At 37.3% G+C, this 72089-nt stretch overlaps 1 protein-coding gene across 1 annotated transcript; it reads left to right on the top strand.

Moving 5' to 3' along the window:
* The first annotated feature begins 9716 nt into the window (after positions 1-9716).
* Positions 9717-45151, top strand: APOB (apolipoprotein B). The gene is given in 30 exon segments (XM_066545839.1): positions 9717-9774; positions 11126-11164; positions 13752-13867; positions 14721-14866; positions 15879-16032; positions 16218-16373; positions 17341-17465; positions 17653-17738; positions 18492-18711; positions 19499-19726; positions 19897-20014; positions 20255-20401; positions 21864-22075; positions 22407-22644; positions 23183-23359; positions 23653-23844; positions 24605-24772; positions 25988-26199; positions 26723-26905; positions 27114-27235; positions 27804-28014; positions 29261-29436; positions 29566-29753; positions 30016-30161; positions 31839-32215; positions 33105-40685; positions 41136-41250; positions 42082-42265; positions 43330-44939; positions 44941-45151. Coding segments are annotated over 30 exon segments (13896 nt in total).
* The last annotated feature ends 26938 nt before the right edge of the window (positions 45152-72089 follow it).

Consider the following 72089-nt stretch of genomic DNA (forward strand, 5'->3'; position numbering starts at 1 on the left):
TCACAGTCCAACCAGAAAAGGACTTCCAGGAGGTAAGCAAAACCAGGAGGTACATTGATAAATATATTTCAACCTGAGATCTCAAAAGCTACCTGTGGGTGATACTTATTCTTTGGTTTTGCTTAGTTAGATTAGGTTTTACATTCAGATATATTGCCAACTTTCTAGTTCACTGAATGCAAGATTGAAGGATTGTGTACCTGGTATACTTTCATCCATGCTGGATTGTCTTGTTTGAGCTTCAGCTGCTAGCTGAGATGGCTGCAAATCTTCTCTAAAATCAATATATTGTTTCCAGCCATCATACAAGTGTCCTTGATAGTCAAGGAGCTAAAAATACATTTGGCTGGCCCTGTGTCAGGAATGGATTTCACACACAGGCACCTTCCAAATGTCTTCAGTACTGCAAGAAGAGTAGACCCTCAGTGCTTCTAATTGATTTGTGTACCTTTATCTTAGTTCTTCTTATCTTCTCTTCAAAGCACACAATTCGAGCCTCTTCAGTCTCCCTAATATAAGAGATGGTGTGGCTCTGACCTGTGTTTCTCTGATCCTTCTTAGCTTCCACTACATGACCATTGAACCGGAACCACTGGAATTGAATAATAGCTCTGTTTGCTTTCTATTATTTTTATTGTTGCTGCTGAGAACATATCATTGCTTGCATTACTACAGTACTGATATAATATTTTAACACTGTTCCCCATTCTCTTGCTTCATTATGTAACTTTTCTTTTTGTACACCTCTACACATTGACCACAATCCTGAAGTGCTCACAACTGTATGCATGTTCTCTGCCCATCAAATCCTTACTGTCATGGTGGAATTCATCTTACCTGAATTTAACATCTGAATATTGGGGGCCTGAAGTCCACTCTACACTAGGAAACAAGGCTCAAATGTTGCATCACGAGCTTTGGAAATGGGCAGAGGGATGTTTCAGGAAGCCCCACAGTAAAGCACTCTGAGGTTATACATGGTTTAATGCCACAAATGTGAGCACTTTAAGGAGCTGAAGTGGTGTATGATAAGAATCTGCTAGGTTGTCCTAGGAGAGGAATTCTGGAGAGGATAATGGATTACAAGGGCTTAGTGAACAGGGAAATGAGGAGATTTCAGCAGTGTAGCACTAAAGCAAGACTTAGCAAAATTCTGGCTATTAGGAAGAAGTAAAGATAACAATGAGATAGTGTGTGGTATGGGTAATGTGCTGAAACAGAAAATAGGAAGAAATGAAAGAGCAACATTAGAAAATAAAATTCTTTAGGTGCAATTGTGGCAAAGAAAAATTAAACAGAGGTACTGGATACAAGGGGAAAAAAGGTAAAAGGTCAAGAAATAGAAAGCAAAATGTGGGGCAGTCAACAGAGAAATAGCTGCTGAGAACATCAGATGACAACAAAGAGGCAACTTCAGAAGAGAGCCCAGTCCTCCTGTCAGATAAACAAAACTCCATCATGGTCAACCAATTCATTCATACAGATAAAGTGACCCTTAGTGTTACATGTCTCTTCCTTTTTCATTAAAATGTGCCATAATTGACATGCCGATATGTTGGAAGTATATGCCAAAAAGTCTAAATAAGAAATCCTCACTCTTGCTAACCAAATAAATAGTTAGATATTTTATTTACCTTGACTAAGCATGTTTGCAAAGAACTTTAAAAAAAATTAACTTCTGAAAGTTTTCTTTCTGTTACTAAATAACATCTGAACTGAATACTATTTGAACAACAGGATGTTCCCAATTTTTTTTTTTTTCTGAGCTCCAGCTGCTATTGAAAGATAAACCTTAACCTATCTTCACAGTTTATACCTTATCTTAGTGTTAAATGAGGTTTGGTTTCAATTGAGTGATCAGCATAATGAATCACTACACTGTTGATAGCAGAGGTAATTGGACAGTCATGCACTAACATGAGACAAAATGCTCCATCTTCACTGAAATCTTTGAATAAAGAAATTTTCGCTTAAGTGGCAACTGTCTGCAACTCACTATTATCCTGAGAGGAATGTTTTCCACAGATGTCAAGGACTGATTTTTAAACCTGCAGACCCCAAGACAGAAGCTCTGTACAGAATCCTGTTACGATGTCAGTCTAGCCCCTGGGACATCATCCAATGGGTAGGCAGGGCCAGCAAAGGGTAGCATGCTTATTTCCAGAACCATTCTTTCTGACTGTGTGGTGGAGTTAAAAAAAACCAGATTTTACTGAGAAAAATGTAGTGATATTGGAAATAATTTTTATCCAAATCTTTAGATTTGGAACCCCCTTGTTTTAGTCAGAAGTCTGTATTAATCAATGTATGGAAGTGTGTATCTGTAGACAAGTAAGGAAATAACCATTCCACATGTAAGATATTTACAGTAGAACTCCTATTCGCTGTGTGAAATAATAGAGACAAGTTACTATACTGAATAAATACATCTCTCTCATGATGATTTATATTCCATCAAGGTTATAATTCATCAAAACTGAACTTCCTTTGCAAACGTATAACTCTTACTATTATGACTTTTAGGAGACACATTTCCTTCTTCAGGAATACAATAACAACAAAAAAAGTCTTATCCTAGTTAGAAGACTGATAATTTTTTTTGAAGTCCAAACTGATAATAATAGAATCATAAAAACACAGAATCAAGGAAAATAAATAAAATAAAATAAAATAAAGCAAAATAAAATAAAAAGAATAAAAAATTCACGAAGTACAGCAAATGCTTTACTTACAAAAATACATTAAAATACATTGTAAAAGTTTAGATTTTACAGCATATTTTAGATGTCTTTTTCCTGTGATAGGGAAATACATAGTATTTTTGTGCACCAAAATATTGTCCATATATTGTCCCATACAAGTAAGGATACAATTATTTCATGCAATAATATTATCTTAGTATTAAAATATATTAAAATCTATTTAAAATATTGTTTTCATTTCTGTTAGTTTTATGTTAATTTAGGGTGGTATATTGAGTTTAGAAAGCAACTCAGAGGGTAAAAAATCCTTTCTTCTCAGATGCCTTCTAAAAATAAAGAATTTTGGATAACATCAGTAGTTTGTGCTGTTTAACCAGTAAAATACTCAGGTGTATGGGTAAGCTGAAGATATTTCAATGATGCAATCCATGTTTAGAAATAAAAGGCAGGGATTTTTTTCAAATCTCTGTGACTTTTGGCCTGTCCTAGAATTTAAAATCACAACCACTACAATAATGTATCTAATTTTGAAAGGATTTTTACCCAGGGAAGGGAGATGAACCCACTGTTTATTAAGGCTACATTTTCAAAGGTGACCAGAGAGTAAAAAAACTTTGATGTCAGCACCAATCAGATGTAGAACATGTCCCCCTTCTTTCTAACTTTTCAGAGCCTCCAGCCCAACAGGTGCAGTTCATCATCCAGGAATGAGAATTATAACCTGGTCAATACAGAGATTAAAGTTCAGTCCCCACCTGACAGCCATATCTGCCGTCGTCACCCTTGTGGCTTCACGTGTTTTGTTTTCATTTCTGGTATCATGCAAAAGCACTGACTCATTTTTTTTCTTCCTTGTATTTCATCTGCACCTTAGTAAAGGAAAAAATTATGTATAGATACCTCTTTCTCCTCCTCAGATGAGACACTGGGTGTCACACCTATTTCCTTAGCTGTCATATGTGAGTTCAGTCCACAGAGACTTCCTTGTGGCCTTTGAGCACCTGGTGTGTCACAGGGGCATCTTCTGCATTAATTATCTAACATTAGGGACAGCTGATATTGAGGGCTTCCTATGCTCTGTAAGGCAAGTTATAGTCTGTGGTTTTATTCCCTATCACTAATATGAAGATGGATTTTTTTTTTGTCCTCTCCAAGGAGAACAATGTCCTAAAAAGACTCAGGAATGATCTAGTAAAATTCGGTATAATGTTGTGTAGAAAGCTGTGTTGCACAATATCAATCAGCTTAAACTGATGGATCAAATTGATGGATCAGCTCAGAGAGACTGAAAGTGACCTGTCAGAGTCTTTGGCTTTGAATGATTACTGAACAGCACTCAAAAGGAGAAAGAAAAATGAACTGCTCAGAGTGATGGAAAAAATGAGCTCCCAAAACAACTGGAAAATATTTAAACATTACTCCTCAGTGTATTTGTGAGCAGTAGAAGCCAGCAAAAAGAAAAACAGCAAGGCACAATTACCATGAATGATAATTCTCACATTCAAAGCTTCCATTTAATTGAAGTGCAGAAGGCTATTTTGCTATAGTGTGATTCTTTGAGGAACATGGTATTCTGTAGAAAATTGACATGTGACAGATAAATATTTGAAAAGAAATAACAATAATAATTTTGTAAAAAACCCCAAACTTAAATAAACTGTTTCTGTTTTGATGAATTCAGCTTGCAAGTCTGGAAAAAAAATTGAGACTCTGAGAAGTGCCTAGATGCAGAGATGAGGAAAAGCATCATAGAAAGCACAGTGGTGGTGTGAATTAATTTTGGGAAAGCAGTTGGAGTTTTGCAGGCAGGGATGGCATCCTGTGTACATGAAAGCCTGTGGACACAGCATGAGCTCCAGCAGTATGAAAATGATGGAGACCTGAAACCATGGGAGAGATGAAGCAAAAAGGTGCACAGAGTTGCAAGTTGGAGCTCTCAAGAACCATGGCTCACTGAACCACTTATGTCATGAGTACAATGTTTTGGCAGGGCAGGCATTACTGAAACATTGCAACCTGAACAGAAAGGATGACAAAATGCCACTGGTTCAATTGAAGTTACTAGAACAGCAGCATGTAATTTTACTACAGGAAATCCCCAGATTGTCATTCTGAGAGTAAATGGGTTATTTCTTAGCCTTACCTTTTTTGCAGATGCACTGAACATCTGTACCAGAAACAGTATTATTAATACTAAAAGGACAATACATGATCAGTCTTCCAGTGGTGAGCTAAAAAGCAAGCATTTGAATACAAAGTATGGACAAATAAGAAAGAAACAGGGAAAAAATACTGGTTTAGAAATACATCAAGCACTTCATAATGTCACCTTGTTGATGAGAGAGACTAAAGATGTTTGCTACATCTTTGTAGGAATGTCTTGGGAAAATGAAAAACTGAATTTAGAGATCCAACCTACCACAGTTTTGAAAAGCAAATTCCTTTGCCTAATGACAAAACAAAATGAAGGAACTGAGGTTTAATACTTTGAAAGGAGAGTAGGAATAAAAGGTTCAAAGGATTCAGTACATTTTCTTGTTAGTGCTAAAAGAAGTCAGACCCTTTGCCCAAGAATATACTCAAAAGAACTAAATAAATATGTAAAAAGGAAACATTTTCCACTACCTACAAGGAGAGAAATTCTGGAGGAGATGACTTATGCCAAATATTTTTCAACTCTTGATGCCTCAGCAGGCTTCTGGCAGCATTTCTTAGACAAACAGAGGGTATGTTTGTGCACCTCCAACACCTCCTTTGGGACACACAGTTTCCCCCAATTGCCACTGGGTTATAGTTAGCACCAGAGGTGTTTCACCAGAAAATACAACCATTTTTCTCTGATGAGGGACATGCCAAGACCTGAACAGATGACACTGTGAACTGGGAAACACAGTAGAAGGCTAAGACCAATGTTTCCCAAATAACAGAAGTGCTGGGCCTTGACCTAAATGAGATAAAAATAAATGTGAATACCACATAGTGGGTATATTTCTTAGAAGAGAAAAGAAGAAAGAAGGAAGAAAATGGACAGACAGGAAGGAAGGAGAGAAAAAGAAAAAGAGAAAAGAGAGGGATAGAAGGAAAGACAAAATGATTCTTTGGAATATAAATAGGAAGGAATATAAGGAATATAAGTAGCTTAGTACTAACCATAACTGCTCCTATAAACTGTCTGTTTTGTTTTCTTGCAAAAGCCATTGAATGAAAATGAGATACAAAACTTAATAAAGTATTTCAATGAGTTAATTAAAGAAGTCTTATCCTAAGACTATGCAAAAATCTCTCATAAAAGTATTGTCAAAACATCTGAGCAGTCTCCGAGAGACAAAGAAACTCTCAGTATCACCAAGCAGACAAAAAGACTACATTCTATAATATATCATGCCAAATATAATATATGCACATACATAATAGATACAATTGTTTTTATATATATATATATATACACACACACACACTATAGAATATATAATTAAAGGTTAATAGAATTTCTCTAATTATATCAGCATTAAGAAAATATTGTTACATTGCCAAAATAGGCATGAGTAAAGTAGCTCCTCTCTAGAAGACAGAAGTGTAGGATGGAGTGAATTCAGATGAGTGATTTGATGCAGATTTCTCCATGCAGTTGTGGAAAAACTTGAGTCTGAAGACAGAGTTTCATAAAATAAATTGTTCTTTTAAGAAACAAATCTAGATTCTGAATGTCAGAAGAACTACAACTAAGAGTTTTCAAAAAATAAATTGTAATGCACAACATGGTTTAGAAACAAAATTTAAACCCAAATCAGTTTAATCAGCTTGTTTAAAGTTTGAATGTTGAAATTTTTTTTGTTCAATTCTATACATTTAACAATTCCATAATTGCCAAGGCTTTCACAGCATGTAAGAGATTTTGTATATCCATAATATACACCCACAAATTATCTCTCTGTATAAAATTATTTCAGAAGTATTTCAGCAGTATCAGAAGTATTGTCCTACTTCCTACATTTCCTGTGACCAATTGTTTCAGTCCATAGGCAGAATGTCTGAAGAATGCACAAACAATGGTCTTTGTGACCCAGAAGTATTGTAAAGTATAGGAGAGAAATAAAACCCATGGGAAACAACTAGTGATGCTCAGTACAATTTCTCCCCACACACTGACCAATGCCCAGCCCATCCCTGAGCAGTGATTGGCAGGTCCCAGCCAACTCCCCCCAGTTTATGCACCAGACATGACATTCCTTGGTATGGAATATCCCTTTGGCCAGTTTGGGACAGCTGTCCTGGCCACGCTCCCTCACAGGCTCCTGTGCATCTCCTCACTGGCAGAGCATGAGAAACTGAAAAGATCTTGACTTTGGGTAAACACTACTTGTGAACAAGCAAAACTTCAGTGAGTTGTTAACATTACTCTCATGCTAAATCCAAATTACAGCACTGCACCAGCTACTAAAAATAAGAAAATTAATTCTATCCCAGCCAAAATCAGGACACTAGGTAATACAGCAGAATAAAACTGTCACAGCAGATGGGTATATGTTACCTACATGCTTATGGGCTGAGTCATAACGTTTGTAACCTTTTTATAGCCATGCAACATGATACTAATACAGTCAGGTTCAACTTCAGCGTGAATAACCACTTGAAGGCAGTAAGGAGACACAGACACAGGCAAAATAGGGAAATATCTAACTCTGAATGGTGGGCACTCCAGAGCTCTGTTTATTTCCAGTGCTACAGTGAACAAGTAAATAGATTTTAGGAAATAGTCAAAGCTGTTATGTTTGCATGCAAAAATTAATCAAATGCTATGAACAAAATGCTACCTTTGTGCAGTCTCTTTGGTACAACCTTACTATAAGAAAAAGTAATTTTTATAGATCACAGCACATATTGGGGCAGCTGTGGACACAAAAGTAAACAAAACACATCACTTTTTTAAGTAAAAAAATAAAAATCTGTTTTGATTTTTATTGAAATCTGTGTCTGTGATTAGTATAAGCCAAGGACAGAAACCAGAATGGTAAAATCAAAGAAATACTTTCTTTCTGGTATCTCCAATACCAATGAATCCACAAAAGGAACTTTTGCAGGAAATGTCTATGAAATGGCATACTTTTGTTAATGTCATCAGACAAAATCCTGATTACAAGAAAGATGCTTCCCTTGTTGGAAAATACAGGCCATCATACATCAATGGTTACCATTTGGCTGAGCTGATGTTAGGAGTTACATGATCTCAGTGCACCCTGGGAAATGTAATCCTTAAGTCCAAGACAGAAAGGGTATGAAGAAATATGAGACTTTAAAGATAACTGCCATGATGTATGGTAAAATTGTAACATTGCAGGGTTATAGAAATTACTGCTTAGCTAAGCCAAAATTTGATTTTTGATTCAACAAGCTAAGGAAAAATATTTAAGTATGTGAATGTCAAAACATTTCCATTTGATCAGATATATGAAAAATTAAATTTACTGAACAAAATGTTCTTAAATATTTCCATAGTCAATTTTTTACTGCAGTTAGCTTTGATAAATATGAATAGAGAAAGAATTCAAACTACTAGAATTTCTCATGACATAAACCTTGCCTTTTTTGCCAATACACATAACCCTAAAAAGGGGGATTTGTTTGCATTTAATCAAGTTTATTTTCTTCATAGGTTTATGTTCTTCATTAAGAAGATAAAATTTAGAAGATAAAATTTATCATTTAGTTTTCATATTTTTGCTGTTATTAGCAAAAAAAATTGAACCTAAAAATAAGGAAAAAAAAGAATTATGCAGAGATTACTTTCAAAATAGGCATGACCTGTTTTACCTGAATATTGTAAGTCAAAGTAAAATATTTTTAAAAGGCATATGACAAATTCTGTTCCAATGGAAAAAAAAAACCACTTTCAATCTCCTGCCAGTAATTGCACAATATTCTGATTTTGTCAGAATACTTATATTCTTGTCCTTATCAACATCTGTACTAAAGCACGATGCAATGATAATTTCTTCTATCTCCAATTTATGCATTGTAATCACTTATGTAGATGTGGTACATTTATTTGAATACATTGTTAAGTCTCTAGCTGGGGGATTTGGCTCTTAAAACTCTGCTTAAGGGAAAGACCAGTGAACTGGAAGTGACTTATCTCTAGCTCAGTCTTGTTCCTTCAGATACGCCTGGGGGCAGCGTGCCAGTGTTTGAGGGACCGTGTCCTACTGTGGTCCCTCCATTTGCCATCTCAGCAGAGGTAGGGCATGGGGACCCCCTTTTGTGGCAGCAAAGACACAGGAGTTCTTGATGTGTTACAAACAGTGCATGCACCTGAGAACCATCACATAGGAATTAGAACATCTCCCCTCAAAAGGTGTCAGGACCAGAAGCACAACTCTAGTGCACCTACACCAATGCACACAGCGTGGGTACGGAACAGGAGGAGCTGGAAGCCATCGCGCAGCAGGGATTCTGTGAGGTAGTGGCCATCATGGGAACATGGTGGGATGACTTGAATTATTGGACTGCCATAGTGGAGGGCTCTAAACTCTTCAGAAGGTGCAGGCAAGGAAGAGGATAACCCTGTATTTTAGGAGTGTTGGGATTCATCATGAAATCAGAGTTCACAAAATGAGGGTTTTTGATTCTCAGAGGAGGAAGGATGGGGAGCTAGCAGGAGTGCTCACTGAGCCATTGTCAATCATTTATGAACACTCCTGGCTAACTGGAGAATCCCGAGTTTACTGGAGGTTAGCTCAATATCTTAGAGGTTTTTTCCAACCTAAATGTTTCTGTGACTATCAGCAACCAAAGCAGGGCATGGTGTGGAGCGCAGTGAGGATCTGGGACTCTCACCTTTGGACCTTTGGCAATTTGCTCTGAGCTTTCTAAACTGTTTGACTCAGCTGCTTGCTACAGACTATATAAATGAAGGTCCAAGTCAGAAGGATCACTCTCCCTGAGGCAGCAGGGAAGACTTGAAGAGGGAAGAAAAAAGAGATAAAGAAAGAGCAGCAAGAGGGACCAGGGCTCACCATGGGCCCTGTGCAGCTCTTGCTGCTCTCCCTGCTGCTCAGCAGTGGTGTTCTCACACGTAAGTATTCTCTTTTATGTCAGTGCTCTCTACTGCTTTATTTATGAGCCCAATAAAACAACAATATTGAAAAAAAAATTCAAAAGGACCAAGGCTTTTAGAATTAGAAAGGTTCAGTGTGGCAGGTATAATTTCTTCCCTTCATGGGAATGGGCAGTCATAGGAGGATCCCATTGTAGGAAAGTCATTCATGTTGCCTGATGGCTTTTGATTTAATGTATTTTGCAACTTGTGAGGCATTGACTGTTTTTCTGTAGCATTGTCTTTTTAAACTCTCATGGAGCTACTATAGCTTGGAGATACCATGCAGACTTGGCCCACCTGTTGCTAACCTATTTTGCAGCAAATGTGAAGAGAGAGAGCAGTAAAGCAAATTGTATTTGGCAGGCATTTTAAATGCAATTTTGTATTGAAGGGACACAGTCATCAGAGAAAGAAGTAGGCCAGTAGAGGGGTTTTTTCCTAAGATCATAAAAGATAACTGAGATGAATATGATGCAATGGATTGGGAGCTATCCTTGCTTCCCAAGAAGTGGCTTTTTAGAATACAGCTCTGTAGTGTTGCCTAGGGCTTCAAGGAGCTTAAGGAGAAAAGTGAGTCTAGAGGTAATTATGCAGGTCTGGTTTTATACAAAGATCTAATTCATCATATGGACATCTTTATTGTTTATCTAATGTTCTGTTCCTGACTGATGTTACACAAATGTATTGCTATACAATAAGCCTTGTTTCTAATTGCTGTTAATGATATCATTAATTTTATTTAAATAGCAATAGTAGTATTTCTGATGCTATTGTTACTGTGACTAATGTTACAGTCTATTTCTATAGAGTGGTCTACTTAGAATTTCCAGAATGAAAACGTGGAAAGTGTGCAGAGAACATTGTGAAAAGTGCTGGCCTTCATGCGTGATATCCCAAAGAATGACATAGCATCCAATAAATGCAAAAAATTTAGTAGATTATGTTTAATTTAATTTTATTTTATTTTATTTTTTTAATAGAGTCATATGGAACATATCTAAGACTGATTGGAACAAATAATTCTTAACTTGAATAAGCTTCCAACCAGCATTCTTTTCCTTCAAGGAATAAACTCTCAATATCCAGAAAAGATTTCTTGGCAGAGAATTTTTGTATTAACCTTCAAAGTTGTCCTATTTTAAACATACAAAAACCAGAGTACAGCCATTCATCCATTTTGCAGTATTTTTGTGTGGTCAAATAGACCAAAATTTAAAAGTAAAATGTGTTATATGGTACATTTCATCTGTCTTGATTTACAAACTTTTTTGGAAACAGCTTTTTCATTTTCCAGCTTTTTAATACTGTTTGTTTGGGTTTTTTACAGAAGAAGAATCACCTGAAAGTGCAAATCCAGGATGTTCAAGTGAGTGATTTTTTGTATTTCCTTTTGTTATCTTATTTCACTGTTTTAACTGAAAACATCTTTCAAAGCCTGAGTTTTCCTAATCTTTTCTTCTGAAATAACTTAAATGAAAGAGATGGTAATATTCTTAAGTCCTTCTTGCCATTCATTTTAAGTATTCAATTATCCATTAGGCTTGGTTCAAATAATTTTAAAACTTTCCTAAGATTGGACAAGCTGAGTTTAAGTTTCTGAACTTTCTTAAAGAACCTATTTTTGATGGGTTTGTGGGTTTGTTGTTTGGTTGGGGTTTTTTTATTTATTTCTTAATTGTCGGATGCAAATTCCTTAATCTAGAAATCCCTGGTTACCAAATGTGAAGCTTTAACAGTGAGGTTAAGTACACTACACCTCTGTGTGGACCAAATCTCACATTTTATTTACCCTTCACAGCTGCTGCTAAGCCCACATAATTGCACTTAGATTTCTAACTAAATACCTGTAGAATAAATCATCAACTCTGTCAGCAAGGACAGCAATTTCTTTAAACAAGCCAAGAGTCAGGAAATGCTGACTTCATGCACTATCTTTGTCATGAACTCTGACTGGTGCTGACTGCTCTGTTAGATACATAATGTTCCACCACAGGGTCAAAGTACTGAATGAGTTAGTTTGTTCTTAGTCTTCAGGGCTTTTTTTTTCCCCTTTGTTGCGTGCTTTAGCACCACCTCCAGGCGATTTGGTTTACTTCAGATGGCTGAACCACCTCAAAGACTGCTGGGCTTCATTGCCAATTTCTTGTTTATTTTTTGATACAATTAGTTATTTGTTATGTGTATGTCTAAGCTTATAATTTCTCTATTCCTTTTTCATTGGTTTCTGTTTAAAATCAGGATATGAACCAATAATTTTCACTCTAGCAATATAGATACTGGCATTGCAAATTTTTCTGAATGCAGTTATAGACTAGGATAGCCAAAAGTGACAGGATTAGTGATGAATCTTTTAATAGCAGCTAATTATAGGGTTAAATAGATAATTTAATTTAGTTCTCAAATGTTTTTAAGATGCTGATTACTGTATGACAGTTAGTTATTATTGCAATAATTCTGTTTAGCAATTACATGAAAATAATCACAGCTAAAGTATGTAAAGCTTATAAAAGTGATAATGCAGTGAGGAAATGAGATTTATAGTACTAATTTGCTCCCTGTGTATGAAATTGTGTGACATAAAGGGCAATGTTAACATTACCATTGGCTTCTGATGTGACAAAGATTTGATAAAAGAAGATTAAGCTACATTCCTGCTGGGAGAGGCAGGCAGAGTCATACAGACTTGATGGTGGGTGATTGGGTTTACACCAGCATTGCCTATTTGCTTTTTCTATAAAGGTAAATCAGGACTGCATATAGTCAGGCAGTCACAAATAACGACAGAGGAGCGATTTAGGAAATTACCTTTCATTCAGGATCACAACAGAATCAGTTCCAGTGAGTTGCTCAGTCTAAACCAAGGGAACAGTAATTTTTGCTTCAGATTGATCTAGACTGCTCCAACACAGACACTTCAAGTGCCTGATCATCATCTTTAGTTTGAAACAATGCCTGCAGTTTAGTGGGAGTGATTTGTGATCGAGGATATTGTTTGGGTTATGTTACTCATTTCAGACACCAAAGTAATATCTTATATTTCTGTATTTGACATAGAGAGTTTTTTTTTTTTTTATTTCTATTAGGACTTTCATTCGTGCTTGCAGGGTTTGAAATTACAGAGGGTTGGGTTTGAGGGCAACAGGGAGAGGTTAAATACAGGTGAAATTCATTCTTTTTAGGAAGCCTATTAGGTTTTTGATAGAAAGAGAATCGTCTCTGGAAATACTCCCTCCTGCAATAGTTCTGGTCATAATTTAGTGCTTTTCCCTTGTTCTGGATGTTCTCCAATTAAGTAAAGCTTATGTCCATTAAAAATAATCTACCCTAGTAAAATTTTCTGATCTAATAAGTGAATTAGAGTAAATCATATGTCAGAGAGTCTGAAGCAGAAAGATTGTCCATAAATTCAGGTGAAATTATATTGAAGAATGGTAGTTTTGGTGTGTTGTCTATTTCTATGGGTTTTGCTTTCAGTCTGTCATGTGACTGGTAAAGCAAAGTATTTGCATTATGATGGAAAAATCTGAGCTGAAAGGAATCTTTTTATTACCAATTTGAAAATTACAATTTGATTGGCTCAATTTAGAAACTATAGGGTAGTTTTAAAACAGTTTCACACTTCAAGTTTTCTCCTGTTTTTCTCATTTGCTTTTTGGGCATGATTTGAAGGACAGGTGGGGTCACAGTGTCAGATCCCATCCGAACAGTGGACCCCAAAACTTATGCTGCTCCCTGAAGTTTTGTCCTATACTTCATAAAGTATCCAACTGACATGAAGGCATCACTTCTCTGTCTGAAAGATATTCTGTATAAGGAAATAGTGGGAGCATGGCTCTTCAGGCTTCCTTTTTCTGGCATTTATTGCAGTTACACAACGCTAAGCATGCACTGTAACGAGTTCATATGCATATCCTACTTAGGTCATAAAACCACTCTCATTTTCCCAATTGCAGAGGATGCAACCAGATTTAAACCCCTCAGAAAATATGTTTACTCATATGAAGCAGAGACATCAAGTGGGATCACAGGAACAGCAGATTCTCGAAGTGGTTCAAAGATCACTTGCAAGGTAGGCAAAGAGGAGTAAATACACACAGTTGGGGACTGTGTCCTTAACAGCATGGGAGCTGGCTGCTGGGGAGCATCCTTCAATGATTTTACAAACAAGATCATGTTTTTGGAGGGCACATATTGAGAATCATGAAGACTAAGCCCCCCCCTGTTCTATACAGAGGCACTGAGGATGGCAGAAGTCCTTCACACCTCTGTGCCCATGCATTTCAATCCCTGGCTGTACTTTTACATGAGAAAGGGGAAAGACCTGGTACTTCATTTTTCCTTAGCTCCCAGGCTTGGTCTACCAATGTCCATCAAACATTCTAGAAGTTGAATTAAAATAACTCATTGATGCCATGAAGATCCCATGAAAGCCTGCTGATGGTAACTCAAGACAATATCAGGCCTGTAGGAGTAAAGGCTCCCATAGGCCATTTAACTACCCAACGTCACCTTATCTTGCCCAAAACTTTCTCAACATAATGTTGGTTTTGAGGGGTTTTTTTCCTGAAATGGAGTAACTGTGAAAAATATTTTTATTTAGCACATGCTGTTCTGATAAAGTCTAAACACATTGATCAGTGTAATGACTCAAGTTTTCATACAGTTGTAATACTCAAAATTCTCAGAAAATAAGTTGCTCGTTTAGTATGATCCGTGCTAGTAGCCAAGCAAATACTTGCCCTCTTATCTTCTCCATGGAATTACCTTAAGCCATTTAGAGCACTTTGGAGTCTTTCCCAACAGCTGGTAGCAGGGTGATCCTGACACTTTACAAATCCCAAGGAATTTCCAAAGCAGTAGCAGAGTGGTCCTGGAAATGTGATAATGCTAAAAAGAATAACATATAATATTTGTGTTTTCAGGTTGAGCTGGAGGTACCCCAGCTATGCCGCTTCATCCTGAGGACGATGCATTGCTCCCTGAGGGAGACATTTGGTGTTGACACTGAGGGAAGGGCTATTCTGAAAAAGTCCAAGAACTCTGAGGACTTTGCAAGTGCCATGTCAAAGTAAGCAATGTCAATTATCATCAAGACTTGGGACCTTAACATGGAACAGGCTGCAGTGTAACAGTCAACCCTGATTATGTTATACTAGGCATGGAACACATTTCATGATCACATGGTAGATTTGTAAGCTGGTTCCACAGCAAAACTATGCCTGATACACTTAAGAGTTTACATAGTTCTCAATTGCAAGTAGGGAAGGGAATTTTACATACAACGCTTTCACCTGGAATAGTTTCTTCATTTCTGTCATCTACATCAGGAAGTTCTTGGGTAGTGCCTCAAAAGATTATTGCATGTGTAATTATTATTACTTCTTGTAAGCACATTCTCAAAAGGCTGCACTCAGCTGGTTTAAGATAATTTTCCTTTGCTAACAGACTGTGCAATAGAAAGGCATTTGAGACTGAAGTCCAGATTTCCAGTCCCAATCTGTGTAGCTAATCTTTTCCCTACCTATTTGCTTTTGTAAGTAATTTCTTCTACTCCCTCCACTCAGCTAGTCTCTAGTGCTTGTCAGTGCATATTTTAGTCATGCACCTTCATGCTTCTTTCAGTGCCTCAGTAGTCATCTTGTCTCACTAGCTATAGATCTCAAACCAACTAGAGACAGTGTAAAAATATGTTCTACAGAAAACAGTTAAAGTTTTCTTTAAAGACTCAGACTAGTAGTGAATCCTTCCCATCATTTTGTAGTTTATTGCAGTAGTTAATGATTATCCCATTCTAAAAATTTATCTCTTCTCTGCATTTATGCAACTCCAACTTTCAGCCATTGCTCTTGGTATTTGCTTGCCCTTACATGACGTAATCTGGCGAAATCAAAATGTCCTTGGTTAGAGTTTTGTTGCTTTAATAGTAGTACTTTCTGTTAGTAACAGCAGTGAATAGTAAATAATGATAGACCAAGATAAACATGATGCTTTATCTCTAGCCCAGTAGGTTATTGATAACATGTTCTTCACTGTGTGGCTTTAATATGATTTCATACTAATGTTGTTTTTCTGGGGGGCAGGAATGAGCTAAAATTCAGCATTCAGGATGGAACAAAAGTCAAGCTGTATCCAGAGAAGGATGAGCCTCTGAATGTACTGAATCTCAAGAGAGGTATCATCTCAGCTCTCCTTGTGCCAACAGAAACGGTGGAAAACATAAAAACAATTCCAATGGTAGGTCTTTTGAAAGCATTCACTTTATTGTGTTAACCAATGGAAAAAAGCTCACCTAGACAGAGTTATTCCTGAGCATCATTTTCAAAAGGCCTGGACATTCAGATCAGAAAGGGTGCCTTTCAGGTAGATCAGAAAATGTCTGACAGCACGAGCAAAGGCATTGACATCTTTCTTCTTTCCAGGATACTGTGTACGGAAAGTGTGACAGTGAAGTTGAATTCAAATCCAGAAAAGGGAATGTTGCAGAAGATATTTCAATTACGAGGTACCTGAAAGGCTGTGACAGCTTCAGTCCCATCAGAGATCATGTCAGCCCCATTGCCATTGTAAAAGGACTAGTAAGTATGCCATTAAAAATTATATAATGTAACATTTTTCACACCAGCACTTAAATTGATAAATAACCACTACCATGACTACTTTTATATTTATTTTTGAAAACGTAGTTTTATTGCACCCTTCCATTAGATCAGACTGCTGTATGGTTGTCAATAGAAAAAAACAGATGCAGAGCAAGAGTGTAATTACCTTCTTTGATGTTCTCTATTTTAAAGGAGAGCTTTTCATATATGGAGTTAGTCCTATTGATTATTCAATAATCTATCAGAGCATAGCCAAATTGGGTCAAAATTTTCAAAATTCCAATTTTATTTAAAACATGTAGACCTCTAAAACTCTTAAAGTATGTGTAAGGTCCAGGAGGTTAGGGCTCTAGCTGCCCTGAAGTAAGTGGTTTGACAAAATGTTCAGTCTGCCTCTTAATCCACGATGATCAGATGCAGTTGCTTGCATGAATATGGTCAGATTTTTTTCTGATATGAAGACATCTGTGCTTTTGGGTGTTTTAACTAAAAAAAAAAAAAAAAAGGTTTCATATAATGTGGAAAACACATTTTATAACTTCTGCCACTTCTACAGCTTTTTGTAGAAATCTTTGAAGTTTGTGTCATGAGACTGAACATCGCAGTTGTTACAAGGGGACTGAACTATTCGAAAAATTACAAATTGGTTTTATGAAGGAGCCTTTATTGTAGGCAGCAGGGGATCAGTCATGAAGTAACTACTAACCCAGCACCTCAATAAGGCCTGAGGGAACATTTCAGTGGGACTTTTGCCTGAGAAGAGACTTAAGTCCAAAGATTGTTACTGGCACAATTTTGTCTTTGTGTAAGAATGATTCCAGTTATGCACCGCAATTTCCAATATTTAACTGTTAATCTTACAGTAAAACTGTGTCAACCTTTAAAACTATGATTGCTTCCCATTCTACTCAGTAAGCTGACTGTCAAACTATTTATTTTACAGAACACCCCGTTATCTGCCCTTCTGAAGAGCACTCAGTTCTGTCATTACAATATTGATGCAAAGAAAAGGCACATAAGAGATGTTGTCTGCAGTGAAAAACACCTGTTTCTGCCTTCCTCATCCAAGTAGGTTGCTCACTATTTATCATTGGCCTATATTTATAAACATCCATTTTAAATGGTGATGTATCACATTCTGCCCTGACTTCATCCCTAAATGGACATTTTGTTTTTAAGAAGGCAGGAGGCCTGTCAAGACCTTGTAAAAGCACGTGGACTTAACTAAAGCACTAAATTTGTCATTCTTTCCTAGAAATCGCTATGGTGTCATGACAGAGGTCAACCAGACTCTGAAGCTTGAAGATACCCCAAAGATCACTAACAAAAATTTTGATGGAGGTATAGCTGCAGTTCTCAATATTATAAATACAGAGACAAATAAAAATACAGGGAAATATTTTTGTGATTTTTTTTTATAGTGAATTAATTAAAGATGAGGGGACCAAATAAACTCATACTTTTAAATTAAATTTTACCAACTTAGTAGGGAAAAGTTTGAGTATAAAATGAGAAAACCCAAGAAGTTTAAAAACACCCCCAATTTTAAATAATCTTTTGTTTTCATTTTAATTTTTAAATTATTCTTTAAAAATTAAAAATATATCATTTGCTTGAAAAGTAATTTTAATCTTATTGGAAATGAGTTTAATGAACCCTTTTCAGCTACCCATGATTTCTTAAGCATCTTTTCGCTTCAGTGCCAAATGTAAACAATCCATTATTACTACATATTTTGTTCTGAAACATACTTTTCTGACCTGCAGCTGTTAATCCCACTCATAAAATACTTCTTATAACATATATTTATTAAAATTTTAAAAAGAAAATTATGCTAATATGAGAGGTGTTAAGGAATAATCTTCATTAAAATACAAAAGAATGTACACAAATATTCAACTTTTGGGACAATTATATTAAATTCCACACCATTATTTTTGTAAACTGTTCAGCTGTAAAACTTCAACAGTTATTAAATAAGGTACAGACTTTGTATTTATGAATGTATGACACTGAACGTATGACAAAAGATAAAAATTAACATAGCTCCCTGACAAAGACATAAAGAATGCATTTTTTTTTTTCAATTTCTAGATGCACTGGAAGAGAAGGGACTTGCACTGGAAAGTACAGATGCCAAACTGTCCAGGCAGGGTGATGCTGTTCTGAAAATCCTGCAGGAAATGCAGAAACTTGCAGCCTCCCAGGAGAACCAGCAGAGAGCAAGACTCTTTTACAGATTTGTTTCTGGGCTGAGGAGTTTGCATAACAGCACTCTTGGCTCTCTTGTACCAAAGATGATGGAAACCTCAAGGTGTGTTTCAGCAGTTCACAGTGCAAAAACACTATACATCCATGCCACGGCAAAACCATGCTATGGTTGATGATTTGCTGTAAATGGTTTTAAATTAGAGATGTATTGGATGTAATGAGTGTCTTTCAGAAAGATAAGTGTTATAAGAACTATACAGAGAGAGGGAAATAAGGAAGGGAGCCTCAAGCCAACTGTGTGTGCCTGACACAGTCCTTTGGATGTGTTTTTATAGCCAAATATCTTTCATGCAGCTTTGCTCAAAGAGAATGGCTGTAATTCCAAACCCCCAAGTGTAATTTATAGCAAAGATCACATAGTTTTGAGTGCGACACTTTTGGAAGAGTGCTACTGTTTGGTCTGACCCTGCCCTCCACTCCACACCCTTACTCTTTTGTCCGAGCTGGACTTGAGCCAGTTTACATATCCTTTATGCCCTCCATCTGTAAAGGAACTAGAGCCTCAGTCTGGGTCAATATATTAGTTGATAATACTTAAAGTTGTGGAAAAGTCTGTTGTGAAGGAAAAAAAAAAGATATGTCCATGTAATGATCATATCATTAATACTTACTTGTTCTAATTTAATTGGATTATTAGTATAACTTTTAAAACTAAGAAACTTCTTTTTTGGTAAGAATTGACATAATTTGCTTCCTGACACACATAAGCTTACATCTTTTGTATTAAAACACCTTAATAAATCTGCCATATGTTTGTTTCAAACAGTCAACATGCAGCAACAACTGCAAACAGGGAATTAATTAATAAAAGTGATCTCTTCTCCTTTCAGCTCTATCACTGTCCAGGCCCTGGCCCAGTGTGGGACTCCAGAGTGCTACAGTGCAATCCTTCAAATCCTGAGAACTGGAAATGTGAATCCACTTGTGGCAGACCTGGTCACATACACCCTGGGACTGTTGCCTTCTCCAACTCCACAAAGAATACGGGAAATTCTTAACATGGCCCAGTATCAGCCAAGTAGAGCTTCATTCTATGGCTTGAGTCATTCTGTTACTAAGTAAGTAAGGATAGCATGCAATTGTACAAAATTACACTGCTTTGAGTAAACCCAAAGAGTATTCACTTTTGGAGGATATTTTTATTTTCATGGATTTGCTCTTTAGGAATAAAATATAGACATTTCCCAACTTCCTCTTCTGTTTCTGATGTGTTTATCTATTTCTTTAGGTTCTACAATGAGAAGAAGATTGTGACAGAAGAAATAGCAGATGTTGCAGACTTCATGGTATCACTGCTTGGCACTGATTGTTCTGGGGAAGATGAACTCACATACCTCACACTTCGGGTATTTTTATTTCCTTCTTTCCTTATGCAGGCTATTATTATAATACTAATATTATATTGTATGATATGATATGATATGATATGATATTATGTGATATTATATGATATTCTATTATATTTATGATTGATATGATATGATATGATATGATATGATATGATATGATATGATATTTATTATCACATTACTTCTCTTGGTGGAGAGGAAGTTTTTATCATCTTTCTGTATTTTCATCACTGCCAGGCTATTGGAAACATGGGTGCAGTAATGGAGAAAGCTAAACCCAGTGTGAAATCTTCTCTGAAGACATGTATCAGAAATGAAGCTGCATCACTTTCAGTTCAGAAAGCAGCCATCCAGGCATTCAGGAAAATGACAATTACTGAAGAGGTAAATTGGTGCAAGAACCAGGATAATCTGTTCTCAGTTCACCTTGACTGTTCACAGGAGTTATTGAATATGCAAAGCTATTCCCATTTTTTCAATTCTGCTATCTCCCTTTTAGCTGGCTCCAGCTTTTCAGAACCCCTTTAGTAAGTTTCCATACACATAGCTGGGAAACCTCCTGATGTTGTGGGTGCTGCTCTTTTGAGATGCAGTTTCTTTGTCTAGTTAGTCTCAGTTTAAATGGGAAGATCAAATCTGTTCCTTTTAGTGTCTTAAGTGTCTTCTGCTTATTTAAAAGTGGTGTTAACTAAGTAATTACCCCAGACTTAAATGTATTAAACTAAGAAAAAAGTCATGTCCCTATTTTATACTTGCATTTTGTTGTCATTGGTAACAGTACTGGGTAGATGTGTGTTTACAATGCAGTGACATTACAGCATCCCTTACAAAACAGGTATCATTATACAGAGCATTTCTGCTCAGTATGGTGAGATAGTTTCAATATTGAAAAATTTCTTCTCTAAAAGATATGCTCTCATTTCCAGATAAGGCTTAAAAAGTCTGGGAGACTGGGAGCACCTGAAACTCATATCCTCAGATTCAGTTTAATACATTTAAATTTTTTAATTATTACTTAATTTTAAATTATGTTTTTTATTTTTCCTGCAGCAGTAGATTTTGAGCATCTTCTTTTCCTAAATTGAATGATCTTTTTTCCAAATTTTGATAATTTGTCTGCACACATGATTCCCAATGATCAAAAATCAGAATTCTTAAGTAAAAGTGTAACCTGTATGTACAAGATAAAAAATAAAAGATAAAAAAAAGCAAACAAAAAAAGATAAGGGGAAAAAAGAGGGGAAAAGTGTATTAAAAATATAAGAAAATAAAGAATAAGAGAGACTATTTACAAGATCATTTAGTGACAGGACAAGGGGGAATGGGTTCAAATTAAAAGAGAGTAGTTTTAGATTAGACATTAGAAATAAATTCTTTACTGTGGGGGTGGTGAGGCTCTGGCTCAGAGAAGCTGTGGATGCTCCATCTCTGGAAGTGTCCAAGGCCAGGTTAGAGAGGGCTTTGAGCAGCCTGGTCCGGTGAAAGGTGTCCCTGCTCATGGCAGAGGAACTGGAACTAGATGTTTTTAAAGGTGCCTTCCAATACAAATGATTTTGTGATCCTCTGATTCCATGAAAATCACTTTCAATAAAGCCATAATTTCTACGATGTTTTCTAGCAAAAGAAAGTTTAACAAAATAACTTCAAGGAAACTGTTGTGATGGGCTGTAGAAAGAAGGTACAAAAATAGGTATGCAGTCACTAAATACTTGGACTCGGTGATCCTTACAGGTCCCTTCCAATCAAGAATATTTTGTTATTATTTCACCCCATATATTCCCAAAAGGGTTTAGCAATATCATCCATGAGCCAGTTCATCAATGCAAACCTTTCTCTATTTGTGTAGGACCGTTCAGCCCTTCTCAAGGCATTCCAAGAACTGGATGCACCCACAGACAAACGTCTAGCATCCTATCTCCTAGTGATGAAAAATCCCTCTCCAAGTGATCTTGCAAAGATTTTGAGAGTCCTCACAAAGGAGAAGAGTGAGCAGGTGAAAAGCTTTGTTGCCTCACACATTGCCAACATCCTGGACTCTGAAGAACTGGGCATCGAAGAGTAAGTGAAATTTATGTCTATATTGGTCTCATTGGAAGAAAAAAGTTTTGCCATAGCTGCAGTAGTAGTTATCTAGCAGTGGAGTTTTTGACTGGTTTTTCTGTTTATTTGAACAAGCACATCAGCTGAGTAAACTGGCTTTGTCAGGACAGTGCCAGATTATAGTCTTTTCCTTAAGTCTTATGTTTACTGTTAAATATGTGCAGAGACCTATCCATTAGAAATCAGCACAGCTGTATGAATGTATGCAAAGGCATAAAAAAACCCTTAAGACTAAATGAGTGTATGGAATATATACTAATCATATTTTAATTGCTATCCTCCTCCCTAGTCTAAAAAGCCAAGTTGAAGAGGCTCTGAAAGGAAATCAGCTCCCAACAGCCAAAGATTTCAGAAAATTCTCACAAAATTATCAGATTTCAAAAAGAGTTTCTGTACCTGGAATTGACCCCATCTCTGCCAAAGTAGAAGGAAACGTGATATTTGATCCAAACAGCTATATTCCTAAAGAGACCATGCTGAAAACCACCCTGCAAGCCTATGGATTCAAACCAAGTGATGTCTTTGAGGTACAACAATTATCAAAAACATTTGCTAGTATTCAGCTGCTTTCTTTCTCATTTCTGTTTTCTTATAACAACTTTCTGTGAATAATGTATTTTTTTACAAGCCTTGGGAGAAATCACTGTGACTTCAAGGGGACTTTGATTTGGTCTCATTGGGCTTTAGAGCAAGTCATTCATTATGTGATGTCACTTGCCACTGACTGGATGGACGACCCTGTTGAAGTTATTAAAGGGCTCAGGGCAAAATGAACCCATCCATAACACATTGACTTTGTGCTAATGAATCATCACTGACACACTGAAGTACTCATAGCAGATTTTAAGTGAGATACAACCTATGCATATATTTTTTGTTGAACCTCACCATAGAGATAAAATGAATTATAAGACATAGTGTTGCATATCTTCTGTTAAGAGTCATGGGCTTCTAGGATACACTTTAAATGCATTTTTTGCTCCCCAGAAAGTCTCTTTGTTGTAAAGTTCCAAAGAAAAGGAGGCAACTGTCTCAGTTATGCATTGTCCTTTCTGTTCATTTCAGCTTGGCTTGGATGGAAAGGGATTTGAACCAACACTGGAAGCATTGTTTGGAGAGAATGGATTTTTCCCAGACACTGCAACCAAGGCCTTGTACTGGGTTGATGGCAAAGTGCCAGAGAAGGTTTCCAAGGCACTTTTTGACTATTTTGGTTACTCACAGGATGGCAAGCAGGATCAGGTATAGCTTGAAAACATTCTCTGTGCATCACAGCATTCCTATTTTTACACAGTAATTACAGCACTTAGTGCTTTACTCTATATGTTCCTTCTACTCTATTGTGAGATAAACAGAAATCCTTAAGGTTATTTAACAACATGTTTTCTTAATTGTATTTGGAGGGATCTTTGTGTGGGGAGAAATCTATAAGTGCATGTGCAGAATAGCTGACATTCATGAAGTACTTGTTCTAGATATATGATCTTACATACTTCATATAAGTCTGTTTTATTGCTTTCTGACTGAATTTTCAGGATATTGTGAAAGGAATAATACTTAACCTTGAAAAACTGATAAAAGAATTGGGCAGCAAAGAAGCTCCAGAAGGAAGAGCATATCTAAGGATCCTGGGAGAAGAACTTGGGTACATGAAACTCAATGATTTTAAACTGCTGGGAAGCTTGATTTTAAAGAGTGTTAAAACTCTTCAGACTGTTCCTGAAATGGTATGTTTCTGATGCACCAATGTGCATTATCAACTTTTTTTTTAAAACAGATTTTTTTTATGATTTAGATTGTATTTAACTATTATGCAAAAATATTTGATACCAGCATGAAAATATAATTATTTAAAATAAAATACCCAGGCTGATGTTGAAGGACTGAGAAATCTATGAAGACTCCCCAGTAACCAAGTGGTGTCCTCCTGGAGGGTTGGTGAGGGGAAGAAAAAAGGGAAAGTTCAGATCATATTGTATTATTGAGATATCTACTGGAACAATTCCCAAAACTTTGGTACTGGCTACTAAGTTACATGACTAAATTTTAAATTATGTAAATATGTGTTAATATTAAAAATGTCATCCTTGTCAAGTTAAAAAGAAAAGATGTAGTACATTTTGGGAATATTTGGTAATATACTTCTTTTATTGAAGTAAAATAATGCTTTGCCATTGTCTTTGGGGAAACCAGAATATTACATGGTATCTAAACCAATTTGCCTTTGTATGTGTATGTTAAGGTAGACAACCTGTGTGTGTCAAGGCTGGTAAAAAATCTGCTATTCATTTAAAGTTCAGCTTTTTCTGACAGTTTTTAGTATATTTTTTGAAGCAGTGAATCTGTGGAAATTAGATTCTTACTCCATATGAAATTAACTTTTGGATTATAGAGTTGCAATCATTCCCTGATCAGTTTGAAAAGTACAAAATGTGCATATTCCAAAGTGCGGATTTGTTACTGTTCATTTCCTTGTTTGATTCCCAGATTGCACAAGCCATCTCAAAAGGTGTTGACAGGGATCTATTTGTCCACTACATATTCATGGACAATGAGTTTGAGCTTCCAACTGGAGCAGGTTTGCAACTGAAGTTTGCCCTGTCTGGAATAGCAACACCTGGGGCAAGAGTAGCTGCAAAGCTTCATCAAAAAAGCGTAAGTTCCAATAGCTGTCTATATTTTTTCTCTCTCCAATAGCTGTCTATATTTTTCTATAATCTACATTTTAATTTATGGATTAAACTGTAACACTAGAAGCATTTTAAAGATTGCAAAATGTTCTCAATATTAAAAAACCCTAACTCATTAGAGGTCTTTGGTTAATTTGTGGCTGACATTTAAATTAGATTAAGAGTAATGCATATAATAAATTACAAATGAGACATAATAAAATGTATGGATTAAAAGTATTTCAATCACTCTTTCAAAAATAACACTTTTTGATCTGTTTCTTTCTCTCCCCCTGCACTCAAAATACAACAGTAGAAAAGCTACACTATGTGAATTTGCTGTTCAAGCCTAAAAGTAAACAAAACATTTTGTTGGGGCCAATTGAAAGAGAAAAAATTTGATTAGCAGTTAAAAGAAATATTGAAAATTGACTCAAGTAAAATATTTTTTCACCTGAGAGGAAACATCTTAAAATTGTAGCAAGGAAAAAGCATATGACACAAAATTAATTATCCACTTAAAATTAAAAGAAAATAAATTTTTCTATTCCTTTTTACAGTTCCAATAACTACCTTGCTCTAATCTAGTCAATATTTTCTATAATTTCTTATTAGTGTCAGTTAATCTAAACTTTTCATTTTCTACCATATACAAGATCTAAATCAAAATAAGAAATAAATTCTCAAATTTAGTACTTGTTGCCCTTCAGCTAGCTTTGGAATCTTTTCCAGAATTCTGCATTCTGTCCTTTCTTTCTTAATGCCAAAGCAAAAGCTTGAGAATAAGCCAGTGTGTGTTTGGAGAAATTCAAATCTTGGATCCATTTCTTTTTTATCATTTTGTTTGTTTGCTCATTGTCTTGAGCTATTTTTTCTTACAATGGAGAACTGGCTCATGTCTTCAGATTTATAAATACATGCAAGTAGCTCCATGTATAAAATCTTTCTGAAGCATGAGTATTTTTACATTAAAATAGGTAGGGATTCTTGATGTTATCATCTTGCTGGTTTTTTATACCACAGTTACCACTTATATATTCCATTTGATTATGTGATTTGGGAATCAGATTTTTTTGAATAGCAAAATCAATTCTGTAAAACTTTCCTCTGTTACTAACAGGAGTGGTATGGGGTTTTTTTTGTATAACTAGCAAGAAGTGTATTGGGCCAATAAATACGCCTTTTTTTTATTATTAAATAGATGCAAGCAGATCTCATTGCTAAACCTTCAGTAGCAGTTGAGTTTGTGACACACCTGGGAATAAATATGCCTGAATTTGCTGGAAGTGGTGTGGAGATGAATTCTAATATTTTCCATGAATCTGGAATAGAGGCACATGTTAGTGTAAAAGCTGGACAATTGAAATTCAGCATTCCTGCTCCGAAGAGTCCAGTAAAACTCCTCAGTATCAGGTAATGAGAACTGAATGAGATCTTTCAAGGCTATGTTCTTCCTTCTGTTCTTGGTTTTTATTGTGGTGGAATTGAAAATCTAGGGCAGGCATGGAGAAGTTTTCAGTTCAGAAAAATCCCAGACATTGTAAAACTCCAATAACTTCTTTTGTAAGACAAGCAAATATGCCAGATAAGTGGTGACTTAGAGTCATGGCTTACAGATTATTTGTCACTATTTTTAAAATTTTATACAAGACTCTTACTATTTCCATTATTTTGTTTTCTTTCACATAAAATTATTACAATAGCAATACATATTTTAAAATTGAATTTAAATGGACTACTTACATTAATTTTAGAGAGAGCAAATGGCTCAATACACTAAATTATAATTATCAATAATAATACCTACATCATGTAAATCCAGATGTTAGTTCAGTTAGCTCCTACATCAATAAGGGAATTTTATTCAGAAGTAACTGTGTTAATAGGACATCTGAGCACCTGTCCTGGGAATAAATTACTGACTTTTCTGTTCCAGCAATACACTGCATTTGGTGTCTCCAGCCAAAACTGAAGAGATTCCAACTCTGATAGAGAACCAAGAAACCTCAACTTCTTGTAAGCCTTTCATTCCTGGTCTAAATTTCTGCACCAAAGTATTGTACCCTAATTCCACTGACACAGAGGCAGTTCCTTATTTTCCCTTGACTGGAGAATCCAGGTAAGCCATGTCAACTTAGACATGTTTATTTTGTGCTAACTACCTTCCCGCTTAGTCTCCAATAGTCTCTCACATCAAGCTTTGCTTTAAAAAATCTTTCAAAACTTACTGGCAGCAGCAGCTCAGAAAGAGAGCTGTTGAGAACTGTATGATTTCTTCTGTTTGTGGTCATGGACAAAAAAGTTACATTTGTTTACTTCTTCTGTAGATTTGAGGTTGAATTAGTGTCCACAGGCGAAGTAAAGGAATACTCTGCAAGTGCAAACTATGAGCTGCAGAGAGAGGGAAATGACCAGATAGACACCTTAAAGTTTGCTGTCCAGGCAGAAGGTAAGTGTCAAAATAAACCCTGTGTGGTTTTTCTAGGTTTTGAACTGTCATTTTATAGAAAAGACATTTTTATTAATAAATCTTAATAGTATTCTTAACAGTGTAAGATAGAATACTATTTTCACATCCAAGCAGGCCCACAATTTAACTAGATTTCCTTTCATGCAATTTCAGTGCAAGATTTTCATGATGAGAGGCTGATTTTGTATTTTGAATGATTTTAATAAAAGCATGATGTTGGTGAATGGAAGCAAGGAAGAGGAGATATTGAGGGGGTCTATATAAGCATGAGAAAAATATGTTTCTTATGAAATATGGAATGAAAGCTTACAAAACATCTGTAGGGTCATTTAAATAATAAAAGTATTGATGGGTCAGTGGGTCAGTCCATCATGTGTTTAGAAGATGAGAAGAAAAAAGATGGCCCAGTTGCAAATCAGACTCATTAAAAGTTGTGTTAGATCTTTAGTGGGATATAATTGTCAGCTGATTCTTTTTGTTCTCCTTTTAAGAAAAGTCCAAACAGGTTCCATAGTTGTGAATAAACAAAGTACATTATATTTTCTAGGTATAAACCAGCATGAGGCCACATTGACCTTCAGGTACAACAGAGGCAAAAAAATTTTGACCAGTGATGTCCAGATTCCAGATGTTGGTGTTGACTTTGGTACAAACTTCAGAATTACTGATGAATCCATTTCTGGGAAGAAAGCATACACCTTTGTCTTAGATGTCAACAACAAGAAGATTACAGAAGTTACTCTTACTGGCCAGATAAGGTAACTCAGGAAAACATTTAGAATTTAACAGCTCCCTTTGAAAAGGTTTCACTGGGTGTAAAAATTGGGCAAAATTTTATCTTGTTTTGGAGAAATTTCTTAAATACCAACACAGATAAACTTGCCATTGAAACTCCATTATAGAAAAATTTTAAACTATTTTATTTTTAATGTATCAAATGCATACATGTTACACATTGATTGATCTTTCCTACTATATGTATATATATAGATAATTTGTATTACAAGTTCCTTGAGGTAGTTCTTCCATGTTTGCACACACATGACTACAAGAATGCATTGTACTACTGTTATTGCAGGTGTGATAATCCAAGGATATAAACAAGGCAAGGTTTGTTCAGAGAGGTATTATCTTTTACTGGATATGCTTGGCTCTAAAAAAAGTTATTACATCTCCCCATGAAGAAATCTAATGGCACTCAGTAAAAAACAAAACCAAAAATAACTGAGAGCTTCCTGTAAAAATTCCCACGCTTCTTGATGAGAATATTTCCGGGAACATCTACAGGGGAGCTAACAAAAATGTTCAGCCTGCCAGGGTTTCTAAAATTGTCTGCCTCAGAAGCACATAGTGAAATGGGCTGATCACATTCTTTAATAAACCTCAGTCTTCCATGGAATTCTGTGATCTTGATGGTGCCCCAGGGAGTCTTTGTCTTTGCTGTTCATGTAGAATTGCCTCTGATATCAGTGGGAGCTTTGGACAGATGTCAGAGACCTCAATTCCCTTTCATTTGCACTAACATAACATTAGAAGTTTGCTTGAGTCAACAAAGTTACAGAGATATAAAATAAATGTGAATAAAGGAAAATGAAGCCCACTGGCATAATATATTTTGCCAAGTGTTTTGTTTCTATGTGATTCATGGCCACAGTCTGTATCCTGAGCAGAGAATTCAGTTTGAGTAAGGCATTTAGAATTTGGTTCAGTTACAACTTTACCAGGACAGGTACATATTTCCATCCTTTTCACTCCTTTGAAATTAACACAGACTCAAATCTGTGTGTATCTGCACAGCAGCATTATAATAGTCTACTACAGGTTTTCCAAAGTAACTAGCATAAGCTGAAAATATTCATTGAATTAGAACATTGTTTACAAGTTTGATTCAATCTAATTTTTTTGTAACACCTATTATGCCTTTGCTATAGATTTAAATGCTGAAATTGCTCCTGAAAAAATACAATTAAATATTTTTATTCACATGTATTTTTTCTTTCACAGATATGCTGGAGTGGAAGAGACAATGTTAAGAGGCATCATTTCTTTTCCTCGCCTGGAAACAGAACTTGGAAGTGAAGCATTGGTCAATTATTCACCAAACAAAGCATATCTTCAGATCAGCTCAGCTGCAAAAATTCATGGAAACTCAATTTCAAAAAGAGTTCTTCTCAGATATGGTAGGAGCAAAAACATGATCCACATACACAACCTGTACATTTAAGCATATTTTTATTTTAGTTCATAGTATTTCTAAAAATAAGAATATTACTAATTTTACCATTTTCTTTTTAAAATTTGAATTTTAGATGCTGAGAAAGTTGAGCTAGAGTGGAATTCAGGTGCCAGTGCTGCTGTGAAAAAACTGTCTTCTGCCTTCCCACTTGACTTTTCAGACTACCCAAAAACTCTAGAGAAGCGTACCAACGAACTTCTGGATCGGAAAGTGGCTCATACAGATATGACACTGCGACATATCGTGTCACAATTTATCGTGGTATGGTTTTCAACCTGCAGTGGATATCCAGTACATAGCCCTGAGGAATTCTTGCCTCCCCCATGAAAGCCAAAATAAGATCTTCTTGTAAAATCACTCATCAAATTGAATAAGCTGTGTATTTCCAGCTTTGATAAGAATGAGTCACTTTAGCAGATACCTAGACCCCAGTATTTGGGTAGTTCAAATAACTTTCAGATACCTTTGCTGAGAAGTCCTAAAACTTTTTATTTACTTTACAAAACTTTTCTCCTCATTGCAGGCAACAAACACCTGGCTGCAAAAGACATCAAAAGATGTCCCTTATGCCCAGACTCTGCAAGACAAACTAAGTGCACTGCAGGAACTGAACATTCAGAAACTTAACCTGCCTGTTATCACCATTCCTGAAGAACTTTTCCTGAAAAGGTAGGGAATAAAATTAGGATAGTGAAAAAGGAAACTGAAAATAGATATTTGTTCACACTTTAGTGTTACTTTATTTTGCTTTGGTTTTATAAAACAGCATTGAATTGCTGTAAACATTAGCATAAATTTGGAATGATAACAAAGAACTTTACAGTCAGAGAAATGAAATTATACAGAGGAATTGATGTACTTATTTAATACAGATTTGACTTCATGTCGTATGTGAATAGATCCCAAAGTATTGTATTGTATTATAAGGCATACTGAATAAAAATACAGCATTCAACAGTCTTTAAGCCACAGAACTACTGAAGCCATGTTTCTCATAGATTTGTATCCTACATCCCTGCTGACACTTTGGCCATCACCCTCATAGCTCTACATTTTCCTGTGCAGTCCTGTTGGACAGTTCTTCCCATTACCCTACACATAGTGGTTAACCTCCACCAGTAGAGCAACCTGACCTCCTCCCATGCCTGACATGCTCACAGGGAAGTTGTACTCATATGGACTGGATGCGTGCACTAGTTTGGTCCTATCTCTTCTACCATCTAGAGTTTCACAGGACTTGTATGAATGCCATTACCCTTCTGTTAAATTTCATAGAAATGAAATGCTGAAATAAATGCAAAGGACAACAGAGGCTAGTGTAAGATTGGATTCGAAAAACAAATGGAGAAGAGTCTTCAATTTTGTATCTCTTAGATCTGTTTTTCCATGTATTATCTTTTATTGTGCTAGTATGGTATGGTGTGTTAATGCTACACATCTCTATTGCTGCCATTGTGCTCCTGAGCTAAGTATTAGTAAGGAAGAAACTGGTTTTTTCTCCTAGGTTGTTATCATCTGTGCTAATAATAATATAATAATGGGGGTTTTTTACTGCTCTTTTATGTAGCTTTTTAAAGGAACAAATTTCCTTTTGTAAATTTGTAATCTTTTTGTAAAGGAACAAAATTTCAAAGGCATTTGCTTAATTTTCATCTTAGGATGTAGTTCTAAGTGTAAAAATTCAAGATTTTGCAATATGAAAGACCAGTTATGAAAACAAGAAAAGTATCTTTGCCAGCCTATTGTTCATTCAGAAATTAAGGCCAAGTTTCTTTCTGTTTTGCCTTTTCCTAATTACACGTTTTCAGCCAATGATCCATTTTTTAGTCCTAGTTCCTGGTCGCATGCTTAGATTTTATTTCCTTTTATTCAGAATAAAAAAATGCTGAATATTTAGATGAAACTTTTGAAATGCTTATAATGGGAAAGATAGATAAATTCTTAACGCTAATATGATTTCATGCATTTCTCTAAGAATACATCACTTTTTAAAAAATCGTAATTGCCTTTTTCTGGTACTCAGCATCCCACAAGTGTGCTAGTGATTTTGGAGGATTTTTTTAAATTTTACCTACAAGTCCCTTTGTTTATGAAATAAGAGGAAAAAACATTGAAACAATTCCCTGGTATCAAAAATACTTTTGATAAATACTGATGAATGAGTGCTTGAAAATGTTGACATTAAAGTTTGATAGTTACATTTCTCTCTAAAACTAAAATCAGGACATTGATATAAGCATGTAAGTAAGCTCAGTATCTTGGGCAGAGGAGGAAATCATGAAAACTCCTGTATATGCTTTATGAACTTAGTTTCTAACAGCCTATCTTTCTATCTTTATTTTCCAGTGAAGGCCGAATCAGATACAACTTCAATAAAAACAGTTTTGTAATTGATATTCCACTGCCATTTGCGGGAAAATCATCTGCTGAGATATGGATGCCGAAGACTGTTAAAACACCTCCTCTGATAGTGGAGTCCATGGGAATAAGTGTGCCATCTCAGGAATACAGAATCCCAACATTTACTGTTCCAAAATCCTATCCTTTCCATGTGCCTTTGCTGGGCAAGTTGGAGGTCTCTGCTAATGTGTACAGCAACTATTATAACTGGACAGCCGCGTACACCGTGACTAACAGCACCACAGAGAGAGCAACCAGCGTTAAAGCTACCTATAACACAAATGCTGATTCAGTTTTGGAGCTGCTTTCCTACAGTGTGAAAGGTAAGGATGTTTGCTAGACAGCAATGTTTGCAAACCTACTTTAATTATTTTGTATCCCTTATATCAGGTACAGTACATTCATTCCTATTTAAAGACAGGTGTTGCATGATCTCGAATCATTTTCCCTTTGATTTTAAAGACATTGGGTGTGTCTGTTTATTCAGGCACTGAAGGTGAAGAAGTCAGTTTAATTCAGTTAAGACTTTTACAGTCCATATTTTCCTGGATGTTCCTTACTGAGGAAAATGTCCTTCAAAACTGAAGGCATGATTCTACAAACACTTGTGCAGCTGGTAAATCAACTGTTTTCAAAATCAGGTGTGCAAGTGTGTGTATAGGTATGCCCACAATTTATTTCTCAGTCTATTAATATGTGTATATATGTATATAAAATTGTCTTATCTTGTCTTATGTCCATATATTGTCATAAGATGGTATTTTTAAGTTGGTTCCCCTAAAATTGCAGTTTGGGTTCTTAAAAAGCAAAAGGACAACCTGACTTCATTTTCTTCTAAACTCCTCACCATAACTGAGGCATGATAAAGAAAACACTAAAATCTAGGAATGTTAGATATGGACTATTCTTGAGTCCATCTTCTTAATTTAAATAATGACATAATTTTATGCTATTTCACATTACTATATTTAGTAGTGTAGTGTAGAAACTTAATTTATTTTTAGTTCAAAACTTTAGCTTCAAATATCAAAGTAGTAGTTATTTTTACTGAAATAGTCAGTATTTACCAAAGAACTTAGGCCTTTAAAACAAAATGTCATCACAGAAATTGCAATTCAAGCAGTAGCATAGAAGTTCAGTGGCATCAGACAAGTGCTCAAAGATGAAAAGGTATAGACACACTTACCTTTTGTCTCTTTTTTCCTATTAAAGGTTCTGGAGAAGCATCATATAACAGAAACGGATTCATCTGTACATACGAAAATCACCTGAAGCACAGAGTCTTAACATCAGTTTTTAAGCTGTCTGGCAGAAAGAACTATGAACCTGTTCCAGTTGCAAACTACACCTTATCACTTACAGCATCAAGTACTCTGGGTCCTCAGCTTTCATTTTCCAGTGAAATTGTTTCTGAAAAGATCAATAACATGAATACCAATAATGTCAATATGGAAGGGCAGCTGGAAGTGGCTTCAGTGTATGCAAAAAGTGTTTACACTCTGTCTACCACATACAATGAAAAGAGACGGATTTTAGAAGGAAAATCAAATCTGAAGTTGGAGTCTTCTTACCTTCAGGCTACCAATCAGATATCTGGCAGATACAGTGATGGTTCATTTTCCATTACTTCAGTTTCTGATGTACAAAATGAGCTATTAAAGAACACAGCTACACTGAAGTTTGAAAACAGCCAGCTGAAAATGTCATCTGAAACCAATGGGAGGTATCAACATACTGCTGGTATCAATAAGCTTGAAATAATTTTGTCAAAGAAGATGGCAGCACTTCGATCCGAATACCAAGCCACTTACAAGCAAATCCAGTATTTTGCTGTGTTTGCAGGTTCTCTCAATTCCCAGGACCTTGTTTTCAACACTGATATCTCCCTGACTGATCAGAAGAATCGAGCTGCACATAAGTCATCACTCAATGTCAATCGGTATGGTCTAGCCAGCAGTGCAACCACCAACATGCAGTTTAGTCCCTTGGCAATTCAGAGTGAAATGAATGCCAAGCTCGACACTGCTGGAGGCTCCATGTCACTGTCCTCTTCCGGGCGCTATGGGAAAAACAATGCAAAATTCAATGTAGGTGGAAGAGTGAGCCTAACAGAAATAACGCTGGGAAGTGAATATCAGAGTACGGTTCTGGGTATGGACAACAAACATGTTTTAAATTTCAGAGTTAATAGAGAAGGACTCAAGTTTTCAAATAATTTGCAGGGATCATTCAAAGAGATTAAGTTGGAGTACACAAATGATTTGAATATTCCAGGCTTATCCTTAACATTTGTTTCAAAATTAGACAACAGCTACGGCTTTGACAAGTTTCACAAACATGTTTTTGACCTTCAACTGGAGCCTAGCTCACTAACAGCTAAACTGAGCAATAATCTTAAATACACTAAAACGGAAGTTTCCAACAAAGCAGAACTTCTTCTCGAGCCTCTGAATATGAACTTGGTTGGCAATGTCAGAGGAGCCCATGGAACAGATGAAATAAGGCACACCTACACCCTTACATGTGCTGGTCTAACTGCAGACTTGAAAACAGACACCGTGGCAAATGTTCAAGGTGCAGCAGTGAGTCACAGAATTCATCTGGATGTGGCAGGACTTTCTTCCTCAGTTACCATGAACACAAACTGTGATTCCAAACCTCTCCGTTTCAGCAATGCTGTGCGTTCCACTATGGCCCCATTTGTCATCACAGCTGATGTACACACCAATGCTAATGGAAAGCTGCTTGCTGTGGGTGAACACACAGGAGATTTGTACAGCAAATTGCTGTTTAAAGCAGAGCCTCTTGCTTTCACTTTCTCCCATGATTACAGAGGCTCTACCAGCCATAACCTGAAGTCTAGAGGAAGGTACACTACCCTGCTTGACAACAAAGTTCAGATGCTTTTTACTCCATCGGAGCAGTCAAGTTCTTGGAAATTGAAAAGTCAGCTAAACAATAATGTATATTCACAAGATTTCAGCACTTACAATAATGCAGAAAAAATCGGTGTGGAACTTAATGGAAGAGCTTTAGCAGATCTCTCTGTAATGGACAGATCACTCATACTGCCATTAACATCTGAAGAAGTTAATTTAATTGATCTATTGGGTCTCAGGAACAGCATATCAGAGCCTCAAGAATTCAGCATCTCTGGCTTTGTGAAGTATGACAAAAATAAAGATATGCATGTTATTAGCCTACCCTTCTTGGAAAATTTGCCAGTTTACTTTGAAAAACTCAGAGGTACCATTCTATCCATACTGCAGCCCATACAACGTTATCTGAAGAGCGTAGATATAGAACAACACATGAAAAGATACAAGGCAACTTTGAACAAACTGCCACAGGACATTAATGATTACATGGACAAATTAGATATCAAAGGCAAAGTTAGCAGCATGAAAAATAATTTTGTTGCTTTCACAAAGGACTACAGAGTAACATCTGATGATCTCCAAATTATGCTGGAAAAAGCCATGGACAATCTTCAAGAAATACTGTCTCAGCTACAGATCTATCTGATAAAAGTTGAGGAATACATCAAAGACTGTTATGAGCAGTACGACATTAAAGCACTTATTGCACAGCTTCTTGATCAAATAGTTGAAACAATGACAGCTCTAGAAAACAAATATCAGGTAAGAACAACTGTAATCAACATCATTGAAAAATTGCGGGTTTTTTTCCAACAATATGATCTTAACGAAATCGGAAACAGCACTTTGGCTTGGATTAAAAATCTCGATGATGAGTACGGAATTACAGCTAAAATACAGGAAAAACTAGAATCACTCAAGATTCAGATTCAGAATATTGATCTCAGAAGCATTGCGGAAAATTTGAAACGACAGATTGAAGCGTTTGATGCTAAAGAATGTTTAGAAAAATTTAAGCGATCATTGCCAATCAAAAAAATTAATGAAATTCTTGAACAAATCAAAGACTTTATTCTAAATTGGATAGAGGAATATGAATTATCTGAGAAGATCAGCGCTTTTCGTGGTCGTATGCACAAATTGATTATAAAATATGAAATTGATAAGCAGATATATTTTTTAATTGACAGAATGATAGAACTGCTTAAAACGTACAGAATAAAAGAAACTGTCCAGAAACTGACCATCTACCTGCAAAATGCTGATGTGAAGTCATGCTTTGAGAAAGTTGTTGCTTTTGTTGATGATGCTGTCAAGAAAGTGCAAAACTTTGATTATGAAAAGATGATAAAGCAAGTCAACAAGTACCTTGACATGGTTATTAAAAAGCTCAAGGCTTTTGATTATGACCAATTTGTAGATGACACAAATAACAGAATTCGAGAAGTGACTCAGAAAATAAATGAGGAACTCAGAAATCTAGAACTTCCACAGAAAGCAGAAGCCCTGAAACAGTATATAAGAGATTTTAGAACTGTGATTTCAAAATACATGGAACAGGTAAAGGACACGAAGCTTGCTGCAGTAATTAACTGGTTTAGGGAGCTCATAGACTCAACAACATTTGCTAATCTCAAAGCCAAGGTAAATGAACATCTGGAAGACCTGCGAGAGAGGATTTCTGAAATGGATATTTCTCAGGAACTCCAGTGGTGTCTTCAGAAGATAAGCCAATTCTACAATTCTTTTGTCATATACATCTCTGACCAATGGAACACAGCTTCCAAAAAAATCACTGCGTTGGCTGAAGGGTATGATCTAAAAAATTGGGCTGAAAATGTAAAACAGTTTGTTGAAACTGGATTTAAAGTCCCTGAAATCAGGGCAGTTATAGTCACTATACCTGCCTTTGAGGTTAGTCTCCGAAGTCTTCGGGAAGCAACATTTCGAACACCAGAATTCATTGTCCCACTGAGTGATCTCCGTATCCCCTCCTATGAAATCAATATTAAGAGACTAAAGGACATGAAAATCCCAATGAAATTTACTACCCCAGAATTTAAAATTCTAAATACCTTTCCAATTCCTTCCTTCACAATTGACCTGATTGAAATTAAGCTTCTGATTGTGAGAACAATAGACAAATTCATGTCTGCAGAATTTCAGTTCCCATCTATCGATGTCTATTTGAAAGATCTGAAGATGAAAGATATGCCTTTTTCTGATATTTCTTTCCCAGAAATACAAATGCCTCAGGTTCAAATACCAGAATTATTGATTCCAAAGCTAAATCTAAATGAGCTCCAGATTCCTAACATGAAGATACCAGAGTTCCAGCTCCCACATATCCCACATACTGTGACTGTCCCTACATTTGGCAAGTTGTCTGGTGCTTTCAGAGTCACCTCTCCATTCTTCACACTGTCTACACAAGCTGAGCTTCGTAATACCACAACATCTGCAAACAGTCCAGAATTTGTTACCTCCATTTCAGCTCAAACAACATCCAAATTAGACTTCCTAGTTTTTAGCGTTACTGCAGATTCACGTCTGCTGGCCCCTGACATGAAACAGCTGAACCTTAAAAATGCCATGAAAGTCAACCATAGGTTCCTTAAAGTTGATCACACCAATGAAGTGGTATTTTTAGGGACCTCAGTAGTAGGTGAAGCTGAAACTAGAGCAAACCTAAATACAAAGAAAAATTCAGTAGAACTACAGAATAACTTAATGGTCAAGCTGCAAAGAAAAATTTGGATGCAGAGTGGATTGGCATATTCTCACAGACTGAATATTCCACAAGCTGATTTCTCTAGCCAGGCTGATCTGATCAATAACATGACAACAGAGGTAGAAGCAGGATACATATCATTTACCTCTGCTGGTAGAGGAAACTGGAAATGGGCTTCACCTAATTTCTCCAATGAAGGCACTCATGATTCACTTGCCACTTTCAAGATTGAGGGCCCCAGTATTACATTTTCTGCCAACAACAGAATAAATGATAAGTACCTGAAAGTCAACCAAGCCATGAAATATGAATGTCATTCCTTAATGTTTGCAGTGCTTCAGATTCGGTCTGAAATGGAGTCACAGCGTGTGGGACGTAGCCTTCTGAATGTGCAAGGCACAGGAGATCTTCTAGGAATGAAAGTAGAATTAACAGGCTCTCACAATGCTCGGCTCCATGGACGGATTACTGGAACTGTAAATAATGAACTTTCCTTCTTGGCAAACCCTGCCGAAATTCGTCTTTCTACAAACAATGATGGAAATGTGAAAATCAGCTTCCCAATGAAACTAACTGGCAAAATTGACTTCCTGAATAACTATGGGTTCGCCCTCAGTTCTTCTGTTCAGCAGGTCAACTGGCAAGCTACTGGCAGATTCAATCAGTACAGATATTCCCATAATATGTCTGCTGGCAGCAATGATGACAGAATTGAAGCTCATATTGAAATGAATGGAGATGCCAACCTGGACTTCCTAAACATTCCTCTAAGCATTCCTCAGATTCAGATTCCCTACACTGGAATCAAAACTCCTCAGCTGAAAGATTATTCACTGTGGGAACAGCTAGGCCTGAAGGAATTACTGAAGACAACAAGACAATCCTTTGATTTAAATTTGAATGCTCAGTATGAGAAAAACAAAGACATGCATGCAATCCCACTTCCTCTAGCAAAAGTGCATGAAGTACTTAATAAGAACATCCTTTTATTCAACAAGCATTTTGAGAAAGGGAGAAATGCAGCTTTAGATTTTCTTACAAAGTCATATAATGAAGCCAAAACAAAACTGGACAAATACAAAATACAAACATCACTGAACAAAATACCACGGACCCTCACAATTCCAGGATACACCATTCCAGTTGTGAATATTGAAGTTTCTCCTTTCACTGCTGAGATGCCAGCCTTTGGTTTCACGCTTCCAAAAGAAATAAGCACAAGAGGATTCACAGTCCCAATAATTGGCTTTTCAGTTCCATCTTACACACTAGTTGTACCTTCTTTTGAGCTTCCGGTCCTTCATATCCCCCAGGATCTACGCACTCTAAAGCTTCCTAGATTCAGAATCAACAGCTCAGCAAACAACATCTTAGTTCCTGCCATGGGCAACATTACTTATGACTTCTCATTTAAATCCAGTGTAATCACTTTAACTGCAAATGCTGGGCTGTTCAATCAGTCAGATATTGTTGGACATCTCGGTGTCTCATCCTCTTCTGTCATTGAGGCTCTGCAATTTAAGCTGGATGGTTCAACTAGTTTGACAAGAAAAAGGGGGTTGAAGCTGGCCACAGCATTGTCCTTGAGTAACAACAAATATCTAGGAGGAAACCATGATAGCACTATCACTCTCTTAAAGAGGATGATGGAGACTACCGTGGCAACAAATATAGAAGTTGATACACCAGTTTTAAAAATGAATTTCAGCCAAGAACTTTCTGGAAATACAAAATCTAAACCCACTCTTTCCTCAGGGATAAAATTAATGTATGATTTTAATACTCCCAAATATGGTACCAGTGCTAAGGGAGAAATTGCTCACAAATTTGCTTTAGAGAGCCTGACATATTACATATCAGTAGAATCTTCTACAACTGGGGGTATTGACGGAGTATTTTACACTGGAAATGCATTTTCTGGGAGGTTAGACCATGAGGTAAATACCTATTTAAATGCTAATGGAGCTCGGTCATCCCTCAGATTCGAGGCCCACTCTAAAGCAGATGGACTCTGGATGATTGAAATCAAAGAATTACTTGCAGTTGAAGCCTCTACCCATCGTATTTATGCAGTCTGGGAGCACAATGGGAAGAATTATGCACGATGTACATCTCGTTTCACAACAACGGGAACTCAGAGATGCAAAGCCACCTTAGAGCTGGCTCCTTGGGATGTATCAGCAGATCTCCAGATTCAAGCCATTCAGCCAAATCCCTACCTGGGCATGGCATCAGTTAATGAGGCTGTTGTAGTGAAAATCAGTCCTGCAAACCAGAAAGCTGGATGGAAGGGTGAAGGCCAAATTCACTCATTATCTCTCAGTCATGATATGCAGTTATCAAATGAAAACTCAAAAGCAAAATTTGATATTTCTGGTTCTTTGGAAGGATACATGGACTTCCTCAAAGTCATCAAGTGTCCCATTTCTGAGAAGAGCTTATGGGATATTTTGAAGCTGGACGTCACTACCAGTGCTGACAGGAAACAGTACTTGAATGGCTCAGCATCACTCGTGTACACCAAGAGTGAGGATGGTTACTTTTTCCCCATTCCTGTGAATAAGCTGACCGATGGCTTCACTGTCACTATTCCTGGGTTACACCTAGAGGCTCCAAGCCCTGTCCTCAGCACTCCAGAGTTCAACCTTCCTTTCACCACTCTCCAGGTCCCAGCATACACTGTTGACTTGCGCAACATAAAAATTCCACAGACACTAAGCACAATGCCATTTGATGTCCATTTACCCACACTGCCAAAGCTGAGATTCCCCAAAGTGGATGTAGGAGCAAATTATATTACATTAGAAGAATATAAAATGCCATTTTTTGAGGTGACAATACCTGAATACCAAATAACTATGTCTCAATTCACTTTACCAAAGAGTGTTTCATTTGGCAGTTTCTCTGTAGATCTAGATGAAGTAGCTAATAAAATTGCAGATTTTGAAATGCCTACCATTACCATTCCTGAACAGAAAATTGAGATCCCCCCTCTGAAAGTATCCTTGCCTGCTGGAATTTACATCCCTTCATTTGGTGCCTTGACTGGATCTTTCAAAGTTGTTTCCCCTTTGTACAACGTCACATGGAGAACAGACTTGACAAATAAGAAGGATTCTTTTGAACATTCCATTGACTCTACCTGCAGCTCAACATTGCAATTCCTGGAATATGACCTGAATGGTAAGACATTAAAATTCTATATGCCATGATTTTGAGGGAAAAAATTGTTGTATTCTAGGATTTTCCAGATCTTTTTTCCCCAGAGTGTTGCATATGAAGGTGTTTCTGCCTGTTTAGCATTGATGTTAGATGACATTTCTTTTATCAGGAGTGGCATTTTTTCATAAATTAGTATCAGAGTCTCAGTCAGTCACTCTGAAGGCTAATGACTATATATATATAGCGTGTGTATCAGTCATATCCATGTTGAGATATAATGTGAATTTTAAAATGCTCCAGTTAAACAAATGTTTTCATGTCTTTTTATTTGGGACATTATGGGTATTCAGTATCTTGAAGCATAATTGGACATATCAGTGAAATACCCCAAAACTGGCTATCTAACATGCAACTGGATATGTCTTTTGTATTTTTTGTTGGTAATATACGCATTTGAAATCTTTTTCACAGTTGTTTCAAACTACGAATATAAAGAAGGTGTGTTTGTTATGAAGACAACTGGCAGCTTTTCACATCGTGACATGAGTGCAAACTACCAGGAAAATCTAACTATTTCAGGATTTCGGTAAAGATTTGCTCTAATAATGTAATTTATAATACACATAATTGCAAATGATATGTTGTTGCTTTGATCTCTAATACCCCAGGGTGCTTTGCAGTAATTAATAAGAACCTGTATGTATATCTACCTTGCCATTATGGGCTGTGTCCTTTTCCCTCTCAAGGTAACTTGAAAGCTGTTCCCTCTCAGGGTTTCTAGAACAGCTTTTCTCACCACCTCAGTGGTCAGAAAACCACTGAGACATAAACGCAGTATTTTATAATCAGAGCAGTTCTAGATCTAACCATCAACATAGCTGGGTTTCTTCCCAGTGGATCCCTCTGTCACCACAAGCCAGTACAGAGTAATTTTTATTCACAAGTGCCCACACCAGGAATTAGACTTGTCTCTCTTTCTGCCTGTTTCAATCTGCAAGTGTTGTGTTGATACATCCAAGGGACAGAATCAGTGAAGGCAAGTACAAATGCAAATAAACAGTAGTGCCTATACTTGTGTTGGTGGAAAAATTGCTGTCAGTTTGTAGAAATCTGTAGAAAGCTGATAATGGTACAGCTACAGCCTTTGTTTACCTGCCCTAATTTAATGAAAATTCACAACAGAGCTCAATATAGTTTTATCTAAAACAGGAAAATTGGAGTGACATGAAGTTTTGAATATGTCAGGATAAATTTTAAGAAATGTGGATAATAAACCTGATATTTTATTTTCATCATAAAAGCATTGTTTACTAACATATATATATATGAAATTATAAGTGGTATGATGTTCAGACATACATCATTTGGCTTGTGCTTTCTGCATTGCTTCATAGCTGTGTATTTACTGTGGTTGCAGAGGCATGGAGGACACTTTATCACTAGACATCATCAGCCCAACTTTCACAGATGTTCATGTACGTTACCAAGAGAATGAATGGAAATCATCAGGCTCAATATCCTCACCCTCAGCTGGGACCCTTGCTTATGTCATGGAAATGGACAATGAAACTTTAGTTGCCAGAATGTACTACCAAACTCAGGTAAGCTTGATATGAGCAATAAAAAGCAAAAATGTATGGTGTGGTCAGAGGAAAAGTTCCCTTTTAAATTTTGTGTGTGTTTATGTTGAGATATAAATTAACCACCAAATAAAAACTATAGTATCAGTAATTAAAGGTTTCATTCCCTACACTGGCCTTTCTAGTACTAAAAATAATATCTGTGTAAAGAGGTGTTTTCAAGCCCTTCACAGAGTTATTTTTTTCCATCTCCTGTGGTTAAGAAGGCACATCCACTGAAAGTGAAGAATGTACAAAGTCAGTTTTAGATAAGCTACCCATCAGGTTTAATAGATAGCCATCAGGCTACTTGGAATTACTACATAAGTGACCATTATAGGAATAAGGCGACTAGAAGAGGTCAGACCATCTGTGAAGTGTCTTTTTTAATGTGTTAATATTAATTTTTTAATCTGTTACAATACATGTTTTTATTATTGGCATACTACAATAATTTCCAAATTAAATATTACGTTCCAAACTTATATACTAAATTAGGGATCAGAAGCAACTCATAATTCACTATTTATTATAAAAATGGAAAAACTATACAGGTAAATATATTCTCATTTGAGGATTTATTAATTTCTCTGAATAACTGTCTAAATTGTCTCATTTATTTAAATGATTACAAAATTAAATCCTCTAACATTTTCATATTTAAAAAATCCTTTTTGAATTCACTTTAATTGATTTCAGGAATGAGTAGAAGGCTCATTTTCCCAAGTAATTCACCTGCCTTATGAGGCATGATTGGCATTTAATACAAAGGCAGGAAAAATCTTATTTGCAGTCAGATATTAAAGACCAGACTAAGTTATGTTCTAGTCTTGTGCTTTGAAGGAGCTTGAAATAGCTTGGTACAAGATAATTTCTTCCAAAATAAACTTTCAAGATGAGAGCAAACAGACAGCAAACAGACAGTGAACAAAAAATTGGAGAGTGCTTGTCTTAATAAATGGTAAAATTAAAGATGCAATAATGAGAATGTTAAAATACTCTCATAAATAATATTGGAGTTTTCTTACCCTGTTTTGTATTTTCAGTCTGCTCCCCAGAATGACATTGACATAATAAAAGGTGAGATATCCCTTAAAGAACCTGACCAGATTCAAATGAAATTCAACTGGAATGAGGATGCTGCCAAAGACTTGCTGTTGGGTCTGAAAGCAAGAGTGCCTAAAATGACACATGCAGTCTATAGATATGTTAATCGGTACCATAAGGAGCATACGGGACTGGAAATTAGTGCTGCCACCTTAAAGATGAAGAATATAATGCAGAATAATGCTGAAAAAGCATACACTTTTGCTGCAAATCAAATAGATGAAATAGATGCTCAGCTTCGCACAGCTGCCAATGAGGCCTCCGACAAATATCAGGAGCTGAAGTTCAAAGCTAAACGGCTTTATCGAAGAGCAGCAGATCAGGCTGAACACTTTGACTATCAAAGAATAAAAGCGGAAGTTTTGAATGTTTTAATTGACATAATAGAACAGTACCACCAGAAAATAAAACACGTAATTGACTCAGCCACTGAATTCCTGAAAACCACAAAATTTCAGGTCCCTGGGTTGTCTGAAAAGTACAGTGGTGCAGAAATATACCTCATGACTACAGAGAAGGTAGCAAAAACTGCTGATGTATGCCTTTCAAAACTTCAGGAGTACTTTGATGCCTTGATTGCAGCTATCAATGAGCTGGAAGTCAGACTTCCTGCTTCTGAAACAATTCTTAGAGGCCGTAATGTACTTGATCAAATTAAAGAAATGCTGAAAGATTTGCAGAACAAAATCAGGCAGACATTTGCTACTCTTCAGGAAGCTGACTTTGCAGGAAGGCTGAAGCAACTGAAACAAGCAGTGCAACAAGTTTTTCAGAAGGTAGAAGAAATGGTTAGAAGCTTGCAATCCAAAACTTTTGAAGACATCAAAGTCGAAACACAACAGCTGTACAAAGATGCAATGGCTTCAGAATTTGCCCAGAAGCTGAGATCCTTGACAAAAGATGTTAAAAAATACATTTCTCGGTTCAAAGACTTTAGCCAGAAGACATTCCAGGACCTTTCAAAAAAGCTGCACCAGCTCCTCCTCTATGTAAAGTCATTGCGGGAGGAATATTTTGATCCAACTACACTTGGATTGTCAGTGAAATACAATGAGGTGGAAGAAAAAGTACTGGGATGGCTGAAGAATATCATAGATCTTCTCGTAGATTGGCACAACCAGCATATTGGAGATCTTGCTGGCATTGCTACACGCCTGACAGACCAAGTAAGAGAATTGGTGGAAATCTACAGTCAGGAATATTATGACCTTATAACTGATTTTGAAGGAAAAGGAAAACAGAAGATCATGGAACTCTCATCTGCTGCTCAAGAAAAAATCCGATCTTGGTCTGCAGCTGCTAAGAGGAAAATTGATGAACATAACAAGCAACTCAAAGAAAAACTCCGGGAGATCTATGGGCAGCTTAGTCAGTCCCAAGAAAAGCTAATCAGTGAAGCCAAAAGGTTAATTGATTTAACTATAGAGAATTACTCTGCTTTCCTGCAATATCTCTCAGAGCTTCTTCACCGGCTTGAGCAAATAACAGCTGAGAGCATAAAGCCGTATGTAGCTGCTCATCAAGGAGAGCTTAGAATACAGGTGCCCATGTGACTGGAAGGCCATTTACCAAATGCCCCAAAAAAGCAGACAGGCACTCAGGAATAAAGTGGAAATGACACACATACTGATTCAGCAAGGCATTGAGAAAGGCTCCAAGAAATGGAAGGAAATGCAACACTTCACTAATAAACAACTTGACACTGAGTAAGTGAGTCCTCAGGAGATTATGGAAAATATCCAGCAGAACATGAACACCTGAATGGGCATGTAGAAGAGGAGAAGTAGCAAGTTTCTACCAAAATGTATTTAAATATAACAGCAATCAGTATACTGGAGCTTCAGGTATATATGTTTGAATCTGAATTTGTAAATGAAAACTTGATAATCTACACTAGGTTATTTTAATAAGCTTAATAAGCCAATAAATGAGTTCTTTATTACATTTTTGTGTCATTCATTACAACTACTTTTACTTGGAGCATAAGGCTTAATCCAACAATTTTCAAGGTCAATGGGAAGTCTTTTCTGTAATTTCACAATATGTTGGATCAAGTTAATAATGTGCAATGCATATTGTAAATAGTCACAAAAGCTATGGAATACATAGAATAAACAGGTTTTAAGATAAAGGTCACATTCATAAGCCAGTTGAAGGAAGACTTGGAAACACATCTATTTCCCAGCATAGAGATACCTTCATAGATAAGTAAGGAAAAGAGCATGTGTAAAACCATGAATTAAAAAAATTATAAATTCTGAAAATGGCATCAAAAATTGAAAATTAACATACAAATATGAATATATGTAGAAATCTGACTCCTGGAAATTTTCAGATAATAATACAAAGGTTTTTTTAATAAGAATTAATTTATGCATGTGTCAGTTTTCAGACAACTACACCAAGAATTTTATATGAGTTTTCTTTCTACTGGCTAATTTATATTTCAGAAATACAGGGTTTTCTCACCTGTTTCCCCATGATATTTCTGGTTTCACTTTAAATTGTCTGTTTTACTTATTATGAGTTTACTCAAGTGTCAAAGTTTCATGGACATCACTGTGTATGATAGAAGTCAAAAAGTTTTCCCCTCTTAGGCAGAAGCTTAGGCCATTTAAATGAACTGTCAGCTTAAAAGATGAATTTAAGATGTTGAAGAAGTTCCTCACAAAATAAGACTGTTTTTAAGTGGAAAATATGTTGAGCTGCAGTGGTGTACTATACAGACAGTCCTAGAGAAATGCATGCTCGGGCTGAAATAATGTTGCCTCTTTGAGAATAAACTTTTTGACAAAGAACACTAGAAATTTTGTGCACATGTCTGTTTTGATACAATCAATTCACTCTGTAATATGGTTCTTGCTTGTTCATTAATGGGAAAAACAGAGCTCTTTTCCTTCCATGGTGTGATGGAGTACATACATGAAGCAATGGAGCACCCAGACTTTGATATCCCTATTGATAGATAATATTATTATCTGAGTAAATTCACCAGTAATGATTTTTATCAGATAATGATTCTTATCAGGTACTTATCAGATTCTTACCTTTAACACAGAAGTCAGAATCTCACAAGCATGGTATTATACACACACCTATCTAGCTGACAGCAAGTGGTTATCTCTTAGAAAGTAAGGTAAATCAATTTTCTCTTCAGAGCTTTCAGACATCACAATTACAGCAAAAATTCTCAGAATAGGAGATAGAATAGTCCCCTGTGAACTACAAAATATGTTTTGATTCTGAATAGAACTAATCTGCATATGTTGCCCTGCCCAGTGGAACCAAAGGTATAAAAATCCCTGTTTACATGTTCTACTGAGCTCCCAGTAAAAAAGATGTTGGCTGCAGAGCCCTTTCACCTTCATTCACAAGGAAATCAAAGCCTATGGGTCACCTGATCTTTATTGGATGTCAGACTGCGCAACTCATTTCCCTGAATTTTTCCCTGAATTTTAACACAAATGTTTAAACACAACCAGATTTCTCAGCCACTGACTGATTATTGCTTCCCTTCATCAAGACAAACAACCCTGTGAAACAAAGGACAATAGAATAAATTATAATAGTTATGGGAGAAGAGCAATTTAAAGTTTTGTTTTCCTTTGTTTTTCCCCTCATGTCTATTTATTTCTGTCCATCATCCATTGTTCTTGGAAGGATTTTAAATGCTAAAAAATTATTTACTTATAAGGAATGGGTTAACTGAATAATAAATATGCCAAATAGTATAAATACTGGCTCCTATTGGCAAAAGTGAAGCTTCCCAAGAGCAAACACAATAGTTTGCACACTAAACTGTGGTTAGAGGTTAGAGGAGATTTCCAAGTCTCATAGCAGCATTGCTGCCAACTGGATTAAATCTCTCAATCCTGTAATCGATGTGCCATCTTGCAGTCATCCCACAGTTGGTCTGGGAGGGCCTGGAAGCAGAACACTGCTCTCAAAATTGATCTTACTGGAACTTACCTGATTTGTAAATCTCCAAACCAGAAAGGTAATCTCAAGCTCCCCTTTGAAACTCGAGCAATATTTTGACACAGGAAGAGGTTGCTTATGCTTGTGTGTGTGCATCACATGTGACACAAGCACTACAACAAGGTGACTCTTTAATTTCCAATCCTTTTCCTGTTGTTTGGTTGTTCTGCCGTTTTCTTTCAGAATCTCAAAAATTTTAGCCTTATTTCCCATGTAGTAAGCTACAGAAATATAGAAAAAAACACAATTATTCAAATTGTGTTGCAACTTATGAAATGTTTGCAATATAATAATTTGTAATATTATTAGTTCTATTTTGGCTTCTGTTCAGTCTAGTTTATATAACAGGAAATATTCTATTTCATTAAATCAAATTGTGTGGGAGATAACAGGGAAACAGCAACTATTTGGGGCTCAGTGACACTACTTCTTTCTTTTCTTTTTCTCTGTAGTCTTCATCATCTGAATTCTCATAAATGCCAGAGGAGTTTTTCTTTATAATTTACAGCAGGTATCAGACATAGAGCAGAACTGGTTGTAAAAGTTTAATTACGTGAAACATTTTAACAAGAAATTGAGAGAACAATATGCCCTGCTCTAACTAAGTGATTGTAGAAATAACATTGACAAGAAACGTGTGTGTTCCTAAATGAAAAACGTTTGCAGACGTAGGACAGCAAAAATGTTCCAGAATTTAGATTATGCAACCAACTAGAGCTGATTTTTTATTAAGTGATTTAAAAGTACATGCATAGTTTGCTGCATATCTGGAGATTCTACACGCTTATCCACATCCACACAAACTATCTTCCACCTCTGGCTCTAAATTGTGCTATTGATACTTTTAGAGCAACTGCAGTTATGGCCTACTGATACCTTTCAAAATTTATATTAAAATATTTAGTTGTTCAGTAAGTGACACCAAAATTTGTACTACTCTTCTGCTGGCAGATTTATTGCCCAGGTGGGAAACCAGAATTTATTAAAGGCCATGCGGACATACAGAATTGCTCGTATTCCATTTCTACACAGCCAAATCCTGGCCCAAATGAAATCAATAGCAAAATGTCTGTTGGCCTCAGCCGAAGTAGGCTTTGGCCAATTAGATGTATAACTTGAGAAGCACTCTGGGATCCTGTAGGACAAAGCTATATTATTATCTAATAAAATCTACACAAAAATATCGTTGAAAAAACATGCAGACAAGAAAATGAATCACTAACAAATTTGAGTCAGATCAGAATGAAGCTTGCCTGTACAACATTAACCAGAGCTTCTTTACAATTTTTTACCCAGTGTTACTTAGTATCACAGAGAAAGTCTGTCAGGGCCAAAAATTCTAGGTTCTGGTCCCAGGCCTTAGACATGGAAATATACACATACATCTCATCACCCTCATTTCATTATCCATTCAAGGCGTTAAGGGAATCTGGGACAGAATAAAAACTTGTGTTGATGTTTGCAAGACCCAACTGGGCAAATTACTGAGCAACACAATCTGATTTAAAGCTTGCCTCTGTTTAGAGAAGTAGGTTGTAGAGACCTCCCAAAGTCCCCTACAACTTGAGTTACTTTGTGATTCTCTTGTGTCTAAATTGATATGGCTTTAGGTTGCCATCTCTAACACTTTGCTGACCCTTCAGTAAATGGTTTACAAGCAATTTGCTGCATCATTATTGTAATATATCATTATACATAGACAGAAAATTTCATGGTACCCCTGCATGTAAACACAACCTCATTCTGATTGCAACCATGAGGCATCCTAAAATTCCCTGAAGCTTTCTAGCAATTGAAGCCTTCTCAGTTGGTTCTGCATCTTTCCTCTTGTATGCTTTTCATGTGAATACCTCTGTCATACCAAATCATAGAGGTTTTCCCAATATGCAGGAATTGATGTTATGACTATAACCATTCATATTCTGACAGCATGATTGTGGTAGCTGTTAGAAGAATAAGATGCAAATCTTCTCAGAGTGGCTGAAGAAGGGTCCTCTGCTAAGCTGAGCCTTGTCAGAGTGAGAGGATCGAGTACATGAGTAGCAGATCCACCACAAACTTGGGGAGGTAACAGAGGTCAAATGTCTATACCATGCATCTGTTGTGAAGAATCTGCCAGGTATTTGCTGTAAGCAGAGACCCACCACAAGTTATACCCTCATATTGATGTCCCAGCAAATGAATTCAAGGGGACATGTTTAAAACAATCTTGAATTTATGGATAAATCTATTAATCTATACTGCCTTTGGGACTCAAGGAGCAAGTTCTAGTCTCTGAACAAGTGATACAAACTAGCTCAAACATTATATAGCATATAGGAAATAAGTCTTGGAACAGCTCTCTGTTCAAGTGTCCAAGTTTCCTCTAAGAGTGAGCCAAAAGCCATATGCAGCATAGGTGCCTGGGGGACCTGAGACTTGGTCTGAAGCAAGGAGTGAACCAAATGCGCAGCAGAGAGAGCATGAAGAACTAAAATATTCACTGCATCTACCAGACAAATGGCATAGTTAGATACTTAGAAGAGGCCACTTGGATGAGTAAAGATGGTGTTAATTAAGGCCGTGCATGGGGAAAAGTATCAGACCGACAACTTTTTAAGTGCTGCCTGCCATTTCTATTACGCTACTGAAAGAGGCTGGTGACTCCTGGGTTTCTGGGCAACATAGTTATTCTTACAGGGATAATATTCTGCTCTGCTTTCTGTGCAGCTTTGACTAAGGATGGAAAGGAAACACTTAGGCTCCATACTTTTCTTTCCCCATGTTTTCCCTGCTTCCACTACCTCTGCCACAGTTAAGATGTATTCCAATGTTGGTGCCAATTAGCAGGAAATTGTTAACATAATTGCTAACTTGTTATTTTGCTCTAGTATTTTTAATGACTACAGAACTTTATTTCTAAAAAAATTGATACTGCTTTTATTCAGAACTGTTTTCTGTAGAAAGTATTTTATGGACGTCTTTGTATTCAGCTCTGCCAAAAGCAGTGGCAATTGCAGTTCTTTTGGTTGGTTTCATCTGTGGAAGGTTTTTGCACTGGAACCCTCAGAAATCTCTTTATCTGCTAACATGCTGTTTTGTCATCAGTCTCATAAGCAGCCCCACACTATGCCAAGCAGTCACTCTGAAAGGTTATTTGTTTCTTTGCTTCTAATACCTGTAACACTCTTAAGTTTTAAATCAGTGGCTCTCCTGGCTGGAAGTGAAGATCCAAAGCCAGTTACAAAGTGCCATTAGGCCCCTACACTAAAGCCACAAGATCAAACTTCTGCATTTAGCCAGAAACTCCCTATTTCCCAGGTATATGCACACTCCTTTTCACTTCACAATCCCATTGAGACTGCATCATATTATTCTGCTAAAAAGGAAGAAAAAGTGAAAGGTGGTATCACTGTCTCCAAAGTTCAGCATAGGTATTAATTTAATTTATTTCAAGATTACTACCTTTGAAAGTTCTCAAAGAGAAGCTGGATAAAAAAAAAGCTCTGACTTCTTTGTTGCATGACACTTTGCACAGACATTTCCCATTTTTAGCAGGCTGTTTGTCTCTCCATAATGCTCTTTCTCTGTTGTTACTATATTTGTTTATTTAATAAGCCTTTGTTTTTCTCTGTGGAAATGACTGGCTTATAACTATTTGCAAACAATATGGACAGTTGTGCAAAAGCATTTTATTTTAAAGCTGAAGAACAGAAAACCAGCCAAATCTGAAGGAACACACATCTCTCACACATAGCCCATATTCCAGCAGTACAAACCCACAACGTCTCTCTCTCAGACACATCTGTCTATATGTGCAAACGTCCATGCAAACACACACACACGTACTATGTACATTACCGTCAAGTTAAAAGCCTAAAGTTAATCCTTAATCCTTAGGTCATCCCCATCATTTCAGCACATCGAGCCATCCAAGCCTTCCCATCAGCAGTGAGCTGATGTAGCTCTTCCCACTCAGGACCTATTAATCCAGCAGTTTCACCAGTGGTGTTCCACCAGGTTCATCTTCCAAAACTTCAATTTTTGTTTAAACACTGAATCAGAAAGTTATAGTTTTTGGGTCCTGCAGGGAGGTAGCTTTCCTTTTTTTTTGCAGTCCATTTCAGCTGAAACATGCTGATGAAAACATTGCACAATTTTGTAAAGTGATACAGCTGATCTTATTCAACAATGGCCAGTCCCTCTTCCAAAACACTGAGCTTAAATTTTCCAATACTTTTAGAAACACACATTTTTTAAAGAAAAAATTTGTTGATATTTTGCTAGCCCATGGTAGCAAATGACCTGGTAACTTCTTTGTGGCCATGTATATGTGTGTCGTCTGCACTCTGTATTGTCCCTCTTCAGGTTTTCACTGAACATCACTATCTTTTTGCTTTTTACAAATCTTCTTGATGTATACCCCATTCCTGACTTCCCTTGAAATGTGTTACCCATTGAAGAGACAGGTTCAAGTTTTAATAACTCACTTTCTGTATTTGGGTTCAGTTTCTAGGCCAGTTTTTTATCCACTGCATCGTTCATCCACCTCATTTTCTCATATATTAGTTTCCCATGAGTAAAATAGGAATTCTACTTCTCTGCTTTTTCAATGGAATTGTCAGAATGAAACTAACTCATGACTTGGAGATAATCTGATAAGTCTCATATTGCTGAAGACCGTGAAGATAGACACACTGTAATGGCAACAAGAAATCAAGATACAGATATTGACTTCTCTCTCTCATCATTGTGTTTATTGTTTTAGAAACCTGGAGTTGATTTCATGTGCTAAATCACTCAGAAACACTCTAGTCCACCCCAAAACCATCATACATACCAGGCATCAAACATATAACACTCTCATACAGATAAATGATCCGAGGAATGGACTCAACGGCTGCTAGCAGTTAATTTATATCGTGGTTTCACCATAAACTTTTAACTTTGGAAATAATCTGCTGCCCATTTCAGTTTTTTGGCTGCCACATAATGCACCTTTGTGAAGTCACTTTTCTGTCTAATAGAGATATTTCTTTTTACGGGTGAACATTTGTTTAAAAATAACAAATAGTAATCTCATTTACCGTGCACAAAGAGTGTGCTACTTAACTGTATGTAACCAAGTCCCATTTCATCTGGTTTAATGTTTAGGAAGGCATGAAAACTAGTTGATATTACAGGGAGAAGATGATTTATTTAATTACATTCCCTTTTTTCCCCCCATTAAAAAAACAAATAATTGAAACAAAAAAAAGTGCTTAAAGTAGAGAAGCATAGCCTGCAAAGATTGATACTGAAAAGTCAGCACATATTAGAAAGTCTGATGCTAAGCTCAGCTGCTTCTTTACCCCCACTTCTGTTCTGAGTCTGGTTTGCAGCCAGTCTGTGTTTCTGAAGTTGAGTACTCCCATAGTGATTACTGATATCCACCATAATGTAGTTAGCAGATAGCCCATTTGTTCCGCTCTGGATAAGGTTGCAAGAGAACATTTTAAGCCCACTTTGTTCCTTTGGGGAGGATAAAATTTAGGATATATATAGATATAATATGTAATGTGCAATGTCTAATATATGCATTTACATGTTATATCTACCTGTCTGTACTCTGCTTGTGACAAGAAGTTGAACAGGAGTCAGCAGTATGGTCTTTTGCTCAAGAAGGCCAACCACATACTGGGAAGCTGTAGCTTGGAGGTCTGTGAGGAGATCCTTCTCCTCTCTTTGGCATTTGTGAGCCCACATCTGGATTACTGTGTCTGGTTTGGGGATCCCCAGTGAAAGAGAACCATGGACATACCAGAGTGAGTTCAGCAGTGGCCAGCAACCTACTCAGGGGGCTGGAGTGCACAGCATGCAAACAAGCGGTAGATGGATGAGTTTGCTGAGCCTTAAGAGGAAAAGACTGAGGAGAGACATTATTTCTGTTTTCCATGACCTGTTGCATGGTTATAGAGAAGACAGAGTCAAGCTCTTCTCAGAGCAGAAAGACAAAAAGCAATAAATAAAAGCCATATGAAGGTTAAAAATATTGCCCTGGGAATAATCAAACATTAGCATAGATCCAGGAGAGGTTGTGGAATGTTCTTCTTTGGACATGTTCAGAACTCAGATGGGAACATTCACAAACTTCATCTGACTTCAAAATTCAACATAACTTCCAAGTTAACCCTACATTGTGTAGGGTATTGGATCAAATGATCACAACAGGTACTTTGAATTATTCTGTTTATGTTAAGACCTAAACCCCTTTTTGGGGTTGGGCTCCCAGAACCACTGAAAGGCTGAAAATTCACACCCATTGAATAACAGAGATTTCTCAAAGAAAAGCTTAACCATGAATGTACTACACAGGAATATCTTCCAGTGGAACTCACATTTGACCATGCAGCACAAATGTGTATCAAACATGGCTGCAGCAATTCTTGTGCTCCCAAAGCTATTCAGTGAAATGTAAGTGAACTGTTTCCCACTAACATTTCAAGACACAGAAAATTGCTCTACACAATATTTAGTAGTCATAGAGTCCCTGCTTTGCTGCTGTTGTTTATCTTCAACATATGTAAAATTGTTTTGGTGGGAAGATGGGCCAGTAAATGCGATCTTTTGTTTTGATGTAATGCATTCCTCTTACTCATTAGATGCCTTTTGAGATTAATCTAAGAATGTTGTTCTTTCAGTCAACCAGATAACACTTCCTTTTTCTTTTGGGGAAGGGAGGGATGGGATGCCTACAAATTTTTTTTTGCTAGAGCAACTCTGACACTTTATGCATTTGAGCCTTTGTTCTTAAAATAAACACATAAACTTGGCTTAAAGTAAGAAGTAGTAGAATTTGTTTGTTATTAGAATGCACTTGTGATTAGAAGAACCATTAACCAGCAGCTGTTCTTATGCTCTGTGTGAGACGACCACACTTTCCCTACATATTTTGAAGGGCAAGAATGGCATGTGCTATGATGCTAAGGATCTCACAAATGTCAAGGATGCCTTTTAAATTACATTTATTGCTCTGTGCTTCTCCAGCCAAAGAAGCACTGTAGGAAAACAAGGAGACCCTGATAAAGACAAAAAGCTTATATCCAATTATTTTTACCTCTGAGTTGCCTTTTGCTATCAGGTTGTCAAGTATAATTTTCTTGAGATGATTTCCACTCAGAGAAATAATACACAAAAAAGACCATTCATGCAGACATGCATATCTTCCTAAGACTGTCTGTAGCACTGCTATGTGTACACCAGAGGTTGTGAACCTTTTCCAGCAGGCTGTAATTTCTTCAGTCTCTTCCATTTAAAGTTTTTTATGCCTTTTTCATGTCTGTTCACATACAGCCCCAGAAGTGTCTGGTAGGAAGCCATGGTGGATTTCTCCATATTTTGCCCTTCATTAGCAAGTGGGCTTTAAGATCATTGAGGGTACCTTTAACATCACTGAGTCCAACCATCAATCTGACACTGCCAAGTCCACCACTAAACATGTCCCTAAGTGCCACATCTAAATGTCTTTTAAATACCTCCAGGGATGGTGACTCAGCCACTTCCCTGGGCAGTCTGTTCCAGGGCCTGACAACCATGAAGAAATTTTTTTCCAAATAGCCAAACTAAATGTCCTCTGATGCAACTTGAGGCTGTTTCCTCTTGCACACTGCCTGTTATTTGGGAGAACAGAGTTCCTGGCTACAACCTCCTTTTAGGGACTTGCAGAGAGCAATAAGGTCTCCCCTGAGCCTTCTTTTCTCCAGGTAAAACACCCCCAGCTCCCACAGCAGCTCCTTATAGGACTTGTGCTTCAGCTCCTGCACCTTTAGGATCTCCATGTTTCAAAATATCCAATCTTCCTGCACCTCTTTGCCTTTCAGGCAGAGGCATAGTCCCAGCTGGTCCCATCATTGTGGTGCTACCAGCAGGTGATAGTTCCTCATAGCCATGCACCACCTTGCATCTCTGTACCCCACCATAGTCCTCCTGGCAGCTGGAAGCTCTATTCACAATAAACCTACCTGGAACAACTGAACAGACATCAAACTAATGTCTTTAAACTAATTATCTATAAAGCTAATTTGCCTCTAAAGGTAGGAATGATTGCATATAGGGAAAATATCATAGATTTTAGGGTGCAAAACTCTTGCACAACAACAGTCAGGGAAGGACAGATTCAGGAAAAACAGAGGAAAACACAGATTCACGAAAAGCAGTGCAGCCCATGAAAGCCAAATAGTGGCTCTAGGACAGGGTCATTATCCAAAAGGTCACTCATGATTAAGGGCATCCTGTGCTGAGGACTGTGACAGCAACAGCACCAGTGAGAGCTCTGGCCTTATGCTCTATAAATACATGAATTCAAGGCGTGGGGAAAGAATCTTAAACAGATCTTTTCCCCATATTCAGTACATGTACGCACCTCACATCGTGGCTTGACCTTCACTGGTCCTGAAACACTTGAAGTACATTACTTTTGGCAGCTCTACAGTGGGGTCAGCAGCCTCCAGCAAGAGCCAGTAACAAAGAGCTCAGGTGCAATAACATCTTAAATCACCACAGCTGCTTGTTTGGTGTGCGTGAGTCACAGGTCCAAGTGGATGAGTATAAAAACCTAAAGGTTAAATCTATATTAGTAAACTAAATAGTGTCAGGGCCATTGAGCCATCTGGAACAATCTGACGCATCCATAATATTAAACTCTCTTAACCTCCAGCACAGGACAGCTGCCTGCATGTTGCCTGCTGGCAATGGTCCCTGGCCTGAACTAACTCACAAGCCATACCTAGGAATTTTTTGGGAGTTTGTTAGTTGATCTAGGCCAAAACCACAGCAAGGACTGTTCTAACAATTGAATAGTGTGGATGAGTAAATCCCAGTGCATGTGTCCATGCTTTGACAGTGCTTAATTTACCAGAATATGTGTACCCATAGTTTTCTGAATGTGTCACTAATCCATCTGCTGTCTCTAAGTATTTTGGTCTTTGAATATATATATTTGAAACATATGCAGCCTGACAGTACCTCTTTACTCTACACACTCTTAATTGGTGTGTTGGCATACAGCACCCAAAATTCCCTCCATAAATATACATTTTTTTATGACTGCAAATGAATACATCTCTATTTGGAATAAAACCCTCCATGTTTGGTCAAGCCAAGCATAGGTTCAGAACTGGCACAGCCTGGGCTGCACATCTGGAATGTGTGATGGTGTTAAGAGATCCTAAATACCAGAAGAGCAACAAGTTGAACTTCTGAACACAGCACTTATATTTATTAACACAGCACTGGCTTTGATGTTCTCTGGTTGTCAAGCCTCTGCAGACACCCCTGTGGTGTGAAGAGTCTTGGTGCTTTTTAACCCATCAAATTTTGGTAAAATTCACCAAGGTCTCTAGTTCTGGTCCCACAAATATGTGCCAAATATGTGCTTTTTTTACAACACTACTTCTGGAATTGCCTGAAGATTTTTCCATTTACTATCAAGGGCACCACTGGTTTGAGCACACTTCCTTTTCTACCCCTCCCTGTCCTATGCTATGGACAAAGGCATGGGAAAGTATAACTTAGGGATAGTAAGTGCAGAAACCTGAAAATCTCCAAAACAAGCCCAGAACATAACTCTACTCCTTTAAATCATTGGCTTCTCTTTGCTTTAATCTGCTTTCCTTCCAAATAAAACATTATTTTTTGGAACACTACCATGCAACATGCTTTGTTATCATTCAGTTAGTCCATTCTTATTACCAATCCTTGAGCAGATTTCAGTTCTTTAGATATGAAAAAAAACACCTTTCACAGAAAAGCCATGAGCCATAGATTGCTCCCCACCTCTTTGCAAGGATTCGGGAGCAGGAAGTTTCTACCTTTAATTTTTTTTTTCTCCCAGTTGTTTTGACAATGATTACTTTTAATGTGGTGTCAATAAATCCATTCAAATCCGGAGTAATGTTGGCTTGAATAAACAAGAAAAATTTCAAAAATAACCTTTCTCCTGTATATGTTCCAATAAACGGAGTCATGTTATACTCAATAGTAATTACGAGGTGACCCTATAAATTATTGTACAGTGATTCATGTTATTCTATAGACTTTAGGTCATACACTTCATTTCAAGCTGAAAGTGCTGCAAAGGATATATTAGGCTCTTGAGGAAACAGGGAAAGAATATAGTGTACACTTCATATTGGTATCACGGGAGACTTGGCTGTGAGAAAGCACTTTCCAGCAAAATATACTGAAATTACTGCAATGAACCTGAGCTGAAGAAGCAACTGCATGTTTCCTTACTGACTTGAGAGAGGGAGGACTTCAGCTTGTCAGTAGAAGCAGTGATTGGAATTAAATCTCTGTAAATTCTTTGTCTGCTCAGCACTAGACAGAAGATTAAACATAATAACATTAGCATGGTTTTGTTTCAGAAAATTATTGTGGTGATGTGACACTGTAGAATAATTGACATACTTCATCCTCTCATAAAATTTTCTTCAGTCTACCTGAAAACACTTTCTGTAGGAGGCAAATAGACCTAAATTTCAGAGGTGGGAAACAAGCATGAGAACTAAAAGTGAACTAAGTGTCCCACAATCACTTAGAATCTTGGAGTTTGACTGAGGCACATATTCCATTCTTCTGATTTTCTCAGCCATTTTTTCTGTACCTATCCTGTGTCTCCTAGAGGAATAAGTGCATACCTGTCAGGTTTGCAGAAGCTAAACAACTTCTTTCTGTTCAAGTGACAAAACCCCAAACTTTGAGGATCAATCTAAGCTGGCAGAAGGAGAAAGGAAGTCACCACTGAACTAGGAAATCTAGTTTGCCTATCTCAGTTCCTTTGATTTTGGACTCTACTGTATTTTGCCTTTGACTTTCATTATCAGAGGGAAGTGTCTTGTTCCAGGAAAACCCTTCTCTATTACCAAAGATGAACAGGTGGCTCCAAGACCAATTTTCTCTCTACAAACACTGAACACAACCAACCTTCCCTTTGTCTCCCAAATTTACAGCATTGAAAAGAAGACTTTTTTCCACATCAAATGCGACTGGCTGATCCCATCTGTGGGCCGTCCAGACATTGCTGGGAGTAATTGGCTGTAAATCAGGTCAAAGACTCCAACAGACCACTCCAGTTTACCCCATCTGGTGTCTTCCTGGTTTTCTCACACCTCTAATCATATCACCAGCATTCTGGTGTTGAATATACAGCAGGGAAGTGTCTGCCTCTAGGATGGTGCTTGAAGCAGGCTGTCCCAGACAGGGCAGTTTGTCCAGCCTAATTCTTGCTTCTCACCCCACAGTGTGCAGAGCTCAGAAGAAGTGAGCTGTGTGACCTTCCCTTGGCAGTGTCAGATTGATGGTTTGAAGGGCAAAGAAGTTCAGGAAGACTGGGTATTCTGAGACAGGGAGACCCTAAAGGTGCAGGAGCTGGTGCAGGCTCTGAAACACAAGTCTTACAAGGAGCTGCTGAGGGAGCTGGGGGTGTTTTACCTGGAGTAAAGAAGGCTCAGGGGAGACCTTATTGCTCTCTGCAAGTCCCTAAAAGGAGGTTGTAGCCAGGAAGGGATCACTCTGTTCTCCCAAATAACAGGCAATGGGCAAGAGGAAACGGCCTCAAGTTGCATCAGAGGACATTTAGTTTGGCTATTTAGAAAAGATTTCTTCATGGAAATGGTTGTCAGGCCCTGGAACAGACTGCCCAGGGAAGTGGCTGAGTCACCATCCCTGGAGGTATTTAAAAGACATTTAGATGTGGCACTTAGGGACATGTTTAGTGGTGGACTTGGCAGTGTCAGATTGATGGTTGGACTCAATGATCTTAAAGGTCTTTTCCAACCTCAATGATTCTATGATTCATCGCTTCCAGGCAGATTTACTTTTTCCTCTTCAGAAGGTCAATCAGTTCAAGGCAGGTGTGAGAACTGCTGCACAAAACAGCCAAAGGGTTATATAGTGCACATTTCAGTGTGTGGTCCCACCAAATATTTTTGCATGGACTTACAAGTTGGCCCTAAAATGGTTTCCAAAACAAGGTAAGGGAATGCATTGGAAACTACTGCTGCCATCATTCAAAGAACAAACAGCCTCAAAACATTAAAACTGTGGAGTAAAATGTACCATATGTTCCTCCTGTAACGACAGCCAGCCTTACCTCTGGGGCTTTATTAGCCTGACAGATCCAGACAGCACACGGAATGCTTCAGCTGAAATGCACTGGTCAGTCAGACGATGGCACTACAGACCCAGGTCCACCAGCTGCACTCATTAAAACTTCTGCTTGGCCGTTCATTATTCTGGTTTCATTCTCCATCCCAGTTTTCCCCTGGTTACCTGGTTGGAAACTGTACCCCCTGATAATTCATATGCTGGCGCAGACAGCCCATGGCAAACGTTGCTAAGAGAGGGACTGCCACCTGTTAAGAATCCATGGTTTGGGGACGCACTGAAGTGTGCTCCTTTCCCACACTAGTATTTTAAAAGGTTATAGATCATGTGTGCATAATAGGCAGAACATTAGGTCACTTGTCTCACTTACAACAATAATCCGTTTTGATATGGGTCAGGTTGACACAAAGGGTCCACCCATACCAGATCTATTGATGAAACTGATCCCTTTCCCCCAAACTAATGAAATTTTCAACTAATGGGTACTTAAGTTAATAAAGTGTGCCACACATCTGCTAGAAGCCATTTGTAAAATAAAGCACTGGAGTTCAATTTTGAGAACATTGACATAATGTTTGAGTGGCATCCCACAGGGACCCAGCATGGCACCAAATTAAGGAGAGTAACACAATAAACGTGTGAGAAATAACGTTAGTATATAAACAGTAAGTAGGAGCTTCTCTTTCTTTAAAGGAAGCGTAATACTGCTGGGGTTCATACCATCACTAATGAATTGAACGGGACAAATCCTCATCTCCCCTCACAGCCAATGAGCACTTGGACAATGACTTCAATGGCACCAGGATTTAACCTGGGGAATTATTTTGACGGAAATTGGCAACAAGCTGGTTCTTATGGCTGAAAAGTATCTTTTTGCTGATCTTGTGCGTGGCTCAAACTCTCCACTCCATTTTGTGTTGTTTGGTTTTGGTTTTTTTTTTTTTGTTTGTTTGTTTGGTTTTTTGGGTTGTTTTTTTTTTTGTGAAGGAAATTGGAGGGAAAAGGCATTTCAGCAGAGCCTGAGAGATTTATTTTTTAGTTCTTGAAGTTACCTCGCTTGATACAATCCAAGCTAAATGTTTCTTAGCTGCATCAAAGCTCTCTTTTTCTGCAGCCCTCCACATAAAACATAGGAATCATTCTAGACTATCAGCTGAATTTTAACAGTCCTCTTTCCTATGCCACACTACAAAACAAGAGGCAGCAAGGAATATCAGTGACTGACTGATCATCATGAGTGGCATTGCCCTTTTTAAAAAAGGTACTGTTCAAACATTGCATTGTTATAGTTGGCCAACATTTTTGCATGAAAAACATTTTTGATTTTACGATTGCATTGAAAAATTTTTAAAAACCAGGTTTTGACAGTACCACTCATAATCAATTTCCTTTTTAAGAAATTAAAACAACATCTGAAATAACTCAGAAAATATTTTTGTAACAAAAAAAAACTTATCTTACTTTTTGTAGTACTTCTGTCCTATTTTGAAGAGGAAAAATTGCTACATTAATAAAGCTAAAATTTCAATTCAAAAACTGAGAAGGATTTACAGCTCTGTTTACTAGTTACTCTTTTTCTCAGAGTTTATATGGGAGAGAGATATGCTGATCTTATAAAGAAGACCTTTAAATCTCATTGTTAGCATATTCCTAAAGCAGTTTTCAGTTAAATGGGCAGTTGCCAAGTGATGTGAAAAGGTTATACTGAAGAATTAGCAGAGTTTATGCCTTGACTTTGATACACATTTATTGTCCCATGACAGGATGAAACCTAGACATAGACAAGAGCACCAGGCCTGCTTTTGGTTTGCAGATCCCCCATTTCAAAGTGCTTTTAAACTGGGATTGCATTTATAGCAAACATTGGTTAATATTCACTCTTTTTCACTAATAGAGCCCCTCTATTTTTAACCTTATTCATTAATAACCCACATAGACTAACATTGTAAATGTGCTGATTTCCCTCTTTTCCCTCAGTTGTCCTCCATTTCAGCTTTAAGTTTTGGCAAACAGGAATAAAATGCTCATCAAATTCATGGGATGAAGTTAAAGGTGGCCTTAATCTAAATGTGGTTGGAGCCCCCTTAACCACCCTACACTGGAGCACAGTCATTTTCATCCCTCAACGCATATATACGTTGTTCCAAGAATAATGTTTCTCACAATATTCCTAAGCTTTCAACACTGAGTTCAGTTGTATTTACAGTACATATATGGAAGGATGAGGAGGGAATAGATGAGGATGTGCAGAGGAAGATCCCACTCAAACATCACTGCTGTGAGACTGTTTTTTCCAAGCTGTTTCACTCCAGGATACCTTCATGCAGTAATGCTGTTTCCCAAAGCAAACCATGTCTGTATTCCTCATCCTACAGCTCACAAATACATGGAAGCCTTCTGAGCAACTACAGTGGGGTTTGAACTGCATCCTGCCTGCTCAATAAAGCATACTCGAGTAGGCTGAGGGGTCTGCTGTGTCTGTGGCAGCTGAGTGGGTGGGTGAGGGGGTGAGTAGGCTGAGTGAAGGTTAACCTCACCCAGGGCCGCATCTACGCTCGCTTGGGTCACTCAGCTGCCGATCTCACCTGTTTTACCCTGCTCTTAAATATCACCCTGTGGGTCTGTCTCTCCAGGAGTGAGCTCTTGTCATTGCCAAGTGCTGGATATGTGTTTTACTGAATCCCTTAGCATCTGAATTTAGCAACTTTGAGTCATCTGGTTCTGTTATGAATATTATGGGCTTTTGGGGAGGGTCGAATCTAGAAGCCCCTACCTTCTACCATTTCTGAATCAGGCCTCCATTGCTTTTAGCTCATTTATACCGTTACAAATGAGAGAAGAAGCAGCCCTACAGGTTACACTTCTGCTCTCTACCAAGGCATGACCTCAGCTGGTGTCTTTGGAGATGAAACTGCTGTAACTTAGGACATGGTGGGACAGTCCTTTACCTATTTGGACTGACCCTGACAACTGAGGCAGTAGAAGGTAATCTTCCATCCCAGGGTGCAGAGTCAGCAGATTAAGTTTTAACAAACTCTTCCTGAAATTGCCAAGTAGAGCTGCTAAAAAAAAAAAAAAGAAACCTTCTCTATTTCAAATGTTTTCATTTTGAAGTATTTATCTTTTCCATTTTCTTGATTCTTCCCCATATTTATAATTCAAAAAGCATTATGGGAACAGCCACTAACATTTTTCATTTATCAAATACAGGGATTTTGACACATGATATATTTTAACATAAATTTCCTTATGCTTTCTATAAAAATGTATTTAAGTAGTACTGAGGAGATCACAATTATTTCCTGGTCAAAACTCATGCCAAAAAGTCTACTTGCCTGTGCTATCCTTTGGAGGAAATAAATTGCCATAGTATCTATTATCAACTTTTCCTTTTTAGGGAAACACCTGCATAATTTGCACAGGGAAATCTGGCAGAACTCCACTTCAGCTCCTCATGTCTCAGTGTTACTCTTACAGCCTGAGGTTAAATTCCAGAACATTTATGTTCTGGAAGCAATTTTTTGTTAACACCTATGGTAGCTCTTAGCATCAAGTTACTTAACATGACAATTAATAGAAATCACTGCAGTGGTGCTCTCTTTTATGTCAATTCCTACCACAAAACCAGAAAGGGAATTAGCCCCATCAAATAAAGAGAAGAAACACCATCTAAGTATTGTTTGGAATGAGGGGAAAAAGGTGTCAAGCTCCATGAATGCTGTTAGAAATTTATTTGTGTGGGTGATTTTATGAGTAATGCTTAGATATTCTGTATGCTGCATATATGTCATGCACATATGCATGTTTTAAAACAGAACTAAAATTCCTCTTTAGTCCTTCTTTTCTCCAAGGTTAGTAAGTTTTTCATATCTGCAACTTTTACTTGGCCCCTATACCCTCACATAGTTTTTCATCTGCAAGATCCTATTTTTCCAAATAAAGAATGTTTGCTATGAGCTTACAAGGAAAAGAACCTTAGGTGCCTCCTAACAGAAAATTATGGTTTCATGCTCAGCTCTCATGTCTATGGACAAATGAAGTATGAGCACTAGACAGAAAAAACATGACATTTTTCACGTGCACTTGAAAATTTGTGCTCTGCACATAGAATCAAGTGGAGTTTCGGAGCTGTAACTGTGCAGTATCAATAGCATGCGCTGCAGACCTCTGGAGTGTTTTCAATTGCCACACTGCCAACACAAGGAGAAACCCCCTCTGCAAATCCATTCCATGTACCTAGCATCTCACCTTTGTGTGAAAAGCTGACTGGAACAACTGATCTTCAAAGTATGTGGTCATGATGTACCACTCACAGATCGAGAGAGGAATCTGGATTAGAGAGCAGGAGAAGGCATGAGAAAATTGGAAATGGGAAATATGATTTGTTCAAGACATCGGTAGCTGGCAATCATAGCCTCAAAAACATCTTGGTACCTTAATATCTTTGCAAATTTTCATCTCAGCATCAATATTAAAAGACAGAAACTATGCTGTAAATAAGATTAATTCATACATTTCCTAATTAGACCTGCATATTTCTTTTAAAAAATGACAAATTTCTTGGAGAAGAACAGCGGAGGGACAGACACATTCTGCTGTAGAGGGAACTGGAATCAGATTGTGCAAGCAGCATCAGCAAACTCCATCTGTAATTGTCATCTTCCTGGTGGGCCACACCATCAAGCATCTCCAAGGTCTGTCATGGTCTCTTTGCTCTGTGGCAAGTAAGGATATTCATCAAAAAGCTCCAGGTTCCCAGCTCTCACACATGGGTGGCTCCGCTTGGGAGTGAAAGGATACAACTGTATTGGAAAATAGCCACATTATAAATCCAGCAAAGGAAGGGATTTTGTAATAAACAGGGAACATCAGAGACAAATGAGAAATAAAAAAGTAAAGAGCCCCCTCCAGTGTCACCACATACGTGATTAATGAGACTTAAGGAATTCTCCAATAGACTCTCCAAGCAACTGAGTTCTATTTCAATGGTATGCAGTCAGGTTGAATTTGTATTCAGAAATCCCAGCTGTACTCAATACCCAGGACTATTCCATATATGTGAAAAGAATTACACGCAACTCAGCTAAGAAAAAAAAGAATTGCCATTCAAACACAGGATACTTTTAAGGCCAGGATATTGCAGTGGGCATTTTTACTACCTGACTGTTTCTCCTCTCCTTCTTTAAGTAGAATACAGGAAAACTGGAAAGAGATGAAGTTATCAAAAATTATGATATAACAGTGGTATTCAGACACTCCCCATTTGGATGGTACAAATCAAAATTAAAGTACTTTTTAAGAGAACAAAATACAAATACAGTGTGGTGAAAAATTAAGACAATTGTGTTCTGTCTGCTTGACTTTTGTCTTGATATTTAACTTGCATGCGTAGCTTCTCTTTGAACCTGATCTCACTGTCAGTGGAAAGAAGACACACTTTCCCTGGGTACTTTATTTTTCAGACTGTTGGCTTCAGATCTGAAAAGTCCCCTGTGCATCTTGCACATTGGTCATCTTTCCATGTGTTGGAGGCCACACACTGGGTCTTTGAGATTGTGGCAGTGAGACTGAAGACTAATCGACTTCACATCTGTAAAAGACTTAAGGAGAGAAACCTGAATAAATATTTCAAGGGGTAGATAAAGTAGCATTTATACAATTCTGGTCCATTTCTAATACCCACTGAGATCCCAGGCTGTTTCATTGTGAAGCCAGAAGTGAACGAAAGCTGAGCTCCTTTCCCATTCATAGCTGTTCTCTTTCTATTTAAAACAATATTTTGAAACATTTAAACCATATGGTTTCTTTATAGATAGTTTACATTTTTCTGCAGTCAAAAATGTATCGATAGCTCCTTTTTAACTGACAATATGAAAAGATCATAATATATTAATAGTTAAGAATTAATATGTAAACTAGAAATAATGCCTAGCCTAAAAATCAACAATCTACATCTTAGGACAATCCAGAAAGGGCTACAGTGGTTGTATGTGGTTTGGATGGAATGTTCTACGAGGAAAAATTATGTTTAGTCTGGCAAAGATTCACTTGAAAAGTGGTTTAATGATAGTATACAAAACACAGACAACTGAAATCTGGACAGAAGACAGAGGTATTAGAGAACCTAATTTCTTCAAATTCTGTAAGATGATTAAAGTAAAAAAAACAACCATATCTTATGCTAAGAGACAACTGCTGGTCTTGTATAGCCCTTTAACCTTTTAAAAATAACCAGGAGAATTGCAGAACAATTAGTAGAATAAATATTTGTTCTTACACAAAGCATATTGAATAGATTTGGAACACAGGATGCAAGTAATTATTAGAATCAAAATAGGCTAATGTTCTCCGATGCTATTTGTAAAGCAATTTGAGTTTCATTATTAGAATGTGTATTTAACATATCATTTTGAATCTCATTACATGCTATTTGGACTAAACTTAATAGGATTATTATTTTTGGCATTCATGGTCATGCAATATCCATAAACAATGTTTCTGAACCCTTTAATACAAGTAACAGACATACAGTGTCAAGAAACGAGCAGGCTTTTCAGCATTTTTAACAGCACACTTATAAAACACTTTCAATTTCTGTATTTCTAGGAATATTTGTGAATGTGTCACTATTAAGGTATTGTCCATCTCTCTGCTTGTCTACTCTGTCTTCTACAAATGGGAATAAACATGGCTTGATTAAAAACCTTATTATATTATTTACTGCCCCGTGTTCATTCTGAAGTGTTTCTTCTAGCACAGTTTTCAGAATTACTTAATGTTTATGAGGTGATAGAGAAAAAAACCTTAGCACTTATCTTGTTCTAAAAGTAAAAGAAAAGGAAACAGTAAAAAATCTTATTTCCCAAATATGAGAAGTTAAATTGTCTCTCCCCACATCTAACAAGGTTTCTAATGTGCACTGCAAAGACCCTGTGACTGGCAGTGGCTGCCAACGAGACATTGTCCACAGACATCTTTGAACGCACTTTGAAAAGCCCAAAACCAGAAGAAGTTGAAAGCTGCCCTACCCTTCAGATAAGGAACAGTGCTAGTAGCCACAAAACTTAGTGTTCTTCCTACTGATCCACTGGGCATCATATCCATCACCCATCCATGTGATCAATGTTCATCACATGCTGATGTTGAGGTCACTGAGCCTCAAGAGGAATATTTATGAATGGATATGCAAACAGAATCACAGGATGCTCCTGGATGGAAGGAACCTTTACAGACATTTATTCTAACTCTCCTGCCATGAGCAGGGACACCTTCCACTAGACCAGGTTATTTAAAGTCCTATCTCACTTTACTTTGAATATTTCCAATAATGGAACATCCACAAGTTCTCCGGACAACCTGTTCCAGCATCTCACTACCATCAAATCTAAAAAACCAGCTTCCTTATGTCCAATCTAAACCTACCCTTTTCCAGTTAAAAACCATTTCCCCTTGTCCTGCCACTACAGGTCTTAGTAAACCATCCTCCTCCATCTTTCTTGAAAGCCCCCTTTATATAATGGCAGGCCTCAATAAAGTCTCCTCCAAGCCTTCTCCAAAACTTTTGAAGCTTGATTTCTTCATTCCCCACCAGTCTCTGCTTGCCCTCCATGGCCACCTCTTCTGAGAAAGGCTGAAAAATTACTTCTATCACTTGCTTCTGCATCATGGCCTAACTCAGCCAGCTGGGATCTGCCACATTTCACTGGAGATGCCAAAGGAGGTCACAGAACTTGGACAGAATAAACCTTCTGTAACACATCAGCAAGAAATGTTTGGTGGTTTGATCCCTGTGCATTCAGTCAAGATTGCCCTGATTATGTGTGCTGAAGGGAGGGAATGAATCTTCTGATAAGATGTTAGATGAAGCCCTCTTTACAATAGGATGAATTTTTGGTTTATTTATCCATATTATTTAATTCAATGTGGTGTCTGTCGTATGCGTAAGTATCTACCAATGGTTTCTGTGTGGGAGAAGAAAATTTTTTTTAAAAATGGATACATATGCAAATATGATGATTCTAACCATTATTAGGGAGTCTGCAAGAAGTTTGTAAGGGGAATTGAAAACACCTCAGCAAACACTGCTGCCTGACACAGTGTATATCAACTCCATCCAAGTGATTGGCTTCTGAGTTTTTTTCCTTTAATCTTTCCTTGACTGAGTCTTTGTGCTAAATTACAAGCTCTTTGGGAGAGGGACTGTGTAAATGTTTAAGGAACACCTACTGCAAGAGGGTCACAATTATGACTTGGCAGCATGTAAGAAATAATGAATAAAAGAAGAATGAGAATTGGGCTCTTGAAATGGCATTGTTCAACCTTCAACATCCCACAAAGATACAATTGAAAGTAACTAAATAGTAGGCTTAGTCCCACAGGTTCTGAAAGAATTCCTGAAAGAATTTCCAGCCTCTTCAAAACAACAAAGGAAGCTGCCAGTCTGGCATGTAAGGATAGATTGGTGCCTGGTGGAAGTAAATTCCTCATCTGAGGCAAACATTTCAATTACATAGCAGGAAATCCTATAGCAAAGGAGTTTCTGCCACATTCAGGAAGATTAGAAGGGCTTGACTCTACTCCTGGCACAGCAGAAAATGCTGAGAACATTTCTCTGGCTCCCCAGAGCAAGAAAAATGGTGATTCTGGTTATTCTGCCTCTCATCCTTAAATAGGTGCTGTGATACAAGATTGGGTCCAGGCCTCAATGAAGTGTAGGTGAAACCATTTAAAATTAAACAGGAAGCAGGGGGGACAGATGCCACCTCCTCTAAAACTGCAAAGGAGCCAGCCTGCAATTAAGCAACCAGAAACAGGCCAAGGATGCAAAGTTTAGTGATTTGTTGTTTCCCAATTTGTTAATGCATCATCCAAGATCAAAGATGTGCAAAAAATGTTGTTTTCATCAGAAAATTTTAATTGCTTTATGCCAAAATTTAGGCTGTTGTAATTCAGTGCAATCGCTCAATTGTGTTTAAAAAAATGTGTGTAATTTTAACTTAGTGTTGTATTTCAGCACAGTGAAAAACAGTGAAATATTGAGCATTACCACATCACTATGTTGTGCTCAGTTCAAGCTTTTGTTTTACATCTGAGACGTCCATTTCGAAACTGAATGCTAACTCATTCAGTAACTCTTTGGATTAATGGGTTTCCTCATGTGATTTTGGGAAGCACTTCTTTATTTGAAACATTCCTTTTCCAACACAGCTTTGGCATAAATTTGCTTAACTAAATACGATGGAAACCAAGGGAAAAAATACATCCTCAATTCATATGATTTACAGACAAAAGGAGAACAGGGTGATGATCTGTCTCTTTGCAAATATGGGGCATTATGGGGAAAAAAGGAGAAAACTTCAAGAATTGAGCTAAAGACAAGTGTTTCAAGGGCTTACTTCTCTTTTCCATTCACACCAAATCTGGAGATAAGTCAGAAAAGGCATTCTATCATTAATATGGAAAAGCTGTATTCAAACTTGTTATTAAAGATACATTTTCTTCTTCTGAATGAGAAGAGGATAGTACTCATCAGAGTTGTTTTGATATGAAGTGTTTGTCTATAAACAGTTTTATACCATTGTGACACAGAAAATTACGACCAGCAGAATTGGTGCAGCCCCACAGTGTAAAAAGAGATCTCTTGATGTGTGTCTAATGCTGTTTATGCTGCAGGGCATTTTAACTGGAGTTTTTTTGTCTCTGTATCTGTGTGTTCACCCAGCAGGTGTCATAATGGCTGTTGGTCCACACAGATTCCTGTGTCCTGGCACTGCTACTCCCACTCAGAGCTGCACCACATGGTACAGTGAGGCTGGGAAAAGGGCTGCCACAACATCAGCGTGTCTGCCATCTCTGTCCTGTCTTCACCTGACTCCTCAAGGCACCTTATTCCAAGTGCAAACGGACAAATGATACTGAAGTGACCAGATTTATTCTGTATTTCTGCAAGGTGAGATATTTAACTGTACATCTCTGCTCGCAATAAAACTCTTCTTTCAGCCTTCAAGGTACTGGTTTGGAGGAAGGCAGAAAAATGGAAATCTGGCAGAATGTATCCTGCTGTTAATATTCATTTAAATGACCCAAGGAGAAGATGAGGGAAATTAAGAAGAGTAGATAGAAAGGAAATGTAAATATTGATCAGAAGTAAAAAGGTTTTGGCATATGTATGAATATGACTAAAATGGCTTTAATCCTGTGCATAATTACTTAGAATATTTGCGCTTAGAAACTTTAAAAGGGAAAAAAAATCATTTAAGTAGGTTTTGAAACAACATTCACATTGCGCAAAGTGTATAGACTTTACCAACTTTTTCATATCCAACCTGTTTTGTCAAAAAAACAACTCAGATATAATGGAGTCTCCATGACAAAGTAAATATCTCTGCATGAGAGAAAACTATCCCATGTACAGAAAACTCTTGGAGTGCACCAGTCTGCACTCTCTGCCTGGCCAAATGCTGCCACAGGACTTGAGAAGCAAGGAGGCATGCAAGAGTCAAGGGTGAAGGAGTTGGATGGCTCAGGGCTGGTTCCCAGGGGTAGATTGCAATAATAACACTGAACAGTCTCCACTGGCAGTGATCACAGCTGAGCTCAGCGGACAGGTGATGCTGTACTGAGGGTAAACACAGCCTGAACAACTCGAGCTAACCCCCAGTAAAAACCAGCTAATATACCAGAAACCCAAGAGCTTGGGTTTTCTGTATGTTTTTAATACAGGAGAAACCCAAAACATGAGGCTGCCAAAAGGCATAAAATAGAAACCACTTTGCTGAGCAGTCCAGGACTATTTTCACACTTTACCTTTTATTACAGCAACCCATTTGTTAATATGTTTCACTAAATTACAAAGCGGAGTTTCATCCACAAGGAACATTTTTCTTACAGCCTAGATCCTATTCCAGCTTGGACCATTGCACCTCAGCCATCCTGCTGAATTCATGGGGCACCGGAAAAAGGCAGTTCCACAGCCATATTTGGGCAAGAAATTCATAGATTCATAGAATGATTAAGCTTGGTAAATATTTCTAAGATCATGAGGTGCTGCCATCAACCTAACACTGCAGATCCCCCACTATATCATGTCCCCAAGTGCCACATGTACATGTCTAAAAGACCTCCAGGGACAGTGACTCAAACACTTCCCTGGGCAGCCTTTTCAGACACCTGACCACCCTTTCAGTGAAGAAATTTTTCCCAATATCCAATATAAACATCCCCTCGTGGAGCTTGAGGCTATTTTCTCTCATGCTGCCACTTGTTACCTGGGAGAAGACAGTGACCCACACATCGACACAACCTCTTTTCAGGTAGTTATAGAGAGAGATAAATTCCCTCCTGAACCTCCATTTCTCCAGATTAAACACACCTAATTCCCTCAGTGACTTGTTCTCCAGACTCTTCAGCATCTTCATTACCCCCTTTAGACATGCTCCAGCACTTTGAACACACTACAGCACCTGAATGATCATATCATCATCTGAATCAGAAGCAACTATAGACAGAAATAAAGGTGTATTCCTCCCAAACTAAGTTTTGCCAGCTTTTACATCTCAATCATGCATCCTTACACAGGTTTATTTTCTAATGACTAATTGTACCCGTACACTAAGCAAATATATTTTTTCACCCTACTCCTCATTTCAGTTTCACACACAAAGAGTGTGTTCCTAAAAGACTTCATAAATAATGGAGAAGATCAAAAAGTGAGTTCATTTTAAGATCTGCCTCATTCTTCCCATGAGGGGAAATGACCCCTGCTGGCTGAGGAGATTTAGAGTAAGTAAAGTGTAACTCATATTCTGCTTGCCATGGATAAGGTCTTGGAAATCATAGCATCCAGAGGGTCACCTCTTCTTGCTTGCTGGAATGTGTGGCAAGTTGTTATTTTTCAACAAATTTGCATTTTGTGGTCTTTTTGGTTTTTTTGGCATTTGGTTTCTTTTTTGGGGAGTGGGGTTGTTTGTTACTTGGTTTGGTTTGGGTTTTTGCTTGTTTTTTCTTTTGTTAAACACAGATAATAGCATATTGGAAGGTAGACCTGGCAAGCCCCGTAAAGCACTGTTCTGTAGCTAAATATTTGGATAAGTTAGACTTATGGGTCCAAATGTTCCATCAAATTTTATTTTATCAAAATATTTATTTTGATGGAACCTTTGCTCGTGTTTTAAAAAACAGGAATATGTCTGTTAATCCATAGAAAGGATTTGTATTGTTGGTTCCCAAAAAAGGCAGCTCCAGTTTGGTTATACTGGTATAACTTGGGCAAAGAGCTGTTCTAGAGTCTGGTATCAAGTATCCTGAATTTCCATTTCACAGATTGATCATGGAAGAACAGGACCTGGAAATAGGGTGTCACAAAGAGAATTTTTTATAAGCCAGTAAAAAATTAATGACTCTATAATTTTATTTATTTAATTTTTTTTAAGAGGAAGGGAACAAAAAGAAGTCAGGATAAAGTCTGTTTTTCTTTCATTAATTGTGCCTCCCTACCTGTTTCCTCCTACTCAAACTCAGATTCAGTCACCTCATGTCAAGCATTTAGCTCTAGAAAAGTCAGAGGACCCCATAAGATTTTATGTTCCTCTTGTGGCCA

Source organism: Molothrus aeneus, chromosome 3 (genome assembly GCF_037042795.1).
Source record: "Molothrus aeneus isolate 106 chromosome 3, BPBGC_Maene_1.0, whole genome shotgun sequence".
Taxonomy (NCBI): Eukaryota; Metazoa; Chordata; class Aves; order Passeriformes; family Icteridae; genus Molothrus; species Molothrus aeneus.